This window comes from Psammomys obesus, unplaced genomic scaffold, assembly GCF_907164565.1.
Source record: "Psammomys obesus unplaced genomic scaffold, mPsaObe1.curated_primary_1811, whole genome shotgun sequence".
NCBI lineage: Eukaryota > Metazoa > Chordata > Mammalia > Rodentia > Muridae > Psammomys > Psammomys obesus.
This window is the reverse complement of record NW_026591598.1, coordinates 7699690-7769497: the sequence shown is the minus strand read 5'-3', so window position 1 is coordinate 7769497 and position 69808 is coordinate 7699690. Positions and strand designations below refer to the sequence as shown.

The window sequence follows — 69808 nt, the reverse complement described above, 5'->3', positions numbered from 1 at the left end:
TCTAAGGAAGGATTCTCTGAGATTTGGCTTCACGCTTGAATGAGGCCGAAGACTGAGCCAGGTGGAGAGCTAGAGGAAGGACGTTGCAGGCAGAGGTTAGGGCCAGGCCCTGAGGTGGAAGCAAGTGTGCTAGGCATTACTTGTGATGTCAGCACCATCATTTTCTTGATGACTGGTAATGGCTGTTCTGAGGAGATCAGCAATGTGGCTGGGCGATGGGAATAGAGTCCTGGAAAGAATTCTCGGAGGAGAAAGGAGAGCTAGCCTGGCCAAGACTGGGGCTAGAGTGATTCCGGGGAAGGAAAATGTTTGTTCTGGGGTGGGAGATGAGCAGGCAGGTAAACTCAGGCAGGTCAACTATTGATCACTCTTTGTGGTTGAGGGCTCTCCTCTTGTTCTTTGCATGCCCTGTTCTGTATGTGTCTGCCATGAAGCCCAGTGAGGTGGAAGGCTTTGCTCTCCCTGCTTGCCTCCTGTAGCATGGTTCCTGTAGCATAGTGGGTCTTCCTATAGAGGCAGGAAGGAGCAGGACCCTTTGGTTCCCCCGAAGTAGGGTTGCAAAATAGGGTGAAAGGTCACTGATTAGATCCCCCAGCTTCTGGAGACTCAGGAATGAGGTGTTTGGTCCTCTAGCTTCAGGGGGTGGCCGCTGAAGGACAGAACTGTGGGGTGCAGAGTCTTAGAAAAACTTCAAAGACAGGAGAGATGGGTGTGCTGAAAGTATCTACCACTGTTGATCTCTGCCCGGCAAATGATCTCATTTTATTCTCGTAACAGTTCCGTGAGTTCATTCTTTGGCCCGGATTCTGACAACAGTTAAACACGGAATACGTGTTTAACATATAAGGAAGTGAGTCATAGAAGTCCAGCCACCTGCTTAGGGTCATGCACTGGGAGATGCCAGCTCGAGGCCGTCAGTATGCTTTCAGCCTCTGTTGGTGCTGCCTTTTCCAAGATCCTTGGAGAGGGTGGCTGTGCCGGCCCGTGGCTGATGAAAACGTCCTCTTTCATTGCTTGGTGGATTTAGTCGAGTGGTGGCTGCTGGTACTTGCCACTCAGGCTTACCATGCACCGGGCAAGGACATTACCGCCAGTCTACATTGCTACCCACCCCTTTTAGGTATTTTAAGGGTGGAGGCTGCCCTCTTCTGGTAGGTCACAGTGGGTGACCTTTCTGGACTTAGACCAAAAGCCTGGCATGAGCAGCAGGGCTGGATGTATAGACAAGCAGTCCGGTCAGAGGCCGAGGCTGCACTCTCGTCCTCCCGCTGCTTTCCCAAGAGACTTCTGTCTTTGATCCCGCCTCCTGGCTTCTTTCCGGATTAGTGCATTCCCCAGCCCACTCCCTTGCTCCCCCCTGTGGCTGAACTCAGCAGAGCTGTCTGCTGGACCTGCCTGAGAATTTCTTCTATCAAGGTACCCAGGGATCAGAGAGGACGCAATGACCATTTTATTTTATTTTATTTTTTATTTAGACAGGATTTTATGCAACTGATGCTGGCTGGGAACTCTTGATCCTCTTAATTCAAATTCACTTTTTGAGTGCTGAGATTATAGTGGGACACATACCACCACACCCAGTTTATTTGATTACTTGATCTTCCTTCCTTCCTTCCTTCCTTCCTTCCTTCCTTCCTTCCTTCCTTCCTTCCTTCCTTCCTTCCTTCCTTCCTTCCTTCCTTCCTTCCTTCCTTCCTTTTTCTTCCTTCTCCTCCTCCTCCTCCTCCTCAGTTTTAAATAGAGTCTGACTATATAACCCAGGCTTGCCTCAAACTCGTAGCCGCACTGAGATTAGAAGATGGACACTGCTCCTAGATTTCATTGACCACCTTACTTTAAACGTGATCATATAAGCCCAGAGTAATGGCACATGCTTGTAATTGCAGCACTCAGAAGGCGAAGGCAGGAGGATTGTTGTGACTATGAACTGGACAGAGTTCTTAGTTAACAAGAACCCAGCTCAAAACAAGAAAAAAAAATTGCAAACAGAAACTACCCCATAACTCCTTACTGGATATTCCAGTAACACATTGTTTTGTTCAGTCAAAGAGAACTCGAGGGATGCTGGTTGTATGCCTCCGTAGAGAATGTGCATTCCAGGTTTGGGGGGTGTCTAGCATCTAGAAACACATGAACAGCTGGCTGGAGGCACAGCAGGCATCTTGCGATATGGAGAACACCCATGTTGCTTTAATGCGGCTGGCTTTGGAGAGGTTTCTGCATGAATATGTTTGGGAACTCTGCTTTATCATCTCTTAACAGTATTCAGCCCAGCAAACATTCTTTTAAAAAAAGATCCAAGATTATATAAATTCCCAGTTTAAAAGTCTTCAGAAGTACGCAGAAGAGAGAGAGGAGAGAGAGGGGTCTTTGGGCCCACCTTTACCCTCAGAGAACACTTTTGATGATTTATCCTGTATGTGTTTTTCTTGTTCTTGCCTCTGCGCAGGCCCTAGGTGCTAGCTTCTCTGAGGCCTGCTGCTGGGAATGGCGCAGCCCTCTGGACTCAGTCTTAAGCTCCCTCGCCACTTTAAACACCATCCATTCACTGTTGCCTCCCTCCCTTCCTTAAATGGTTACCTCACACCTGTCCACCCATTTGACGTTCAGTCTGCGTTCAGTCTCACACCCTCACCCCCACATCCACTATGCCATCCTCTCTCCAGAACAGTCTCTGTCCTTTCTAGTGTGGCTTTGTCATTTCTCCCAGGTGATTGTGACAGGCATGGACCAGTCTCCAATGAAGTCTTTCTTCAGGTGGCCAGAATAAGCACTTAGACCTTTCACTTAATAATGCAAAATGACCCAATCCCTCCCTCCTACCTTTCCTCTTTCCTTTCTTCCCTCCTTTCCTTCCTTCCTCCTTTTCACAGAGTCTAATAGTCCAGGCTGGCGTTGAACTTCTAATCCTGTCAAAACCTCCACAGTGCTGGTATTGCAGATGTGCTTGGTCACATCTGGCTGTCACATCTGACCGCCATATCTCTCCTTGGAACTCCTGAAGCTGTTGTTTTCCCCACACAGGGTAACATGTAAACGCACACACTGCTTCCTGGTCCCTAGGAAGGAATGTGCTGCCTCCCCCCACATCCTCAGCCCTCATCATCCCCATGCCACTGAACCCCGCCCAGGCCACTCCAGCTTTCTCAGCCCTGGGTTAGGCCTTAGAACCTCTGTGCTGCGGCTGCTTGGTCTGCTGAACTACCATCCCCGGCCTGTCTGAGCTTCTGCCGGGGCCTCTGGTTGTTCTTCTGACTCATTTGGCTGTCTTTTGCCCTTCATACCCAGGGCTGCTCATTCTGTAGCATTCTGTACCGTTTCATGACAGGATACCTTGAACCCATTGGCCATTCTGCCTTTATTCAACACGCATGCATTTGTCTCTGCCTCTGCCCCAGCAGCCTGAAAGCTCCCTAAAGTCTGAGACCCCATCTACTTTATTCACCACTTATTCTCTTCAACACCTGTCACAGCCTGGCAAATTAATCGGTGCTCAAGAGGTGCCTGTCAGTGTAGGTTGAGCTCTGACAATTAAGCTAAAGGACGTTGAATTAATGACTTAACCCTGAAAACCTCGTTTCTACCTCATAAGGTGATTTATGAAGATTAGATGAGGATGTGTATGACTGGGATGCAGTGGCTGACATAGAGAAAGCCTTCCCTGAGTGATGCTTATTGTTTAAATATTTACAACCACAGTGACTTAACTCCCAGGCCCTCTTTTCACCTTGTGTAGGGAGCGAGGGGACATTTTCATCTTTACCCAGGCTTGGTTCCGTGACAGGTCTGCAGCTGGGGTGTGGGCTGTGGCAGCCACAAGTCCAGCTCTGGAGCTGGATCCCTGTCCCACGCCTCCCACTTCCAGGCTTATTGTTGCCACAGGTAGGTGGAGCTCTCTGAACTCATCGTTCCTCGATGTGAATACTGAAATCTGACAGGAATTAGCCTTACAGGAATTAGTGCATGGAAACAGCTACTGTTGAAAGCTGCTCAGTCAGAATTAGACTCACCGTGGCTGCAAGCAGCTCTCAGTTCTCCTATCTTGTTCCCAAACTGGCTGTCTCCGGACTCCCTTATTCATGGAGAGGCACACTTGACTCTGGATGCTGGCTTTATTTGTTGCAGAGCTTCTTCCTTCCTTCCTTCCTTCCTTCTTCCTTCCTGTCTTTCCCTCCCTCCCTCCTTCCTCCTTCCTCTCTCTCTGAGACAGGGTTTCTCTCTGTAGTTCTGGCTTTCCTGAAACTCGCTCTGTAGACCAGGCTGGATTCAAACTCGTGGAGATCTGCCTGCCTCTGCCTCCCAATAGCCTCTTTTTTTATTTTTTTAAATAACATTTTATTTATTTTGTGTGCACCTGTATGCATGGGTGAGTGCATGTGGGCGCGTGTGCTAAGACATTGCTGGCCTTGCATGGCTTCTCATACCCCCCCCACCCCCCCCCGCACAGCACAGGGGCTGTCAGCACTATGACTCTATAGGAAATGCTTTCTAGCACTTTATGGAAAGCATCTCATTTAGGGCCTTCTTGCAGCAGGTGCTCAGCGCACATGGCTACTTAACACCCCCCACATGACTCTCCATATCACTGACACAGCAAGCACACGAGGAGGAGCTAGGGGTGAGGCCCAATGCTTTGAACCCCCAAACCTGAAGTGGCTAAGGAGAGAGCATTTGGTAGGGCGTTGGCCTGGCATACACAGAAGCCTGGGTTTGATCCTCAGCTTCATGGGACATCCTTGTCCGGCTCCATGGTGGATGGAGGATCTGACTACACAGTTGTCCTCCGACCTCCTCATGTGCACACGGCACCCACACACGCCTGTGCGCACACAATAATAATAAAGTACTTTAAAAAATGAAGTTCAGGCGGGCGTGGTGCTGCTCGGCTAATCCAACACTCAGGGAGGCAGAGGCAGGCAGATCTCAAAGCGAGTCCAGGACAACTGAGGGTACATAAAGAAACCCTCTTTCAACCCCCCCCCCCCAAAAAAAAAAAAAAACAAGGACAAAAAAATCTCTCCTCTCTCCAACCTGAGTGGGTCCTCTTTCTCTTTCCAACTACTCCCTCTTCTGCTGTCAACCTTTTTTTTTTTATTATTATTATTTGAGGACACTTCATGCTATTTTCCAAGCACCTTTCATTAAAGGTGTCAGTTTGTCAGACGCTGGTGGGTCTGCACACTGCCTTGGTGTGTTCTTGTGTGTTTGTGTGTGTTTTTAATGATGCCTTTATTTTTATGCATAAGGATGTTTTGCCTACATGTATGTAGGTGCACCACATGCATGCCTGGTGCCTGCAGAGGATCCTTTGTAACTAGCGTGTAATGGATGGTTGTGAGACCATGTGGGTGCTGGGAACAGAATCAGGTCCTCTGCGGGAGCAACAAGTGTGCTTAACTGCCGAGCCATCTCCTTAGCCCAGGGTGCCTCCCTTTAAAGGATTTTTGGAATAAATAGACTGATTGTGGTAGAATGAGATTTTTTTCTGCTGATAGGAAGTTAGAATAAGTGTGCGAATATGACCTGTCTTTGTTATGAAAAGGGACCTTCCCAGGACTGTACAGGTGTATCACCCCTGTGTCTGAACATGGTGGCCCTGCCGTCAGAGAATGGGTAATGAATGCAAAGTGATTGCTGTCTATCCGCTGTCCTAAAGAGCTGCCCTGGTGGTGGCACACGCCTTTAACCCCAGCACTTGGGAGGCAGAGGTAGGCAGATCTCGGAGTTTGAGGCCAGCCTCGTCTACAGAGTGACCAGGACAGCCAGGGCTACACAGAGAAAGCCTGTCTCAAACAAAACAAAACAACAAAACAAAACAAAAGAACCAAAAACCAACCAACCAACCAACAGAAAGAGAGCTGGCCCATGTATGTTGATGCCTCAGTGACCAGTTATGCGTTTGTCCCTCATCTGGCTCTCCTGGGCTCCACAGGCCAGCAGGCCCTGGGGCCTCCTCATCACAACCTTTGGAACTTCACAGGCAGAAATGGAGTTGGTCCAGCATATTGGCGTCCCTGCCAGTAAGATCATATGTGCCAACCCCTGTAAGCAAATCGCACAGATCAAGTATGCTGCCAAGCATGGGGTGAGCCTGCTGAGCTTCGACAACGAGGTGGAGCTGGCTAAGGTGGTCAAGAGCCATCCCAGTGCCAAGTAAGCCGAGGACCGCTCGTGCAGGGAGTCTGCGCTGTTGGGTGAGGGTGGGGAGCTGGGGAGAGGTCCCCACCCTGGATGCTCCTTGGATTTCACCACACTTCCAGGAGGATGGGGGGTACTCCTGGAGAGGACCCAGATCCAGGGCAGACCTGTTAGAGCCCTAGGTAGAAAAAGCGCAGGGTGTTATGGAGGTCAAGGTCACAGCTTCAAATATGGGATTTGAAGTTGGCCTTGAGGAACGAGTGAAATATGGGGAGGCATAAACAGCCGAGCAAATATGTGGGTGTGGGGAAGCAGCATGGAGCACTGGAGGGATACGGACAAGTGTGGTATTGTTTGAATATACCATGTGCAAGCATGTGGGTGAAGGACAGGATAATATTGGTCATGGGGTGGGGTCATGGAGTGAGGATGGATATTTTGCTCTGGTTGTGACTAGCACCTTGATGGTCTGAGGAAATAGTAGGGTGTCCAGGAGCCATTCTGGTTCACCCGAAGAGCAGCACCCCTCATGTTTGAGGACTCTCTTTAGGAGTTTGTTTGATGCATGGTTGGCTCTTGAGTGGTATGTCAGCAAACTTAGGAAACCTGGCTGGTATGAGGTTAAGCAGAAAGACCTGAGCTGCCCTGGGTTAGGGCTGATGAGGTCTGGACCCGGCAGGTGACTCAGAAATCAATTGGCAACTCAGGGTAACCTAGGAAGGCTGTGGGCGCAGTGGCGTCTCGGCTGTGTGGTTCCCAGCTCACTAGTCCAAAGAGGAGAGGCTGGGGGTGGCGGTTGGGGACTCGCCCAGTAGGGGTGTGCTGCGTTTCTCCGCAGGATGGTTCTATGCATCGCTACCCAGGACTCCCACTCTCTGAGTCACCTGAGCCTCAGGTTCGGGGCATCGCTGAAATCCTGCAGACATCTGCTAGAAAACGCCAAGAAGAGCCACGTGGAGGTGGTGGGTGTGAGGTGTGCACGGGGATCCAGCCACCCTGCCCAGGCCAAACCCCTTACCTTTTTTCCAGGAATTGTTCATGGATATCCTGGGCCTCTCGAAGGGCCTGCAGTTCTGCCACTGGACACTGTCCTCTCTTTAGGATAGGAGGAGGATTTCCCAGCATCCTTCCCCACAGCCCCCCGAAAGCTTATCCCAGGAGCTTCCTCCCATGGATATGGCTTTGTGAGAATTGGGCACGCCTATAAGCCACAGCGTCACCGTGTTCTGGAGACGCGTCTTTCCACGCAGAGATAGGGTATAGCTGTGGTCGCTTCTCTGGTTTTATTTATTCTGTACTTCAGGTTGCACGCTGAGTGTCTTCTCCACACCCTTGTGCAGTAAGGGCTTTCCTCCCCAGCCTGTAGATGGCGAGACTTAAACAGAGCAAGCTGAGTGACTTGCTGTAGCCACATGCTGGCTGACAGGAATATACTGGATACCTTGGCATCTGAGCCCTCATCCCAGAAGGTTCTTCTCCAGAGAAGCATGAAGAGGTGGGGGAAGTGGCCCCCTGTCCACTCCTAGCTTACCATGTGACCCTTTGTAGCCCATTCAGCGTTCCAGGCCTCAGTCATTGTGTCTGTAACATGGGGGTACCTGGACCTTGATTGTAAGCTGAGGCTTTTTTTCCCTTCCCAGTTTTGACATTGGCAGTGGCTGTCCTGACCCTCAGGCCTACGCCCAGTCCATCGCAGATGCCCGGCTTGTCTTTCAAATGGGTGCCGAGCTGGGCCACACGATGAACATTCTGGACCTTGGTGGCGGCTTTCCTGGCTTAGAGGGAGCCAAAGTGAGATTTGAAGAGGTAACTTGTGCCGTCGCTTTGCAGTGGGGGAAGGGTGCAGCGGGCACAGGGAGCCACTGACCAGTCTGTCTGGCCTGAACGTCACACCCTGTGGCTTTAGTGCTTCCCTGGACTCGGTCGCTGTTTACTAACCCTGTGCTGTGGCTCAGCCGGGCTGATAGAGTTTATGTCACTTCCCAAGTCCACAGCAGAGCAGGCTGGAGCCCCCACTCTGCCTGACGCCGGCCCACGCGCTTGAGGCTCAGCCAAGGCATGTTTATATGCCATGAGCTCTTTGATGGTCTGAGTATGTGCCTTACTTATCAGCCAAGGAGCTGATAAGAAACCTGGTGGGAAGGACCGGGAAGGAAAACCAACCTTTGTCCCATCAGGTCACTACCCCCACCCATCCTCCCACCTGTGAGGCAAGTCTCTATGTGTGGAAAGTGACCCCAAGAAGACCTCAGACACCCAAGGAATTAGCCTCGAGATTGAGAATTGCAGCCTTGTACATAGCAGAAGTCTAGTGGACTTCCCAGTGCTCAGACTGGCCGGACTGTGGTGAAAACATTTATTCATGTGGGCAGGACATTCAGAGTCCATTGAGTGCAACAGGTTATAAAAACATACTTGTGGGGCTGGAGAGATGGCTCAGTGGTTAGCAGCACTGGCTGCTCTTCTAGAGGACCTGAGTTCAATTCCCAGCACCCACATGGGGGCTCGTAGCTGTCAGTAACCCCAGTTCCAGGGGATCCGACAACTTGATACAGACAAAACACGGATGCACACAAAATGAATACCTCTTTAAAAAATACCATATATGTACTGGGGTAGTATTACACGCCTGTAATTCAGCACCTGGGAGGTGGATGTAGGAAGATCAGGAGTTCAAGGCCAGCTGCTTGAGGCCTGAGCTCAAATTACCAACCCTTCTCCCATAAAGAGTAAAAACAAAACAAAACAAAATAACAACAACCCCCCCAAACCCACATAACCCAACTATGTTTATAATTAAAAATAGTATTTGCCTAAGGATGAGAGGAGCTGCTAAAAGTTCACAGTGATGGGGCTCACCCACCCTGATGACAGATCTAGCTTGGCATGTTTGCTTTCTTCTGGAACCTAACCTACTATTTAACAAGCTGGCTGGTTATGAAGGAAGGCTCCCTGCCCAGGGAATCTGGGATCTGAGCGCCAAGCATTTCAGGATGGAATACCCCTCTCTCTGTGGGGTTGATTTTCTGGGTGAGTGAGCTATACAACCGATAGGTCATCAGCCCCACCCCCCCAACCCCACCATGCCTTCCAGCTGGGACCTTAGCAACTGCCAAATTCTTCCCCCGAAATCCCATGGTCCCGCTTGCTTGTTCCTCTCTGCCAGATTGCCTCTGTGATCAACTCAGCCTTGGACCTGTACTTCCCTGAGGGCTGTGGTGTGGACATCCTTGCTGAACTGGGGCGCTACTACGTGACTTCTGCCTTCACTGTGGCAGTCAGCATTGCTGCCAAGAAGGAGGTTCTTCTGGACCAGCCCAGCAGGGAGGGTAGGTGCCCGGCGGGCAGCAGAGCTGGCTCTTTCCCTGAAGCTGAGCCGGTGGCGGGCCGACCAGGGGTGGGGTCCTTTGGAGAATGGGTGTTTGCTGTAGGGAAAGCTGTAGTCAGTTCCCCTCACCCCAAAGACTAATCCCTTTATTCTCGGCCTTCTCCTAATGCCGTGACCCTTTAATGTAGCTCCTCGCGTGGTGGTGACCCCAACTATAAAGTTGTTTTTGTTGCTACTTCATAGCTGTAATTTTGCTACTCTTACGAATCATCATGTAAGTATCTGATATTTGCGATGGTCTTAGGTGACCCCTGTGAAAGGGTCATTCGACCCCCAACCACGGCTTAATCCGCTGGTGTATTTGTATTTTATGCAGATGGAGCACAAAGCCAGCCTCAGGGTGGATAGGTATTTGATTGGGCTCATTCTGCAGATGGGAAATGGAGTCAAAGAGAATGGAAGCGAACTGCTTAATAGTTAGCTAGAGGGGAGCTTGCATTTGACCCCACATCAGTCTCCTTAAGAGTTCAGGCTCTTTCGCCTGTTCTTTCTTCATGACAATGTATTTGTTGACACAGAGGACAGAGCATAGGCAGGGAGAGGTCCAGCCACTCAGTTCAGGGTCACAGGGTTGGTATTCAAGTTCCAGAGCTCACTCACGCGCCCTAGCCACCTCGGCAGCGCTCTTCTTTGCTCGTCCAGACAGATGGCGATTCCCGTAGCTCTGTCAGAGCCCCATGAGTGACAGGTGTCCGTGAGTCTGGTTTGGGCTTTGCCCTCTGCTCCAGGACCCCCACGCTGGAGAGCCTCACGGTGGTGTGGTCTTGCTGGGACAGAGCTTGCTGGCTGCGTGGGGGCTGCAGGCAGCGTGTCAGCTTGTGTGCATGCGTGTGCACTCATGCATTCCCCAGGTTTCTTACCTTGACAGGCCTCCCCCTGTCATGCACCTCTGAGCAAGTGGCTTGTCTTGCTGGTGTCCTGAGTTGGGTGAGCTGCTCGCCTGCTTTAATGGGGCCTCCAGGGCCTCTAGATGCAAAAGGGAAATACGGCACCAGGACTCAGTTGCAAGGGGGGGGGGGCCTTCCCAACGCAGAAGTGAATCCATGCCACCAGAAAGATGGCTTTTAGTGGCTGTGGTTGCGGGTTCCATCCCATAACTGAAGAAAGGGCGACCCTTTGCCCCACAGCTCTATCCTTACCGGGTCCACAGTAGTGCTAGCTCCTGACTCCCAGGCCCCTCACATTCTGCTTGTGTGGCCCCTGTTCTCTCCCTCCCTTGCAGAGGAAACCAGTTCAGCTCCTAAGACCACCGTGTACCACCTTGATGAGGGCGTTTATGGGATCTTCAACTCAGTGATGTTTGACAATGCCTGCCCCACCCCCACCCCGCAGAAGGTGAGCCAACCCCCACGAATGTGCTCTCGGACTGTGCCTGTGCTCTTTCTGTTATCTAACTCTTATTTATTTAATTCAGCTTTGTGCTGCCAGGGTTCACACCTGAGGCCTCAGGCATGCGGAGTCCTGACATGACTATCACTGAACCGTGTTCTCAGGAGGGAGTGTAGCTCAGTGGTGGGAACCTGCCTAATGTGCGGGAGACCCTAGGTTCAACACACACTAAAAATGGCTTAAAAACAATAGACAAAAGATCTAGGCATGGTATGTTCTTGGAACCTCAGCCTCAGGATGCCCAGGCAGAAGTATTATGAGTTCAAGGCCAGCCTAAGCTACATAGGGAGAGCCTGTCAATAGTAATAATAATAACAACAATAATAATAGAAAAAAGCAAGGGTGAAGATTATTGCTACATAGTCTTCTGCAGAATGTTATATTTCTTTTTATTCTTTTAGAAAACACAAAGTACTTGTTTTCATAACATTGGGGTTTTGTTGTTGCTTAATCTTCCTTTTCGTTTATATGGGACGGAGCTGTTGCTGTGCCATCGACTCATCTTAAAAAATATTAAAAAAAAATTTTTTTTTTTGAGACAGGGTTTCTCTGTGTTGCCCTGGATGTCCTGGACTTACTTAGTAAACCAGGCTGGCCTCAAACTCATGGTGACCCTCCTGCTTCTGATGTCCACAGTGCTGGGATTACAAGTGTGCACCATAGTGCCCAGCTGGTGTGTGTGTGTGTGTGTGTGTGGCTTCATAGTACTTCAACCAATATAGTCCTAGCTGCCTGACTGCCTGTTTCCAGCACTGAGTGTCTTGGCAGTCATCTGTGATCCCTGCTCTGCACGTTTGCCTGTAATGGGTTTTCACATGACCAGGGGAACAAGAGCAGCAAAGCGCATGGGCGTCCAGCAGCTTTGGTGGGCATGGCTGAGTGGGAAAAGCCTGGCGCCACATCCTCAGCCGTCAGCATCTCCCCAAGGCTCTCCCTACTCCTTATGCCATGGCAGGCAGGGGCGCCCATCTCTGCCTCATTGGGGGCCTACACATTGTGTGTTGGCCTTGTGGGACTTTCCACTCACACCTGCTGGTCTGAGGAAGCTTCCCTGATGCTCAAGAGGAACTCAGTTTTTACGTTTTTGTGCAGCTACTCTTCAGATTTAGGGACCAGGCTGGCCTGGGTCAGCCTAGTAGCTTGCTACTTCCAGTTCCCATTTCCTACTTTAAACAAAACGAAACAAAACATGTTTTATTTATTCTTTGATAGTCTCCTACATGTAAATAACATGCCTTGACCATGTGTACTCCCAATCCCTTCCTCTTAACATGCCCCACATCCCAACACACGCTGCTCCACGTTCACACACACACACACACACACACACACACACACACACACACACACACGCCCTCCTGTTTATAACCCACGGCGTCCAGTGAGGTCTGCCTGCTGGAATGTTGGTTGATCTGGTGCAGGTCACCGCACCTTTAATGAGTCCATGAGCAGAAAAGCCAGTTAGGAGTCTCTGCACCGCTGCTCACTGCAGAGAGGAGCACAGGCAGCATGCTTGGGTACAGACAGCAGCTCTCAACCTGTGGGTTGAGACGCCTTTGGGGGTCAAATGGCCCTTTTCACAGGGGTCACATACCAGATATCCTGCATATCAGATATTTACATTAAGATTCATAACAGTAGCATCATTACAGTTATGAAGTAGCAACAAAATGACTTTCTGGTTGGGGGTCACCACAGCATGAGGAGCTGTATCAAAGGGTCGAAGCATTAGGAAGGTTGAGAACCACTGGTATAGACAAATATTTAGGAGGCAGTTTGGCAGCATGTCCGTTTAGAAAGACAATGGTAATTGGTTTCCCCCTGGAGTCTCTGACCCCTTAAGCCACGAGCCTTTGATCTGGTTTACAGTACCAGGCATGGCATGAGTTCCCTTCTGTGGACCAGGCCTTTTTAAGGTTTTTTGTTTTTGTTTTTGTTTTTGCAGCATGATTTTTCTCTTGTCACTGAGGCTGGCCTCTCATTTGTGGCACCACACTTAGCTTACAAGTGATTTTCACAGCTGCTTGCCCTCCTGCCCTCCTCTCTGTTCCCTTCATCATCTTCTCAGAAAAGTGAGAACAAGGCTGGAATCTTGCCATTCCGTCCGGCCAGGGTTTTTGATCCCAGGATCTTCCTGACTCTATGGTCTGTGTTCTTTCTCTGATGATGCCTCAGTTTACCCCTTCAGGCTACCAACCCTTAACTGAGGCTATCTGCATGGTCAGTGCAGTGCTGACTGGGGCTCACATAGTCTTGGGACAGAGGTTGTGCAGGAGCTAGCTGGAGGATCACCAGAGCTCAGATCATCACCCTTGCAAGACTTGTATGCTCTTTGATCTGTCTGCCTCCAGCTCCCCTCCCCCCTTCTGGGGTCTCACGTGCATCTCAGGCTAAACTTACTCAGATCTGAACTCTTCATTTCCAACCCGTAGGTCCTTCTCTTAGTGGCCACCACAGCATGCTGGGTCCTCCCCTGTCTTCACTTGTGGAATACACCTACAGTTCTTGTGTTTAGATCCCAAATCCATTTTGAGTTCATCTCGTTCTTCCCTACTGTCATCACTGCGCAGGCCACCCACTGTTTGAGCCCCTGAAGTGACCCCTAGTGCCTCTCCGTCCCCTCCTCCTGCCTGCTTACCATTCATTCACCACATTGCAGACAAGATCATTATTTCCCCACCCCCACCCCCAACCCTGAGGTTTTTTTGAGACAAGTTTTCTCTGTGTAGCCTTGGCTGTCCTGGACTCACTTTGTAGACCAGGCTGGCTTGGAACTCACAGAGATCAGCCTGCTTCTGCCTCCCTGAGTGCTGGGATGTGACACAGTGCCCAGCTCCTCTCTACTTTTTAAAAGACAGGCTCTTGCTGGGTTGCCCATGCTGGCCTCCTGCCTTGGCCTCCTGAACAACTGGGACTGCCACAGACTTGTGTCACTGCTGGAATCAAACAGATTCGTTTGATTCCACGTTGGAAACATGTGTAGGCAACTTCAAGTTGAAAGGAAGTTTTCAGAAAGGGGTGGGGGGGAAGAGCCTCTCTGCCATTACGAACTCTGCTCATCGCCCAGGCTCTCTCTTTCTGATACAGTGCATCTGTGCTGAGAGCATCACGTAGGTATCGGTGACAGTTGATAGCACGTGCTTATGGCCATGGGTTCTGTGTTGAGCATTTCTTATGTCAATTACTCTCTTAATTTCAGCAAGAATCCTGTAAGGTACACGTTACTACTGATCTCATTTTTCTAGTGAGAAAAAAATGGCCTTAGAAGGGTGAAGTATCTGTTCAGAGTCTCGGACTTAATAGGGTGGAGTGCGTACTCACTGCAAGCTGTGGGGCACTTGGAGGTGGGGGCGGGGGAGTCATGCTTTATTCATCTCTGATGATTAGCCTCATGCCGGAGGAAAAGCTCCTGTGAAATGACTGTCTTCCTTTGCGATCACTGTATCACCAGCCGCTTGAGCACTGCGGGGCTCTTGTTATTCTTGTCCTCCCTCTCAGAGTGAGCCCTGCATGACTGACTCACTTGACATGGTTAAGATGGAAGCGCTTTTAAGAATGACTTTCTAATGAATTATCCCTAAAATCTTACCAGGTTTAGGGTCATTTTTAGGCCCCCTGCTCACATAGTTCCAGATTACTTTCCTAGTATCTTACATGCAGTTACCACTTGTGCCCTTTCCACAGCAAGCACAGTGTCCTTTTCTTGTTGGCCAATTCATCCGAAATACTTTAATAAACATACTTTACTATTGTTTTCATATAAACACTGTGATTGTATTTATTGTTTTATCTCGTTTGGTGCCAATGCCTTTACAAGGATCTATTTTTATTTTATGCGTATGAGTGTTTTTCTGCACACCAGTTTATGTATCGTATGTATGCAGTGCCACCAGAGGCCAGAAGATGGCACTGCTTTCCCAGGAACTGGAGTTACAGACTTGTGCGCTGCCTTGTGGGTGGCTGGAACCGAACCTGGTTCCTCTGGAAGAGAGGCACATGTTCTCAGCCTCTGAGCCATCTCTTCAGCTCTCTCAGTGGCCTTTTGAAACAAAATGTAACCTTACCATAAGATTCTCATAAAATCCCCTCGTACTCTACTCTAATCCTCTTCCCACCCAATTGTGCTTTCTATTTATGAGGTACCGGCATATGCATTATTTTAAAGTGTTTACATGTAACAGGTGCTTCGAGGTAACAGCTCAGTTGGTAAAGTGCTTGTTATACATGCGTGAGAACCTGAGTTTAGTCCCCAACCCTCGTGCAAAAAAACCAAAACAGGTGTGGTAGTGCATGCTTCTAAGTCCCTTCACTGGGGAGGCAGCGGAAAGTGGAGCCCTGAGGATTACTAGCCGGTAAAACCTGCTCTAATCACCAAGTTCCCAGGTCCCCGTGAGAGACTGTCTCAGTCACTGCTCTGTTCCTATGGAGAGACACAGGACCAAGGCAACTCTTACAAAAGGAAACATTTAATTGAGGGCTTGCCTATGGTCTATGGTCACTATGGCAGGGAGCAGACAGGCATGGACTGGAGTGGAAGGTGAGGGCTTTACATCCTCATCATCCCCAGGAGGGAGGGAGGGAGGGACCAAGGGGGAGAGAGAGACAGACAGGTAGGCAGGAGAGGATGAGGAGAGAGGCTGAGCCTGCCATGGATATTCCCACTCCTAAGGCCACATATCCTAGTCCTTTGCAAACAGTTCTGCTAACTGGGGACCAAGCATTCCAGCATGCGAGCCTATGGGAGACCTTTTCATTCTCATTTAAACCACCACAGAGACTGTGTCTCAGAATCTAAGATAGATGGCTCCTGAGGATGACAGCAGAGGTTGGCCTCCGGCTTCCGTGTGTACACACACGTTCACCTGAACATGCAAGGGTATGCATATAGCTCAAAGCCTTCTTGTCTGGGCTTGGTGGCACACACCTATAGTCCCAGCACACAGAGAGCTGAGGAAGGATTGTGAGTTTGAGTCCAGCCTAGTCTGTATAGTAAGACTGTGTCTTAAAACAACAATCTACCTAACCCAATACCTAATAACAGTATTTAAATAAAACTGCGTGCTCATGGCAACTCAGTAATAGAGCTTAGCATGTCTGAGACATGGGTTCAAGTCCCAGAACTTCTCTCTCTCTTTATACACAGACACACAGACACACACACACACACACACACACACACACACACACACACACACGGCAGCTAATTGCTAAGTGGGGTAAACACTGCCACCTCTGGACCTGAAGGGAAGTGCGTGAGGAAGGAACTTATGAACTGAAGAATGGCTCCTCTCTGCAAAGTGACCTGAAATTTGAACATCAGTGATGTCACAGGAAGGGAGCCCACCTAGGGGCAAAGAAACGTGAAACAGAGACTATGTCAACATGGGAAAACTACACAGGGGAAGGCTTTAAAGCTTTATTTGTCTCTGTTGTCTGTCTGTCTGTATTTTGTATTATTACTATGTGGCACCAGCTGGCCTGGAGGTCACTATGTAGATGAGGCTGGCTTTGAACTTGCAGCTGTCTGTCTTCCTGCCCCTGCCTCCCGAGTGCTGGGAATGCAAGTGGGATCACTGTACCTGCCTGAGGACTGGTATTTGCCTCTGTTAAATGAAGAACTTATTTTAAAAAAAAGATTGCCTGGCAGTTCATGGAAGAGGAGAATCAGACTGAAAAATGAAAGCTGCTCACTGCAGCCGAGGGAATGCAAACGAAACAGAAGTGAGATGTCACCTTTGTCCTGCCGACAGTAGTGTGAAGGGAGGTGAGGATGTGCCATAGCGGTGTCCTAGACACAGCCGCTGGTGTGTGTGTGTCGGAAACACGTTGACATTACCAGATAATGCATGTGTCCTGGCGCCCCGGCACAGGGGTGTTTCGCAGGGCAACTCTTGGCATGTGTGCTTCAGGAGCTATCTTAGAACGTTAGCAGCTGCACAGCGTAAAACACCAGAAGCGTCCTTAATGTTTGCCAGCAGGGTATGGAGAGACTCAGTCTGTGTGTTCCGTATGGGCAGCCCCGTGCAGCGCATTTGTGAACGGTGGCCCCAGGTGTCCATGGGATGGATCCTGGGAGTGAAAATTTCAACAAGAAAGCAAGTCGTGGAGAGCCCATGCTCCACAGTTTCACACCGTCAAAAGCCTGCAGAGTGGAACATATCCTTTGACATTAGGTACATGCATAGAAGCATATTTGTTTGTTTGTTTTCGAGACAGGGTTTCTCTGTAGCCCTGGCTGTCCTGGACTCACTTTGTAGACCAGGCTGGCCTCAAACTCATAGAGATCCACCTGCCTCTGCCTCCTTGAGTGCTGGGATTACAGGTGTGTACCACCATGCCCTGCTTAGAAGCACTTTTTTTTTTTTTTAAACTGCTGAGCACAATGTTGGTCACCCCCAGACAGGAAAGAAACGGGACGTGCTTGCGGTGGACCACACGGGGAGTTTTCAAGAGACTCTTTTTCTTTTGAGTTTGTTTTAGCACCTGTTCTTTGGCAGTGTCACTGCGCAGCCAGGCTGCCAGAGTGTGACGCTCTTGCTGCAGCCCCTGGAGTTCTGAGATCATGATGTGAGCCGCCCACTTGCCTTGACACTGTCTCTCACTAGCTGGCAGGCAAGCACACAGATGTCCTTTTACACACGGTATAAGGGTAGCTTTCTAGGAGTTAACTTCCCACAATGCCATCATTTTATCGATATTATTTGATAAGCTCATAATTATTTTATATGCTTTCTAGTGGTAAGAAAAGTATCTGGGCAATTTCTATGGGTAAGTCATTGAACCTGTTTCAAATTAGGGAGGAATTTTCTTCTGCTTTATTAAACACTTTCTAGCTAGGAGAGGGTACAGCTCATGTATTTTATTTCTCCATTAGGGTCTTATTGCTTTTCTTGATTAAGTATTAGTGTGGCCCAAATAGGTCCAATAATTTTATAACCTAATGCTCCCATTACTTTTGTGAGTGGAAACTTCCTTTGTCTTTGAGCAGAGATGCTGACTTGCTAAGACTTACTGTTTTCTTCTGGTCATCTCCCCAACTCCTTGTGTGTGTGTGTGTGTGTGTGTGTGTGTGAGAGAGAGAGAGAGAGAGAGAGAGAGAGTGTGTGTGCGCGAACAAGAGGATAACTTGTAGGAACCTTACCTTCCCCACCTGGGGCCTGGAGACCGAACACAGGTTGTTAGGCTTAGTAGCACACACTTTTGCTAAAGGCCATCATGGCAGTCTCACTCATGGTTTCTCTAGCTGGGTAGGCAATGCCTCTAATGCAGCGTTTTATTTCTTTATTTTCTATACAAATCCCTCCACTCTAATAGCTGCTGCCAGCAATTTCTCATGATGTATAAAATAGTAACTATGATAGAAGGCCTTAGACTTGCAGTCAGAAAACAGGTTCAAGAGCCAGCTCTGTCACATGGCAGCAGAGAAATCCTAGGCAGGCTATTGAATGGCTCTGAGGCTGCTCTGGTTTCTGTCTTTGGAAAATGAGGAGGTCGACCTTTGACTCCTGAAGTCACTTCTGGTTCTAAGTGAGGCCCATATAGGGTTAGCTCAATAGATTCGACCTGTGGAGGGGCTTTGCTTTGTCTGTAGTTTTAATCAAGCATAGAATCTGCAATAGGTAGCTGCATGCCAGCTTGGCATGTACTGGCCATTGAGTTTGAGTTGTAGACCTGCATTGTGGTTCTTTGACTATAAGATAAATCTGAGCAGCCGAAATTTCTTGTCAGATCTCTGCCTATACTTCCACAAACAGGATTTTGATCACAATTTTTTGTTGAGGGTTGCCCTGGTAACTCATTTTGTTTTCCATTGAAAACATTTTTACATGGTATATGGAGGAATTAGTTACTTTAAGAAGTTACAGAATTGGGTAGGGGCCCCCATCAAGGCCATGTACGCCACCTTTCCCTGTGCCCCCCCCCCCAAGATATGGTCTCTCAAGAACAGCTGGCCGTGAATCCTCCCATCTCTGCCTTCCCAGCACAAGATTACAGATATGTGCTGCCATGCCCGGCTCTGCATATGTAGGTTGAAGATCTGAACCCAGGTCCTCATGTGCCGTATTCCCACCCCTTCCCTAATGTCTTATTTCTATTTTTGAGGCAGTCTTTCTGAAACAAAGTTCAAGGCCCATTTAGGCTACGGAGTGAGTTCAGAGCCAGCTTGGCTAACTGAGGGAGACATACAGAGTGAAGCAAGTTGCGGTTACAGCTCCAGGTAGAGCACGTGTGTAGTGTGTGCCAGGCCCTGGATTCCATGCCTAGTCATACACCAGTGCATGAGGGAATACACGAACGAATAGAATGAGAGACAGAGAGCAATCACAGAGATCTGTTTCCAAATAAAAATAAAACAGAAGGGCTGGTGTGCAGCTCAGCAGCTGAGTTTGTGCCTAGCATGCATGAGGCTGCGCCTTTGACCGAAGGATCACACACAGCTTTAGGGGATGCTAATTTATAATCCAAGTGGTGTCTTTTCTCCTTGTCACGGAGGGAGGCTGTTTTGTGGATGTGCTCACACAGCACCTGTCCCTCAACACTTAGACCATCAACTTAATCTAGAGGCTGGGGTTACAGGAAAGGGATCAGAGTATCCAAGGCTAAACTCTCTTATTACAGAAGCTTATAAATAAGAATATGGAGCTAGGTGGGTGGTGGTGGCACATGCCTTTAATCCCAGCACTCGAGAGCCAGAGGCAGGTGGAGCTCTGTGAGTTCGAGGCCAGCCTGGTCTACAGAGTTCCAAGCATCCAGGGCTATGCAGAGAAACCTTGTCTCAAAAAAAAAAAAAAAAAAAAAAAAAAAAAGAAAGAAAAAGAAAAAGAAAAATCTTGCCTTTGAGCAAATCCTTAGCCTTCAGAGCCTCGGTTTCCTGAAGTGGGAGTCAGTGTGTTTGACTCAGGGACAGCCTGATGGGCTGGGACCTGAGTCAGGGTGAAGCTCAGAAGCTCTCCTGTGGGCTTCCAGCTTCTGTCTCCTGGCCAAACATCCTGGAAGAGGAAGCTTCAGGGCTGGGAGAGAGGCTGGGAATGAGCTGATAGGAGGGCTTACACACAGGAGGATACAGCGAAGCTCTGAAAGAGGCCAGTGCAGCTGGAGGCACAGATCTGGCGGCAGCAGCAGTGGTACTAGTGTGAACTTGAACTCTTGCCCCTGCCAGCTGCTTCTAAATGTCTACGTGCACTGCTCCACTCGCCCTCTCTCAGCCCCACAAAGCGGGCAGTATTAATCCCTGTTTTACCAACAAGCAACCGGAGGCACAGAGAAGTTTATGCTCTTGCCCAAAGTCACCCTGTTTGTGTTGGAACCTGAATTAGAGTGTAAAAGCACACACGCAGAGAGGTCGGGCAGTCCTTAAATACCACCCATGCTGGCTGTGGGAGCGCTGGCAGGTGTTTGAGGGGAGAAGTGCTGAGGGCTGTGGTACGTCCACCGGGGCTGAAGCGTCCCCCCTCTCTCCTACAGAAACCACCCGACGATCAAGCGCTATACAGCAGTAGCCTGTGGGGCCCAGCAGTTGATGGCTCTGACTGTGTGGCTGAGGGCCTGTGGCTGCCGCAACTACACGTAGGGGATTGGCTGGTCTTTGACAACATGGGTGCCTACACCATGGACAGAAAGTCCCTCCTCGGGGGGACCCAGGCCTACAGAATCACTTATGCCATGTCCCGGCTAGCCTGGTAAGGGGGTCCTGCTGTCAAGTGGGGTGAGGGAGCCAAGTTGGGCAGAGCAGTAGGGAGACAAAGCTCAGAAGCTAAGGAGCTCCTGGCCGCCTGGGTACAGCCTGTGCTGGGCACCTGCCTATGGGCACAGGCGAGACTGAGTCCCGGAGGGGGTCACACGGTCCTACGGCTGGTGTAGTGCTGGACACCTCCAACCCTGCCAGAGGCCCAAGCCTGCTCCCTGAGGAGGTGAGAGGCAGAAGGCAAGTGACGGAAAGGAATGGGATGTATTCCTCAATGGAGGTTGCTTGTGACTGTATGGGGAAGCAGGGCCAGTCCTGAGGAGGCCTTGGAGATAGAGTGAAGAATGGAGGGTGCAAGCACAGGTTTGAAGCGTGGTCTTTTCTGGTCTGGTCGGCATTTTCTAAAGACTGTTCTCGCTGTAGGTGCAGGAAGAGAATGTGAGCAGATGCGGGTGGCACTGAGAGCGAGGTGGCAGCTCTGTGACCTAGAGAGATCTGCTGGCCAGTGAGCTCTGTCTTCCTATGTAGGAATGGGGAGTAATGTCAATCTTGCCTGCGTCCTACGAGGCGAGAGGCGTGTGAGGTTGAGATTGCCAACGCCCGAGGAACCCTCATGCCAGACCTTGTGTTGGGCATGTCACGTTCTTTCCTTTTCACCCCACAAATCTCTGTGAGGGTCAGCGTCATTTCCAGGGAGGCCACACAGCTGGTATCAGGCTATCATAGTGCTTGGAGGGCAGAGAAGCTGGGAGGGGCAGGTTTCTCAGAACCAAGTGAGGCCTGTATCCTGAGAGCCCCCAGGAGAGGGGATGACAAGGCACCAGAAAAGATACATCTCATTCATCCATTTGACATGCTTGTTGTTTCTACCCTGTATAGGGCATAGGTCAGGCCCATGTCATCATTTTTGCCATAGAAGTGTATTTTGACCAAGCTAAAAATCCTAGAACAACGTGCAGGCTTCATTGTGAGTCATCAGCAGCTACAGGTGGATGAGGCTTCGGACAGTCACCACCACCAACTGCCACAGGGAAGAGGGCGTGTCAGAAAGTCTCCCAGGTCAAAAATGCCTCTAACAGGTTTTGCTTTGAGGCTTACTCTATGCCAGGCCCTGAGGGCACAGGAGTGTGTAATGTTGTCGGGAGTCAAGGGGCAGATCTGTACCTGAAGACCCTGGCAGAGTGGGAAGGACCCTGGGGAGGGTGGGCTGTGAATACTCTCCAGGGTGTTACTGGAAATTTCTCAGGACTCAGCTAGGCCTTGGAAGTCCAGGTGCCCAAGGAAGCCAAGAGAGTGGCTGAAAAGTGAGGAGGCCTGAGAGGGCCCTGTTCTGTCACAGAATTGCCAATAGCTGTCCGTCTTCAAGTAGTGGCATATAGGGAAGACTGAGTGAAAACACTGGAAGCCTAACTGTTCTTGAAGGCAGCCGGGAGCCATTGAAAGGTTTTAGGAAACTGGGTCAACCTATGTTAACAGACAAGGAGATGAAGGCGCAGGGCCTCTCCCCCTGTCCCCCGCCTCTGCTTTGCTGTCTGTGAAGTGCCCAGGAGGGAGGTCTTGGTTCCTGTGGGGGGCTGGAATGTTCTGAACTTGTGGAAAATGAGTGGGAGGAACTGGATAGAAGAGGGAGGGTGGAGCCCAGAGGCACTTGTGCTGCCTCCCCACCGAGTGTCCTCCCTGGCCGCCTTGAGGTCCAGCCACGTCCCCTGTCCTGCGGAGGGTGAAGGGCTGCCAGGGATGCAGACATTGAGCCCCTGCTATCGAGGAGAGGTCTGTGGTTGCACTGGTGGTGCACAGGAGCTAATCTCGTGGACTCTGAGCATGGCAGGAAGGTGCTGGAAGTGCAGGAGGAGAATCTGCCTTCTGCGCTGTGTCTGTCTGTAGGGGCAGCAGGTCAGGGGAGATTCGGGATCCCAGCAAGAAACAGAGGTGAATGGGTGGGCTGCTTTAGGAGCCGGGCACGGTGGGGCAAGGCTCCTGGCTGTGGCCAGAGCAGCTGATCAGGTGTGAGACTGCTCATCCACAGGAGAGAGAGGGTTAAGACCTGGTTTGTGGCCCTGAGGTGGGGCAGGCAATGGGCTAGTTTTCAAGCCTTAAACGTGGGGTGTGATGTGAGCCGGGCTCGGTCCTAGTCTCCCCACCTGCCAGGAAGGAGTCTTGAGTGGGTGCTGCTTTCTGAGTCTGTTTCTTCTGGGAAAAGAGAGGTGGTTTGGTTTTCCTACAGTGCTTTGGTGAGAATGAACCTAGGGGTCGGGGGTGGGGGGGGGGCAAGTACAGGGCACAATGCCTGATGCACAGAAAATCTCAGTAAATGTGAGCACCTTTTGTTTATTAGGTGGTGGGGACCACAGGGGAGAAAGGGTGAGGACAAGGAGCACAGGCCTCCCTTGTCCTTGCTCTTGTCTGGGCTTAGGATTCAGGTGAGAGTCCCGTGTGTATTCAGGACGATAGGAGCAGGGGCCACAGGAAGCTCCAGGCCCCTGTTGCCCTGGCAGCTGCCATCAGCACTTGTCTCTTGCGCTCAGGGAAGCGCTTCGAGGGCAGCTGCTGCCTGCGGAAGAGGACCGGGATGCCGAGGACACGTGCAAACCCCTGTCCTGCGGCTGGGAGATCACAGACACCTTGTGTTTGGGCCCTGTCTTCACCCCAGCAAGCATCATGTGAGCGGGCCTGGATTCCCAGAGAATCCCAGCGGGACCGAGGAGATCCCTCGGGAGAGGTGGGCAAGGCGGCAAGCTGGTACCCGCTGGCCAGGACTCTGGTGCTCGCTCTGCCTCCCCCATGCTCCACCTGTAGTGTTTCTGCCCTGTAAATAGGACCAGTCTTACACTCGCTGTAGTTCAAGTATGCAACATAAATCCTGTCCCTTCCAGCTGTGTCTGCCTCTGCAGTGTGAGGGGCCTGGCCATCCAGGTGTGGGGGGTGTGCTTGGGGTCAATCTTACTCTCCTCCCCACCTTTGTAAATATGAAGCAAATAAATGTAATATATGTTTTTTAAGTATGTCAGTGGAATCATTCACAAAGCAGCCTGGGCAGGCAAGGCTGAGAGAGAGAGAGACTGTCCCACCCAACATGTAGAAACCAGTCCCTCACCTCAGCCTCAACTCTGCTCCTGAGCCCCAGCGTTGCTCACGGTCACCCACTTCTTTGACTCATCATCTTCCTCACAGGCCTGCATGCCTGGTGTCATGAGACGGGGCCAGTTGAGGTGGGAGTCAAGACCGTGATGATTCCTAAACTCATGACTTGGCTGTGTCCCCTGTGTGACCCACCGTGAAGGCTAAGGCCTGGCAGAACAAAGGAATTGTGGGAGGTTGTTTTATTGTTCTAGGGCTTGACCCCAGGGGCCTTGTGCATTCCAGGCCAGTGCTCTGCCACTGAGCTACAGTTCCGGCCCCATTGCCCTGCCGCTAGGGTGCTTTGAGTGGACTGTGCCCTCACATACAGCTTGTGCAGGCTGGCAATACAGTAAGAGTTAGCCACGTTTGGCTCACTGAGGCAGCATCTGTCAGAACAAGGCTGGCACAGAGCATTTCCATGGCCAGTACTTTGGGTCCCAGTGTCTCCTCAGACTGGCAGTTCTTACTAGGACACAGGCTCCTTCATACTGCCACTGTCTTAAGTTATGCTCCTGGGGTGTGTGCTGAGCAAAGTTGTTCAAATTTGGACTTCCCCAGCCCCTGTAGGCCCCCTGGAGACTTTTCTTCCTGAGTTGAGGGAAACTAAGTGCCATAAGATTACCTTTACTTACTGAAAAATTATTTATTGTATGCGTACAGGCACATATGTGCCGCGGTGTGTGTGTGTGTGTGTGTGTGTGTGTGTGTGTGTGTGTGTGCATAGGTTAAAGGAAAACTTCTGAGAGTTGTTTTCTTCCATTGGATGGGTTCTGAGGATTGAACTCAGGCTGTCACCTTGGCAGAGAGCTTCCTTATCTGCTAAGCCATCTCACTGGCCCAAGTTTATCCTTTAAAATGTAACAATTAACACTCCTCAGTGTATTCCTAGGATTGAGCCTCACCCTCCACTTCCCCTCTCCCAACCCCTGGCACTATTTATCTATTTTGTGCCTTGCCCATCCGGGACCTCTCAGTGTGACAATGTTCACCTTTATGAGTGTTTCTTGGGATGAGGCTGGCCACTTGGCTTCAGAGTTTGTTGGTCTGGGGATTGTACATGGCTTTTCGGTCATCTAATGAGTTGGTGTGCCACATGTTTAACCATAACCAAGGGTGTCTTCCTTTTCAAGACTGGGCTTAGTCTCCGTATGCTGACAAGAAACAGGTTGAAAGCTCAGGACATCAACTCAGAAAAATGGCAAGGAGCGATTTCCCTTGTTTCTCTGCCAGCCACCCAGAGCCATGCTTTTTACAGGGACTCCCACATGAGTCCCTTTGGTCTTGGCGGTCTGCGAGGCCATTTCTGAGATGGCCATGTCAGCTGTGGATTGGGACCCATTTGTGCTTCATTTTTGAGGGGAGCTGGGTGGTGGGGGCACACACAGGTTATTTTCTAAAGGCTGGTCTCTCTTTCCCACCCCACACTCTACCTCTCACCCAGAAGCCAGACCCTGTTGCTCTTTTGGCCTTGTTTCTCACTATGACACTGAAAGCTCTACCCTGCTACCTCTGATTCTTACACACCCTCTCCCTCCCTGGTCCCAGCCATGCCAGCCTCCTCTATTGCTAACGCTCTGCAGGCCAGTCGGTATCGACTGATCTCTCTCCCTAGAAGGAGCTGCAGCTCATTCACTTCATTCAGGTTCTTTTTGAGACAGGGTTTCTTTGTGTAACCCTGGATGTCCTGGACTCACTTTGTAGACCATGCTGGCCTCGAACTCACAGCGATACGCCTGCCTCTGCCTCCCTGAGTGCCGAGATCACAGGTGTGTGCCACTGTGCATTCATTCAGGTTTCTATAACTCCAGTTTTCTTTGGGATCGGCCTTCCCAGCTTGTCCTTCTGCTTGACTGGTTTTCCTTTACTTCGGAGTAGCTATCACTAGTCAGTACACCTGGCAGCCTGCTTGTCTGCGTGTCCTTTCTTAGCTGTCTAGAATGTGAGCTCCCTGACAGCAGGAACTTCTTTGTTCACTGTGTTCTCATCACCCAGATCTGAGCAAGTGCTCAAAAGTATATGGCAAGTGAACAGGCGGCTCCTTGCCTGTCTTGAACCTATTAATTTGATTGTAAACCACTGACCACTAAATATCGTTCTCTCAGAGGCTTATTCAGAGTAAGCAAGTGGCTAACAAGTCCAGGGCCCAATGCCTAGTATTTACATTGAAGGTGATTTCTTCAGCATTCATCCAACACTTAATGTATCCGTTGTTATAAATATTGATTAAAAAGGTCCGGTACAAAAGAGATTTATTGTGGGAAAGGGAAAGGAGAGAGAGGGAGGGAGGGAAGGGCACTCATTACACAGAGAAAGAGATAGACAAGCGGAGAAAAACTGAGGAGTAAGAGGGAGCATGGGATGGCAGGTGGGTCCTTTTTATCAGGCACACATCAGGCCTGGCAGTGGCAGGTGAGAATGTCCAAGGCTTCTAGGCAACCATGAAGCAGGCTATCGGAACTGCATCTGTGGCCTGTGGGAGGGACTGGCACAGAGGTAAGAACCCATGTGACCTTTAGTAGTGCACAGTGCAACAGGAAACGGCTTGTTCCGAGAGCCTCTCCCCTACCCAAATCCCAGGAAATCCACCTGGCCAAGCTGGCTTGCTTCCTGCAGTAAAGAGACCACGGGGGAGGCAACAGCATACAGGGATTCTCACCCCTTTGCTGCGTTCTAACCGTCCCCCCCACCCCACCCCACCCCACCCCGTCCTGGATACCGTGTAAAATCACCAGGTGATCAGAGAATTTCTCGTTCCAGTGATTTCCCAATTCTTGAAAATCCCTCCGTTGATTCCCACTGAGATGAAAGTAAGAGAGCCAGCTCTCCAGCCTCCTCTCAGGCTCCAGTTCACATGTCAGTTCCTTAGTGTCTTTAACCTTAAAGGTGGAGGTTACTTTTGAAGCCTAAGGAGAAGACGTTTGATCTCGGCTCCCAGGTAGATTGTGCAGTCACCACTGGGATGAGCTGGGAGCCCTACAAATAAACTTAGGGTTGCACCTAGGCAGAACGGAACTCAGAAACACTTAAGAGAACGCTAGCTTCCACGCGAGACATGTGGGCATATAGAAAAGCCTTAGTACGGCTTCCTAGGCGGCCTTAGGGATAGGACTGCCAGGTAAGATACAGAACAGCTAAATTTGAATGCAGATAAATAATTGTGTTTGTGCGTGCGTATCCGTGCAACATCTGGGGTTATTTCTAGGCAAAGACAATTACTTCTTTATCTGCAATTCAAGTTTAAACAGGGCATCCCGCGTTTAATTAGCTAACTCGGGCAACCCTTACCCTACCTAGCAAACCACTCCTAAGACTCTGGACCTCCTCAGGCCGAGCACCGCCCGCTTCTAGGGGTTCTCCTTCCGCTCGGAGGATCTGCGAGATGAAGTCCCTTTCTCTAGGACACTGATTTCTTTTTTCATCTAAAAATAGAAATGAGAGTGTAAGCGCTGGAAAGCACACTTAAGGACCACCTCGCGGAATCAAAAGTGCGAGGGAGTCCGACCTCGGGGAACTTCTCAACACTGCTCCCAAGCCCCGCAGAGTTCCGTTTTCTTGACGTCACTTCCGTACCCAAGAAGCTCCTCGGCTTCGAGCCGTGTGCTCTTGCGCCCTCTTTCTTCCGGGAGGAGGAATCGACGTTCCCGTTTCGGCAAAACTACAGAATCCATAGGTGGAAAGCAAGAGGCGAGGGTCCGCCCCCCAACTTCCAGTAGTGGAAACGCGACCCTTCGCCGTGGGCGGGGCTCCCACCGGAAACCTGTCAGCCCGGGACCGGAGTGGCGTGGAGTGGGGTTGACCTGGTGTCTGCCCTCTCAGAGATAGCTGGGGCCCATGCCCTGCAGTAAGGGGCTCTCTGGTCAGCTGCCATTCTTACTAAGTAGGTAGGAACCTTCCAGAGTCGAGAACCGCAGAGCAGTGCGGCTGTCTCTGCTGAGTTCGTGCAGAAAGCTGGAGTGTTTCCAGGCCATGATACTGGGCATTTAAAAATAAGAATGCCTCCTGTCAGGCCTGCCTTGCGCTGCCCTCGCCCTTAATTCGTATTATTTTATTTTACCCACACCAGCCTGCGGAATGAATTTTACGACAAAGGTTCTCGCCCTCACTGCCTGTGTTGTAATCTTAGTTCTAACATTTCTCAGCAGTGTCTCACGGCTTAAATTACTCTGCCACGATTTCTGTGTCCGTAAAATGGGATTATAGTATCTGCTTTATGTGTTGTTAAATTAACATTTAAAACGTGCAGAACAGTCCCTAGTACATAGTAACCATCGGTGACTACCTAAATTGTTTACATTTACAAATGAAACAGACGCTTACCTATGAAGTAACTTGTCTAAGAATGGACAGAAACTAGAGGAACAGGTTGGAAAGCGTCTTTGCTTAACCCTAGAGGGTTCTTAATCACTGTACTCACCCACCCTGTTTCTTCCTGCGTGTGTAGGCAGCAGTGAGGAGCATAATTGCCTTTATTAGTAGCATGCGTATTGACTCGGTAGCACCCTATCGCAGATGACTGCTCTCCAGACATTTTAACGACACCAGTGCAATTGGTGAGAGTCCTGTCTGAACCGGGGCCAGGTTTCTGTAAGAAGTGGGAAAGGGTGGCTCCAGAGTGAAACTCTGGCAAATCCCAGGGATGAAATGGGCTTCTGGACGTATTAGATTTGCCGTCTCATGACATACTCAAGTGGAGAGAGTTGTAATTTGGTGCGCTGAGGGTTGTTTTAGAGAAAAGCAAGATCTCCAAAGGATGTCTAAGTAGAGATAAATATAGCTGCCTGCCCAGCCCAGAGCAGACTTGCTAAGAAGCAGTGGCATTTCATGGGAATGGCATGGGACAGGAATAGTGCCATGATAATTCAAAGTCCTTGGGAGATCAAGCGCGGAACGGAGGGTGAGGATGGGCTGGAGGTTGGGGGCCTGTTATGAAAGAGCGTGTTCTGGGTGTACAAGTGAGTCATCAGAGTTTCTGAAGAGGGGAGAGAAGATGTCATCTTTACACGTTAGATGCTGAGCTAGGAGGCCTGAAAAGAAGGTGTCAGGCAGTCTCTAAGACTGTCATCAACGATCCTGCATCTGTGTACCCACATCCTGGTTCAGTTTTCCCTCCTGGAGTAGGGGCGGAGCTTAAGGATCCCATTAAGATTATAGAACAGACCGTGTTAGAAGTGATGACATCAAGGCAGAGTTTGTCTTGGGTGCCTGCTCTTGTTCAGGGGTGCCTGCTTGGGGAAGGCAGCAGCTGTGTTATGAACTGTGCTGTGGGTGGGTCTGTATGTATAGGAGCCGATGACTCGGATCAATGTCCAGATCTGAAACCTTCTCACAGTCATATGAGTGAACATGGAGTGGACTGGCCCCCAGGCTGGGCTTGGGGTCATGGCAGCATAGACTAACAGCTGACTGTGGCCATGTTGCAGGCCCAGAGTCAACGGCACCTGGATAAGCCACATGTAGGCTCCAGACTCAAAGAAACTGGGGTTTTAAGTTTTGCCTAGTTTCAAGGTAAAAATTTCACATGATAGAGTCTTCTGCTGAGATTAGATACAGAGAGAATGCAGGAAGGTTGGGACCAGAGCAGAGGTGATGAAAATTGAATTAGGCAATGGCTGTGGGGGACATGACTGTGGGTACATTTGGAAAAAGAATGGAAGACATTTGTCAACGAAATTAGATGGGGACAAAGGAGCAGACAGGAGAGAATAGCAGCTGTGTTTAGGAGCATGAGGGATGGTGTCTGAAGCGTTCCCAGCACATGGATCACAGGAGATGAGATATAAAAGGGGCTCCCTGAGATCTCCTGTAACAGGAAGAGAAATTGACAGTGAAATCTCAGGGATCTGCAGAGAGAAAACAGCCACTGTGGGCAAGAGAAGAGAGGATGAAGAAAAATAGAACACACAGTAAGTGCTGGAGGGAATTCTCTTTCCCTGGGGAGACTGGCTTCCCCAAGTGTGTGGTGTCTTCCTCCCACGTCACCAGATCATGTATTCAGCATGTGTTCATCAAGTGTCTTCTGTAACAGGCACTGTTTCGTGTACTGGGAACAGGAAACTGGACACAAAAATCCTCATCATTGCATTTACCGCTTGGTCTCAGGCAGAAACAACAAGACCTTTTTAGTTTGTGGGCGCCACTCCAATGCTCTGCAACAGTTTTAATCTTTGAGGGTTTTGGTATGCTGTCATCCCCATTTCTAGACCCCTTTCAAGGATCTTGCCTTCTCTCCATCTCTGCCACTCACTACAGTGGCCTCGTGCCGGGCCATGAATCTAATTCTTCACGAATCTAATCCTTCAAGCAACATTTGCTATATTTCCAGTTATCCTCTCCCTCCTGTTCTGACTTCATCAACACCGGGCACAGCAAACCAATTCTACATTTTGTGTTAACTCTCCAATGTTAATATTCTTTCTTCCGGTTTTATGAGTCAAGTAGGCTAAGCAAGCGGTGCTGCAGTAACAAACAGTCCCCACATTTCAGTAGTCTAGACTGTAAGCTATTAAAAGGGTATTTATTTCTTCTTTCTACTACTTAGACAGTATGGCCTTCTGAGGGCTCCACTGATAGCCCTTTAGACACCTGGGTTATGGAAGAAGCCATGTGAGGGTTGTGATCATGATGAGGTCTGCTGCCCCAGCCTCTTAGTCCTTCTTGACTTCATCTCCCTACCGTTAAGTCAGAGACAGCATCACCACATTTGGTGTTCTTCAGCTGCCCTGTGATGACAAACTGCAGTAGCTACAGCACGAGTTCAAGGCCAGCCTGGACAATTTAGTCTCAAGTGAAAAAGGCTGAGGCTATAGCTCAGTGATACAGTGCTCGCCTAGCATGTCAAAGCTCAAGGTTGTATCCCTAGTACTGGTGTGTGTGTGTGTGTTCATTCTTCATTAAAAATACAAAAGTTAAGGCCAACAAAATGGATCAGCAGACCAGCTTGCTGCACAAGCCTGATGACCTGAGCTCAACCTACCAAATCCACGGAAAGGTTTTTGAGAGAGAACTGTTAGGATCCAGGCTGATCCAAGGCTTTCCTGAGGCAGGGAGAAAGAATGTAGAGCCTTGTCTAAAGCCAGGAGTATGCTTGGCAGAGCCAGCAAGATCCTGGGGTCAGAGCCTGAGGGGAGGTTTTTCCTGAGCTCTGATGGAGAAGAAACAGCTCCCTGTCTAAAGCCTGAGATATGCTTGGCAAGGCTGGTAATGGCCTGGGACCAGGGCCGTGGGAGAGCAGTGACTGTATCCTGAGAACTCAATCATCCCATCCTAAGCAACAGTTATCAGTCCCAAGGCAGCGGTGTGTGTGCCCCTGTGACACACTTGAGATGTCCTATGTTCTCTGGGTGCATATTACTTGATTAGCTTCCTGCTGACTCTGTCCCACCCCCTATCCCCCACCCCTGAAAATTGTAGATAAGATGCCATACTGCTTGATAAACTTCCTTGGCATAGACATAGCTTGTGTAAGACCTCCTGACCCCAACTTCCCTATCTTCCTTGTTTTCTGACCCCCCCTGGTCCTTCCTCTCTGGGACCTGTTACTGAAGAACAGGTTACTGGTGCAGGTTGGAGAACCAACTTGTTCTCCATATGTGTACCATGGAATGTGGACACACACACACACACACACACACACACACACACACACACGAGGCTACAGCGAAGCAGCATATGGGTCACAGTCATTGGGGCCATGGTAACAAGGGTGACTGACTGATCTCCTCTTGGTCTAAGGGGCTGTTGAGGAATGTCCAGCAGAACCCGGGTAGGGCAGGAGAATCTAAGAGGCATATGCCCTAGCTGTGATCAAGGCTTAGGGCACAGCATCACTTGTTGCCTTGAGAAAGCACCTAGGCGTCACAGGTGTGCAGACATGGCAGGCTTTTATGATGTATATTTCATGATGTAACTAAATAAGAGAGAAATGCACCCCCTCCCCCCCTCCCCCCGTTAACGTAGCCCTCTTATCTTTTTTTCTTTTTTCCAGTCAGGCTATTCCTATGTATTCCAGGCTGGCTTTGAACTCACCATCCTCCTCTCTCCTCCTCCCAAGTGCTGGGACCATCTGTACGAATTGCCATGGCCATCATGGTCCTAGAATGGCTTAGCTGGGTCGTTCATGGGGATGGTGGGCTGGGATAGGTGAGCCGGGCCCATCGCCGTCGGCATGTCTTCCACAAGATGCAGCTGACGACCAGCAGTGTGGACAAGGAGTTCAGTGCTGGGACGATGACCACCGCAGCCTGCAGGCTGCCCTTGTCTGGATAAAGGGTGTGACATCAGGTGAATTGCTCTCCCAAAGCAGGCTGTGTCTCTGACCTCTGCAGCCAGGCCCACGTGACATTAGGCTCCCATTCGTGGAGGAGGGATGGTCCAGGGCAACAGAGGCGAAGATTGTGGGACCTTGTGCTGTGCTTCAGGCCCAGGACAAACAGCTCCAGGCTCTCCCAGCGTTCCTCAGTCCCTGTCTGCTGCAGTGCATGGCTGGCAAACCCCACCCTCTACCCTGAACTTCCCAGGGCAGGGCTTCCCCTCCTCACCATGTAATCTGGACATTTTGGTGCTCTTATTCCTCTCTGTCTGTCTGTCTGTCTCTCTGTTGGTGTGCCCCCTTGGCCCCTCTCTCTCCTTCCCTCCCTCTCTTTCATATGAATATCTTTCATAACAGATCTGTCATATGTACGGCATATTTAAAAATACACCCCAACACCTTGGGTGAGTGTTTGGCATCTAGCAGGTGCCTGGCAGAGTTTGTAGACTGAAACGGGCACACGGCAGCCACACCCCGTGCTTTCCATGCCTTGTCTTTCTTTACCCAGAAAGCTACCTCCGGTAGCACTAGCCACCAGCTGGGGAAGCTGTGGGACAGAAGAGGGACCTCGGCCTAGATCAGCAAGCTTCCGTGCCTTCATGCTATCTGCGTGCTTTCTCCCAAGCATGTTCTCAACACTGCCCATGAATGAGCCAGGCACATGGCCCAGGTCAGTCAGACTTCCCTGGCTCCCAAGAGTCACTCAGAACACTCTGCCGTCAACAGGCGTTATTATGCAGGTACATGACAACCCAACAAGAGCAAACATTAAAAAATTATGAAAAAATTCTGACGCATGGCATATGCATGCCATGGTGTGCGTGTGTGTGAGTGTGAGTGTGTGTGTGTGTGTGTGAGTGTGTGTGAGTGTGAGGTGTGAGTGTGTGTGTGTGTGTGAGTGTGTGTGAGTGTGTGTGAGTGTGTGTGTGTGTGAGTGTGTGTGAGTGTGAGGGTGTGAGTGTGTGTGAGTGTGAGGGTGTGAGTGTGTGTGTGAGTGTGTGTGTGTGTGTGAGTGTGTGTGAGTGTGTGTGAGTGTGTGTGTGAGTGTGTGTGTGAGTGTGTGTGCATGTCAGAGGATAACATCTAGGAGCTTGCTCCCCCACCTCTGGGTCCCTGGGATTGAACTCTGGCCATCGTACTTGTCAGAAAATGCCTTTACCTGCTGAGATCTCTCTTGGGCCCGAAGGGTAGATGGGAAAACTGGGGCTGGTGAGGTGAAGCATCTTACTCAAGGTCACCCAGCTGGCAAGTGGCAAGGTCAGGTTCAAACACAGCCTGGCTCTACCTTTTCCAATTCTGCTCTGCCTTGGATTACTCCATAGAACAGCCAGAGGAAGTCCTCGAGAAGGGAACTAACAGAGAGCCACAAAAGCTTCTCTAGTGGAAGGAAAGGAGGTCAAGCAGGTCTGGGGCTCGAAAGACAGGGCTAGGACTTGTGGACACAGTATATACTTAGTAACTTTTATCTATCTATCTATCTATCTATCTATCTATCTATCTATCTATCTATCCATCTTTTCATTTTTTAAAGTTGTTTTTTGATACAGCGTTTTTCTGTAGCTCTAGCTGTCCTGGAACTCACTCTGTAGACCAGGCTGACATCAACTTGGGAGAGATCCACCTGCTTCTGCCTCCCAGGTGCTGGGATTAAAAGTGTGCACCACCACCTCCAGACCTAACTTTTATTCAGTAATGGGACTCAACTGTGAGCCCCCTGTCATCACAGATGCTTACCCAAGGATACTGGGGTGTGGGAGACTGAGATCACAAGTATCTTGTGGGCTCTGTGGGGCCTGGGACATGTAGGCGTGCTTCAGGCTCCCAAGTGTTGCTGCCTTCTCTCAGGCCTCCCTGCCTCTAGCTTTGCTGCACCCTGAACTGTATACACACCCTCTCTCTGTTTAAAGCCCTGCCATGGCTCCCTGTTGCTCCCAGGATGGCTCACGGCATGGCACAATCTGTCCCTGCTCTCTTCTCCAGCTCCTTTGCTCTCTGTACTGAGTAGGTTTGTTGTCGACTGGATATAACCTAGGGTCACCAGGGAGGCGAGAGCCTTGATGAAGAATTGCTGGGATGAGATTGGCCTCTGGTTTTGTTTGTGAGAGATTATCTTGATTGATAATTGATCTGGAGGGCCTTGCCCACTGTGAGTGATGTCATGCCTGGCCGACCTGGGCTGTTTAATAACCTAGCTAAGCCTGAGCCAGACACTGAGGGAGTGTGCAGCCTTCCTCCATAGTTTCTGCTTCAGTTCCTGCCCTGACTTCCCTCAATGATGGCGTGTGACCTGGAAGTGTAAGCCAAATAGACCCTTTTCCCGAAGTTGTTTTTTGTCATTGTTTTATCATAGCAGTAGAAAATCCTTAGCATAATCCTTAGCTTAAGACCCCAATTCCAACTTCCTGTCTCTGAAGAGGCTGTTGTCTTCCGGATACACTGTGTAGCTCCTCCTCAGCCTCCAGGCCTTGGCTTCCAGGAGGCACCTCTTGTCTGAGTTGACCCCGCCTCTCCCAGCCCTCAGTATACACTGGGCGGTGAGGGGTCTGGTCACTATGCGCGCTGACAGAACCCAGGACCCTGTCTGAGGTTGCACATCTCAGTGATGGCACATGGTAGGCGTGAGGTAGGAACCTGTGGCGTGAGTGACTGAAAGAGGGGGAGACCACTGTAGGCTGTCACAGGAGGGGAGGAAGAAAGCAGCTTCCTGGCCCAGCCCTTGCCCGTCCCACAGGCAATCTGGGGACTTGGCCAAAGTCAACACTTCTCTGAAGTGATTTGGGGCTAAACAAACAGCCTTTCTTAGCTGACACCTCACCCAGCTTCCACCCCTGCTGGCCATCTGACTCTGGTCCAAGGCTGCTTCCAGTATCCCATTATCCCTTTTTGAACACTTAGTTCTGAGCAAGAGGTGACTGTGGGCTGTGGGGCACATAGCCTGGATTCTCCCAGCTCTGCCGAGGCCTTGCTGCGTGCTCTGGAGGAGGTCCTCTCGCCTCTCTGGCCTCAGTTCCATCATCTCTATCCAGTCAAGGATTCTCTCCACATGCTTCCCCAAGCAGACAGTGAACAGAGGCTGCTCAGGGCCATGTGTTTGGGACTGCCCTATCTTAGAATCAGGGCTCTTCTGTGGAGCTGCAAAATCTGAACTCAGTGTTTTCTTCTGTAACAAGGGATAAAAATGGCACCTCCTGTTTTAGGCTTATTGTGTGAGTTGAATGAGGTAACAGCTAATAATTACCGTGTTAAAAATGTCTCAAGGCCTGGTGCGTGACTGGATTAAACCAATCAGAAGATGTTCTGGGACTTTGAGAAGAAAGGAAACATGGATTTGAATTGGGCCTTACATTCTAGAGTGGGGGATGTACCTTAGGAACCACTTGGCCCATGGGTCCCCTTATGTAACTGTGAGGAGACTGGGATCCCCAGAGCAGGGAAGAGCTGCTGGCCCCAAGTCACACTTAGTTCAACACTGTTTGCATCATCACCTCCTCTGTCCCATACCTGGGAATCACTTGTCCTTTCCGGGAGAGAGAGCTGGCCAAGGTACCAAAGCAAGTGACATTTCTCCCTACCTAACTTGAGTCCAGAGACTGGCTTATGTCAAAGCCAACACTCTCGCCGTGCTGGGCCTTGGGTTGACAGCAAAGCTAGAGGACCCCAGGGGCGAGGGAGTGGCAGGGGAAAGGGATGGCATCTACTTACTGCACAGGTACCCAGCAGTGGAGAAATTGCAGGAGGACCCTATGCCCATCGGGGGAAGCTGGCACGTCAGCTCAGGAGGGCTGGATGAAGCAGGTAGTCAGGATCTTTGAGGGCATTTCATTCCTGAGAGGGGAGTGGACAGGAAGTGTTACATACTGGACCAACAAGCTTTAGCTTCCAGCTTCAGAGGACTCCCTGTTCAGAATAGGATGGGACAAGTAGATTCAGTCCAACACCATATTAAAGGGATGCTGTAGGAGGCCATTTAATAGGATGAGTGTACACCCACAATCTTTTATTAAGTGGGGGGAAAGCCAGCCTGTGGACCAGGAAGTTGATCATGTTTTGATTGATTTTGTGTGTGTGTGTGTGAGTGTCTGTGTAGGTCAGAGGACAACCTGTGAGAACCGGGTCTTTCCTCCTAACACATGGCTTCAGTGATCAAATGCAGGCCATCAGCATTGACAGGAAGTGCCCTTGGCCTTTGATCTCTCTCACTGGCTCCTTGCCCCTTAATCAACGTCTCACCGATGGTTTAAGCTGGCTAGACAATGAACTCCAGGGACCCACATGTCTCCGGCTTCCCAGCTCTGCAGTTACAGATGGCACCACTCCACCAGGGCTCTACACGGACACTGAGGACTAGAACTCGGGTCCTCACAGACCACTCTTTTACATGAGCCATCTTCCCAGAACCCTGACTTCTGTAAAGCATAATCACTTGGGAAACGGACCGCATGGGCAAAATGCTCTATCGAGTGTTTGAGCAGTGACTAATGCTTTGGACTAATGCTTTGCTTTGGACACCTTGACTGTATTTTCCATGATGCATATAAGAAAAAACAACAACAACAACAACAACAACAAAACATCTACTTGGGAAAGAAGTGGGCAAACCTCTTGGACCACTGCTCCATTAGAAGGAAACTACTGCAGAATATACAGAAAAAGGGGCAGTGTAAAAAGAACGATCATGCCTTTGTAGAAGAAACGGCATTTTTGTTAACCTAAGTGCAAAAATGCCTGGTAGAACACGCATGGGCTGTTAGCAGCTGATGCTCTCTAAAGGCAGGATGAAGGAAATTCTGTTCTTCTCTTTGTCTGATTTTCTTATTCTTTATTTTTTATTTTATTATTTGTTTGTTTATTTATTTATTTATTTATTTATTTATTTTGCCCGTATGTGTGTCTGTGTGAGGGGAGGGTGTCAGATCCCCTGGAACTGGAGTCACAGACAGTTGTGAGCTGCCATGTGGGTGCTGAGATTTAAACTCTAGAAGAGGCGCCAGTGCTCTTAACCACCGAGCCATCACTCTCGCTCCTGATTTTTAAAAAATGAATGTAAGTTATTTTATAATTTGTTTCAAATGCAGAAAAACCACTTAACTGAGTCTCTCTTACCAATTCTCCCTGGTTGTCCTCGAGCACAGTCTGGGGTGATCAGTGAGGGGCCTCCTGGCAACCCAATCTCCACATAAACCTCTCCAGACTGGCGTTACATTTCTGGCCCTAAGATCTCTCCCAGCTTGGAGGCTTGGTGGTTACATGACCCCAGCTTCTGCCACGTCAGCCAGCACCTGTTTTCTGGGGCCCTCTCTTGCCTGCCGCTGGCAGAAGTGAAAGATTGCTTTCCATCTTAGGACCAGCAGCAGTGGGAGACCAGGAGGGTTTCAGGTCCAGAGCAATGGACGCTGCTGGCCTTGGATGATCCAGGCACAACCAGGTTTCAAGGGAAGGAGAGAGGAGACTGGGTGTTCTAGGAATGGGAAGAGTATTTGCCCAAGCAGAGGTGTGAAGGATGAGAGCACACTGGTCCATTGTGTTCGGAACCTTAGTGGCCTACGTGGCGTAACTGCTACTCTGTGTACACTATCTTCCACATCTGGAGGAGGCCCCTGGGAACCGCTGGGCTGGGATGCGTAATCATCATCTCGCACTGGGATGCTGGGTAGGAGGAGTAAGGGCTGAGGGTCGGTCTGCTCTGGCTGACAAGAGCCCTGGTGTTTCTAGCCTGTCTGTGACAGCAGAGCGGGGTCATCTTTATCCCACATTTGCCACAGCACCTGAAATCCCATCATCAGCTGCCAGTCCTCCAGGAGACATCTCTATTATAAATAAGAGTGGGTTGGAGACGGATACCTCTCAACTGTCCTGAGAGAATGCCTATTCACGCTGTCTCCACCCAGTGGACTTCCTAATTCTGTTGCTCCCATGTCCTTCTTCATCTTTGGGGTGCTGCAGTCACAGATGGGCAGTCCTCCACTCTGGACCTCTCCCCACGAGGCCCCTCTTTCCTAAGCACCCCTTCCTGGCTTCATCCCTGCCCCTACCATGTTGCGCTCACCCCTGCAGTCCCTCTGATTGTCTGGGCCAGAGCCTTCTTAGCTGGCTTTTCTCCCTCCCCTGTGAGCCTCCTGGAAATTAGGACACAGGGACTCTAGTCTTAGCTTTGGCCCACGCTGAGAACCTTGAGCTATAAACTCACCCTCTCTGGGCTTCAGGTGGGGTTGGGGACGACTCAGGCTCCTTCAGGATTCAGACTCGGTCACACTGAGGCCCGTTGTTTAGGAAGAACTGCACCTGGAACCTGGTCTTTTGTGCCTTTAACTTCAGACCCCACAACAGGCTTGCTGTGACATGAGGGTAGGACTCTCCCCAGACATCTGGCCCAACCTGTCAATGCTTTCCTCATTTCACCTCATTCTTAGGGCAAGGGGGGAACACCTTACAGTAATAAGAAAAATTAAAACTGTCAAACACTTGAAAACAGGCGACCCCCATGTCCGTGTTGTAGGTACACATGTGTAATGTGTGTCTTGCCTAAGTGCACAGGGTGGGGCATCAGATGCCAAGGCTGGGCGCGTTCCCCTATTGCTTCCCATCTTAGTTTTGAGATAGGGTCTGCCTGTCTTCACCCTCTCCCCCTGGTGCTGGGCCTACAGCTGTGTGCCAATGCACCCAGCTTTTGGGAGCGTTCTAAGGATCAGGATTCATGTTCTCATGCTTGAACAACAAGCCCTCTGCCCACTGAGCTCTCTCCCCAACTACTGCAAGACTTCTATATTCAAGACAGATTTGTTGTTGTGTAAAGACAGAAGAGAAAAATGGGGAAAATGAGCACATTTCAAAAGAAAGACATTGGTCTTTCTCCTGGTATTTCTGTGCACCTCATTTCTGTTCTGCTCTCCATGGTCTCTGTCCTCTTTCACGTGGTCCAGAATTCCATTCAGCACCTTGGCCAGCAACCCCCCCCCCCCCTTGCCTTCACCCAGCTTTTCCCCCACCTCCCACCCCCGCCCTCAGCATTTAAGCCTGTGACTCAGGCCTTTGCAACTGACCTCCTGGTGTGACAGTCCTGGTCCTAGCTGAGCTGGTGGTGAGCGTGGGAGTGGTGAACAGAATGGACAGCCAGGCAGGAGGGGAGGACTCTGTCCAAGTGTGAGCAGTCAGCCTCTAGGGGTGGCCTCCCTGGCAGAAGGGAAGGCCTGTCCCCAGAGCCTCGGAGGTGAGCTGTGTACTGCCAGGAGACTTTATCTTTGTTGTTTTCTGTCTCTGGCAACCACCCAGGAGAGAGGGACAAAGAGATAGTAGCCTCATTTATGGAGGACCGAGTGGCCCAGGCTGCGGGTTTCAACACTCCACTCACCCTCGTAGTCAAGTAGATCTCTCAGCTCTCCCTGGTAGACATGGGGAAACTGAGGCCAGTGAGGCTGAGGATGCATGGTGGGCTTCATGAGCCCATAGGTCCCTCTTTGAAGCCCAGGGACCTAGTTCTGGTGGCTGCCCCCTAGCCGAGCAGTCCACAGAACTGAGAATGTCCCTCCAGAGAGGTCCAGGAGAGTGTGGCCTCGCTGCTGATGGGCCTGCTTCCAGCTCTGCCAAGGAATAGCTGTGGATCCCCCGGGCAGCGTTGCTTCGTGGTTCTAACACTGAGACAATGACGCTCTCCCCATGGGCTCCTCTCCGTGGTTAGATAAAGTGTTAAGTGTGCTAGCACTTTCTTACAGACTGCATATGGGGGCTCAGACGGGGCTTGAGACAATCGATCGTTCCCTGCCAGCTGCCCCTCCTGACCGTGTCATCAGCTCGACCATCCCAACCTCACCCCCATCTCCTCCCACTCCCTCAGCTCTCACTCTGTAGACCAGACTTCCGACTCCAATGCCGGATCTTTCTGTCTCTAGCCCCTTCCGTCTCTTTGTCCACGTCCCACTGCCTCGGGACTCAAACTATGGAGGGCCTGGTGTGTGTTCTTCTCTTTCATCCCACCTCTAAGTTATAAAGACCCACCCAGTGTCTGACAGGGTCTGGTCTGACACCCCTCACTCTGCAGGCGAGGAGAGGAAGAAATAGCACTTTAAGGTAGATGTGAATCAATGAAAAGCCAGAAGTAGACCCCGAGGTTCCTGCTCTTGCACGGCAGAGCTGCGGAGGGCCAGGCAGCCATCCTGTCAGCTGTGGCCCACCCTGCTAGACTTTGGCCAGGCTGCTTCTCCGTCAGTTGGAGGCAGGATGGACTTCCTTCTCTAAAGCAGCATAAGGATTTCCCCGTTTACCCTGCTCCAGGAGGAAGATGGGCTTCCCCAAGGAGCACAGTTTAGAAAATCTATGCAGTTCTTGGCACAGACCACAGGAGACAGCTGGAGGTGAGTCAGGGTAACTACATTTTTTTTTTTTTTTTTTTAGCTTCCCAATAAACCATGTGAAGTCCATGCTATTATCCCCATTCTCTGAAGGGAGCAACTGAGGCCCCGAGAGGTTAAGCTGTTTTTCCTAAAGTGAAGCCTGATAGAGCCCAGGCCTATATTATAGTTTAAGAGTAGACTCTTGCTGCTGTCCTGTAAGCTACCCTTGTCTACTTTCAAGGCTACCCCTGTAGGCTGAAACAAGGTCCTCACTGCCTGAGGAGTGTCCTGGCAGGGCTGTGGCATGGTTTCTGGCCTGGAACTCAGTTCTTACTGTCCAGCGAAGGCTGTGGGCTTCCCAGTTGTCACATCCCGTCTCACTGCACCCCTGATATGTATCCAGCAGGACTGTCTTGAGGACTGGCCTGGCCATGCTAATGAATGTCCCCTCCCTAGGGTGAAGCGGGCCGCCTGTGTACGTCAGAAGGAAGGGAACGGACACCTGTGCCCTGTAACTTTGATTTAATACAAATTGATCATAATGCACAAAAAAGGACGATGCATTAAATAAAAACACTGTCAGGAGTGGCCTGGAGTCTGGGAGTTGGGGGTTGCGCAGGGCGCGGGATTCCTCTTGCTCAGGGAGGCCTCATTGCATGGCAGTTGTGAGCGGGAGGCCCTCAAGCCATCCATTCTGGCTCCTTGGAGATGGGCGATGTCACTGAATCTCAAGCACACACTCGAGGCCCCAGGACTACAAAGGAAGGCCAAGGCTGGGGAGCCATTTTGATTGTACTGCCTACTGCTACCTACTCCTTAGGTTGTAGCCACTGGGCTGGGACAGGCCGGGACAGAGCCACGGAGCAGGACATTTTTAGCAATTCTGTTTCAAAGCCAAGGCCTCGAGATGGATTCATGGATTCTCCTGAGTTCTTCACAGTTGGATTCGCGGCAGGGAAATTGTGTATGGGTCTGTTCCACCTCCATGTTAACTTTCTGCGTGGTTGAGGCTGGAAGAGAAAAACTACATTTCCCAGACTTCTTTGCAGTCAAAGTCTGGGTTCTGACTCAAGTTTCCACAAAAGGAATCCCTCCGAAAGCTGTAGAACTGGGACCTGAGTTGAGAGAGAGGTGGGTGGGACAGGCTTGGACAGCCACTTGCTGGCATGGAGGGTGGCAGCAGCAGCTTGTGGGGCAGGGGCAGCTTTCCTAGTCAGAAGACCACGATCATTGCAGCTGCTGGGAGTTCCTGGAAATTCAGCAAAGGCCCTCCTCTTCCGGCCCTTTCAGCGATCTTGCAAGCCACCAGGGAGCTGACTGCAAATTCTTGTCTGATGAAGCTGACTAAAGTGACTTTTGTTTGTGAAGCAGGATCCTAAGGGAGCCAGCCAGGTGCCAAGTCCAAGGTGGTACCCACCAACAGCCCTCCTGGGGTTCAGGTCCTGATGAGAAGAACTGCTACCAGCACCCCCTCTGCTCATGTAGCAGGTCACAGAGGCCTGGCTGATGAGGGCTGGCTGGACCTCTGTCCCCAGGGCTGTTGGGGACTTGGAGCATCCATTGGTGCTTTGTCCTGACAGTGTTCTGTATTGGTTTCTGGGGTCCTTATACCTCATCCTGCCCCAGAATCCACAGGCTGGAAGGCATGGTGTGTACTATACCCTGTAGGCTGCCTATCACAGGCCATGGCATCATTTCCGACTTGCAGATTAATGAGAGAGGGGGGAACCCACAGCTCTCGGCTTGGTGCAGGGGTGGCAGGAGAGGGCAACCCTCAGGCAACCTAGAACCAGCTTCCGCCTAGGTCCCCTGTGGACCTGGCTCAAGAGTAAAATGGCCCATTGCTCTCTTGGCCTGCGTGAGCCAAGTATTAGGCCAGGAGCATAAGAGGATTCTGTATATCTTTTGGGCTGCTAGCTGCTGACCCCATCTGATCTGTCGTGAGGCTAGGTTAGCCGGGCAGGAGGAGGGAGATGGAGGGCGATTCCCTGTCCCTGGGGTGACAGGGGTGAGAGGTTGGGCAAGGGCTGCCCTGGGGAGAAGCCATGTCACATCCCGTCATGACCAGAGCTACAGGACATTAACCACGGAGCACAATCTCCAGCTCACAGGCAGGGGAGGCCAGGACATCAACAACAGGCCCGAGGTCTCAGGGTGGCCGCGGCGGGCTGGAAGTGTCCAGGCCCCCGCATCTGCTGGGCGAGGCTCTTGCTGGTGGTTGCAGCCCCAGGAGGCTTCGGTCTCCCTCTGCCGGGACTAGATGCGGACAGTGTTGATCCGCAGCGGCTGGACGTTTTTGCCGTTGGCGTGGCTCTGCCCGGGGCTGAAGTAGGAGCAGAGCTTGCCAGGGAACTTCTCCCGGAAGGTGTAAAGCCAGGACATGTCGTCGGCATTGTAGAAGATGAGGAGGCCCTGGTCGTAGTCCAGGAAGACACCCACCTTGTCAAGCTTGTCTCGGACATTGAGCCTCGTCCAGGGCTCCGTGCAGGCGCTGTACTGGTTGCCGTCATGCATCACGATGCAGTAGAAGCCGCGGCTCGGCTGGATCTGGATGCTGCCCTTGCGGCTGGCAGCCTCATGCGCCAGCCCGATCACCCACTGGGTCTTCTCCGCCACCACCACCTCCCAGTAGTGGACGCCGCTACTGAAGGCTTCGGAGCCCAGCACCGACACCTCCACGTCAAAGCGCTTCGGTGAGTCCTGCAGCGGCTGCGGATGCAGGTTCCCGTAGGCCACGATGGTGCAGTCATCGGACAGGATCAGGCGCTGGTGGGCGGTGCCTGGGTCCAGGGTCAGGGCAGCTGGCACTAGCGGGAGAGGGAGGGGATGGAGAGATCAGTGGAGAGAGGGCTGTAGACCCACTATCCAATACTTCCCTGAGGAGAGGGGTCCTGGTTGGTCTCCTGGAGGCCACTGACCTACTGTGTGACTCTGAATATAAACCTGTCCTCTTGCTTGTTTCTTCCTCCTCTGGAAAATGGAACAGCCCTCTCGACAGCTGGCTGCAGGGGAGCTAGCTGCCAGCTGCATGGTCACAGCTCAAAGCACCAGAGGAGGCCCAGAGTTAAGGGAGGTTTAGAGGCAGGAGGGAACATGAAGATTAGCCAGATGATACTGCCCCCTAGAGGGCACTTGGGAATGCGTGCCGCTTGCCTCTTGAGACCGGTGGGATGGAGGGCTACTAAGCGAGGGGGTCCTGCAGGCCTGCCTCCGGAGGGACTGCTCACCTCACCACTGAATTTCAGACGTCCTGTCAGACATCCAAGGGTTTGAGAAATCTTTTTATGCTGATCCGAAAGTACTATGTATAGACATGAGACATTGTGTTTTTGGAGAATACATCTCTAAGGATGACGCCACTGACACGGACAATCTCCTGAATGGTGTTTCAACGACAATATGGGTGCCTGGTGGCTTTGTTGTATTTTCCAGTGTAATCCTGCATGAGCTTCTACATACTGGCCTTCAAAATATTTAATTATGGGCTGAGGATGTAGTTCAGTCAGCAAAGTCTTTGCCTGGCATGCACAAAGCCACAGGTTTGATTCCCGGCACCTCATAAAACTGGGCATGGCGGTATATGCCTGTAATCGCAGCGCTCTGGAGGCAGAGGCGGGAGGACCAGGAAGTCAAGGTCATCTTTAAGTCCACAGTGGCCAGGCTGCATAAGGGGCTGTCTCCAAAGAAGTCTAACTGAAAACAACCTCTCATTACTGCACAAGCACACATATTAAAGAGGTTGTATGTAGGATCTGAGATTTTAAAAGTTATCTGTTATTTTCTTTTTTTAAATAGACAACGTGTCCCAAAAGGTTGGAACTCTCTAATCCTTCCAGCTCTCCCATTTGACAGACAGGGAAATCAAGACCCTCAGGAGCCCTGAATAATCTTAGGTCAAAAGATGCTGGTGGAGCTGGGATTATTCAAGGCCACCTGGCACCTGGCCACAGCCCCCCTCTTCATTCAGGCCGGCTGCCTTAGCTCATTCTGTGCCCCACCCCCAACTATGTCCTCTCTGCTATGGAGATCACCCCAGAGGCTCTTTCAAAGACCTGTTCTCTGGTCATCTTCATGCAGGAGAACTCGGCTGGTTCCTCCCTTAGCCTCCGGAACCCCTACGTTCTATCTCTGCTGCTCTTCTACACAGGCATGGCCTTGAGCGTTTGGTGCCCAGCACGGAGCCTGGCATGGACAGGCTTCTGGGCACACAAATGCACTTGCCACTCCTGACAGTGCTGGGCGGGTGGTGAAGGCTGGGTCACCTGGGTCTGGGCTGGCCATACCGGCTCAGCAGGTCTGATCTGAGAATCTCCTGAACTCTTGTCAAGACCTCTGTTTATTCCTTCTGCTTATTCCAATAATCCCTCAAGGACCAGAGGGAGCCTGGGATTGGCACTTCTCTGCTAGATGAGTATTTCCAGGCCAGAACAAGACAGAAGGGAGAAAGAAATGGGAGGAAGTGATGGAACCCTGCTACAGTTCCTTGGGTCCAAGGACTCTCCCCAGCTCCCCAGCTCTTTCCTTATCAGCTGGAGCCAGGGTGTGCTGTCTCTAGACTGGAGCCCCCGCAGCTTCCTATCCAGCGCCCCTGTGGGCTGCACATACACAGAGAAATAAGACTCTCCAATGCTTGTGGCTGTCCCAGCCGGTCTCGGCACCATGCTTCCCTAACAGGATGTCTGCTGACCTGCACGGAGCTCTTTCCACAAGCTGGGTCACGGGTAATTCCCTTCTGCCTTTCATACTTGTCCCTTGGCCTCAGGGTGCAGAGAGCTGTGTGGGAATCAGGAGCCCTGGGTACAGAGAGGCCATGGAACAATCCTTTGTCCAGGGCCATGAAAGGGGGAGGCTAAGGGACCCACACATGAACTTTTGCCTGCATCCTGTCAGTCACTGGGCAGTTGGTTAGAACAAGAAAGACCCTGCCCCGTGCAGGGTGGAGAATTCCTGCAGGGAGAGGAAAGGCTGGAAGGGCGAGTGTGAGTGTGTGTGCAAGAACCTAATTAGATACAGATGTTGCTTTGCTTACACTGCAGGCAGTGGGATACATTGGGGGGGGGGGGAGTGTGTGTGCGGGCAGCTAGGGTCCCAGGGAAAACGGCAGCAACTGGGAAAGCCAGGCTCCCATTTCCCAGGTGCCTAGGATGTCGTAAGGAGACCAGCAACAGGGAGACCCCAAGAGTCAAGGAAGGGTCCGTGGGAACACTGGGAAGCAGCATGAAAATTCAGCCTGTCCCTTAACGTCTGTGCCAGTCACTGTGGGCCACTGCCAGAGCTACTGCTGAGCGAGTAGGGCTCCTGATGGCTCTGAGTCCAGCATGACCTGTGGGCAGAGGAAAGCCTGACCCCGAATCCTCCCAGTAGAGGAAGGCAGGGGCATCCGTCTCCAAGGGTGGGGCCAGCTCCTCAGGGGCAGGGCTCTGGTGGGGCCTGGCATTTCCCCTGGGCAAGAGGCATGGCTTGACCCTGAGTGTCTTTGGCACTCTAGAGGACGTGAAGCTACGACAAGGTCTCCCATCAGAGGGTCCCATCCCCAGGCCTCAGGTCTCCCAGGGCTCTCCCTGAGCTTGGCAGGAGCAGTGACTGTCAGTCCAGAGGGGGCGGTCAGGGGTCCTGTGGTGCACACTGGTGTGGCAACTCCCCTCCCCCTCCAAAAAGCCTGTACCCTCAGGGGAGTGGCGAGACCCAGTGAAACCGAAGCCTTTCTCCAGGCTCCCTGCCTTACAGGTCATGCTTCACTCCTAGCCGTGACACCCTGACACTCCTGATTTATAAACAAAAGGCTGGGCCTGAGGCCTGTCTCCTCTCCAGGTGTGTTCTGAATCTCTGAAACCTCTCCAAGGACCCTGGGTCAAAAGCCACTCAGGAAGGGTCACAGACTTCCAGGCTCCATGAGAATGTTTCCTGTTCCTCCTCAACCACCAACCAGGCAGCACAGAAAGGCCGCCCAGGTGCCCAGCCCACTGCTTGGCAGCGGCAGCCTGTGTCTCTTTGTTCTCCAGTATAGTAGGGGTCTGACAGGATAGGAAATATGTCTGTTCTCCTCCCCACCCCAAGCCAGGCCTTAGAAAAAGAAATCTAAGTCCTCAGGCCTCCGAACTCCGCAGGCCCTCAGTACTCTAGACTTTCCTTCATAATCCCTGCACAGAATACACATGGCTCCAGAGGGCACCACGCTGGTCCCAGGATCACAGTGATTGTAGCTAGTTTTTTCTTTTTTCAGAAAACTGAAAGGAGGAGACTGAAGCTCTCTGAGGTAAGCTTACAGCTTGCTCAGATTCTACTCCGGATGAAAAGTGAGTTGGAACACTCAGGATGAAAAGTGAGTTGGAATACAAGTGAGCTGGGTCTTTTCATATGGTCTTTTCACATATCCTTCCATCATATGGCCCAGGAAGTCTGAGCGGCATGGGGAAAGTGTCTGAGTGTCTGATGATACATACTAACAAACAGTGAACGGTGTGAGGATGCCTCCACAAAGAAATCTTTCCACAGCCAGGCCGGATGACACAGGCTGTAATCCCAGCACTCTGGGAGGCAGAGGCAGGCGGATCTCTGTGAGTTTGAGGCCAGCCTGGTCTGCAAAGCGAGTTCAGGACAGCTAGGGCTACACAGAGAAACCCTGCCTTGAAAAGCAAAGCAAAACAAAACAAAACAAAAACAAAAAAAGTAAAAAATAAAAATAAATAAAAAGAAAGAAACCACTTTATTCTCTTATCTACCCTGGGCAACAACCGGGACCATCCCTAAGGCGTAGGTGAGAAAACGGAGGCTCAGCTGAGGGGGTGCTTTGCCTGGGGTCACATGGTGGGGGGGAGAACATTCTGCGACTCAAAACGATTAGATATAAGATCGAGTAGCGGTGGGAGAGAGGCCAGACAAGGCAGGGGAGGCCGGGGAGTGGGAGGAGTGTCTGGTGTCCTTGGGACAATGGGCTGCCTGGCTCCCTGAGTGTTTGCACCTGGGAGTGGGCGGTTAGGCTGGGTTGGCAGAAGGGATGGTGGGTGAAGGGCTGGGGGGGGGGTCTGGGCAAGGGGCCTGGAGGTGGTGAAGCGTGGAAGCTCCAGAGCAGGGGAGTGACAGGTGTTAGATGGGGTTCTCAGGTGACCCGATGGGAAGCTTGGGCTGTAAGGGAGGGGCAGGCAGGAAGCTACCGGAAGCCACAGCTAGGTCCCTGGGGGAGGAAGGAAAAGCAGGCCTCCCATCTGGACATAAAAGATTCTGGTGCTCACTGAGGAGTCAGAGTGACTTCATAGATCCCACAGACAAAGAAGGGGCCCAGCCAACAGGTCACTATTGTCTGAAGTCCCAGGGGCCTTTGCTCAGGGCTGAGTGCTCAGGTCACACACCTGTCCCCTCAGTCCTTTTGTGGGCAGGGTTCTCAGGGCCTGTGGTCTTAACGGAGACTGGCTTGCTTCCAAAAGAAATCTGACCATGGCTGGAGACACTTTTGGTGGCGGTACCGGAGGGGAGGAGACAGCGGCATCTCTAGAGGACACTGCCAGCCTCCTTCTGTGTGTAGGAAAGGCCCTCCAGCAAGACCTTGTGGGTCAGCGGGTCCACAGACTGAGACACACTGCTTAGGGCAATCATTTGCTCACTTGTGACAGAGGCAAGAACGAACCACCATGCCTGTTATGCAGAGGAGGAAGGGGCGTACACAAGGGCCTGCAGCCTGTCATCCGATCCTTATTGAGTACCTACTGTATCGCTTGGCACTATTCTAGCGGTAGACCTGGGTCTAACATCTGTTCCTTCATTTCTTTATCAACAAACATTGACAGCTGGCTGCTGAGGATAAAGTAAACCCAGCCTCTGGCCCCTCGGAGCTCAGAGCCCAGAGAGAGTGAAGCACACAGGCTCTGGTCAGGCACTGTGACCAGAAAAGCCCGAGGTTACCTAAGGAAAGCCAGGAAGGCATCGCAGCGGAGGTGTTTACAAGCTTACAAAGGAGAGTGAGTTTTGGCTGTCAGATACTGAGGATGGTGCCAAGGTCTCCAGACAAGTGGAACAGCATGTGGAAATGTGCAGAGGACAGGGAATTTGGCTCTCTCACAGCCTGACGATGGCTCAGGACACCCAAGTGAGATGTCTTAGAGGGTCTGACTGACAACTCGAGGTGCCTGGGACAGCGATGGTGCAGACAGCAGCTGGGGCAGGAAGCTTCTGACTATCCACTGGAGGGGTATCGCTGGATCCCACGGGAGGAGAGGAAAAAATCCTGGGGTTCTTGTCTCTTTTCAGGTCCACTGGTCCACATATTCATGGACAGTGTGAAAGTCCTTCAGAGGCTGGGTGGGGGGGACGCCCCAGGAAGGCGGTTGAGTGTTAAAAAAAAAAAGTTCCCTTCCCCCACCCATTGTTAGGTACTGATCGAGGGGCCTCCTCCAGGACTGCAGGGATGACATGTCAGATGAGGCATGTCGCCTTATGGGACCCCAGCCCTGTGATCCAGCACCCACACACTGCATGGTTGCTCTAAGCCCTCTCCATCCCTGCGGGGGGCTCAAACAAGGACATCCCGGGGTGCCCCACGCTCCCTTTGGAGCCTCTGCTCACCCTCCTCCTCACTCCTCCCCCAGCCCCTGGCCACGCTCCGTGCTTCCATGATGTGTGCAAGCCTCACGGTCTGGTCATTTACTTGTTTCTCTTGACTCTGGAAACCGAGAGTGGAATGAAATAATAAATCCACCCAGGTGGACGCACTCCGACTCCTGGATCGGGACAGGGACCATGTGTCTCTCCACTTGGGGGTCAGGCACAGTGAAGGAGCTGAGGGCTTTCTGGAGAGCCAGTGAGCTCAGCATAGGCTCTGGGCACAGCAGACGGCCCACCCAATTGATCTAGCTCGGAGCCTCTAGTTCAACGTGGGCAACGTGTGGACGGCTGTGGTAGGTGCCTTGGGAGCTGAGCGGGCCACGTGGAGACATCGTTTAAAGAGCCGAAAGGAACGTCTGCGGGCGCTAGCTCAGCCCCTGCTCTGCCACCTGTCCCATGCGGCCCAGGTGGCCAGCCCATGCTCCACTCCCCCTCCGAGAGGACAGGCAAGAGCCTCACCTGGGTGGATGTCCTGGAAAAGCGACTTCCAGATGGTGTACTGCAGGGGCCCCGTGTACTTGGAGGTCGGGAAGTCTTCGTACGTCAGGTTGGTCTCATGGATCTTCCCCTTGAGCCTGGAAGGACAGCAAGGAGAGAAAGCTTCACGGGGTCCGAGACCCCACCTCCAGGGCGTGGTCATGAGTGACCAGTCTGTGGGACCGAGAGGCAAGCGCCTGCTTCTGCCTCTTCTGACCTCTCTGTCACCTTTGGTTTTGCTTGCTCCTCTGTTAAATGGGTACTGTGCGGTCGTTTCTCAGGCTCCTGGCCAAAGTCAGATGCAAAGGAGTACTGTGCTAGACCCTGCCTTTCTAGGACTGCTTGGAATAATGGACAGAAAATGCTTCGCTCGGTGGCTGGCTCGAGGCCAGCGTCAGACACGTGACGTTAGTGGGGAGTGTTGCTCTCCAGCAAGCCAACACGAAGTGACGCCATGAAGGGGAGCTTTGAGAAGCCTGGGCTTGAATCCTGGTTTCACCTCCAGCCCAAGTAGCTTTGACCAATTGATCTGACTTCTCTGAGCCTCAGATTCTATGCGTGGGAAATGCGGATGACAATATTGTAACTCCCTGCAGGCGGCTCAGAAGGTTACAGTTATAGTGCCTACGCAGAATGATACATAGTATCCATATTATTGTGAATAAGGGGCTGAGGGGATAGCGCAGTTCCTAAGGTGTCTTCCTTGCAAGCATGAGGTCCTACATCCAACCCCCATATCTCACATTAAAACAAAAACAGGTGCAGTGGTGCACACTAGCAAGCCCAGTGCTGGGGACGTAGAGACAGGAGGATTCCCCTGAGGCCGGCTGGCCAGCCAGTCACGGCCTGCCTGGAGAGTTCCAGGTCAGTGAGAGACCTCATCTCACTGACGAGACACACCACGGGTTAAGAGTGCTCACGGCTCTTCCGGGGGCCCTGAGTTTGTTTCCCAGCACCCACGCCCAGTGGCTCACAGCTGCCTGTAACTCCAGCTCCAGGGGATCCGATGCCTGCCTTCGTCAGCTCTCCATAGGCACACATCCATTTATGGTACACACACACACACACACACACACACACACACACACACACACACACACACACACACACACACATCAAATAGAAGTCTTAAAAAATCCAAGGTGGGCTGGAGAGGTGGCTTGGAGGTTAAGAGCACTGCCTGCTCTTCCAGATGGTCCTGAGTTCAATTCCCAGCAACCACACGGTGGCTCACAACCATCTATAATGAGATCTGGTGCCCTCTTCTGGTGTGCAGGTGTACATGCAGGCAGAACACTGTTCATATAATAAAATAAATAAATCTTAAAAAAAAAAATCCAAGATGCCTGAACAGTGGTGGCACACGCCTTTAATCCCAGCACTTGGGAGGCAGAGGCAGAGAAGCAAAGAGGCAGAGGGACAGAGGGACAGAGAGGCAGAGGCAGGCAGATTTCTGAGTCTGAGGATAGCCTGAACTACAGGGTGAGTTCTAGGATGGCCAGGGTTACACAGAGAAACCCTGTCTCGAATTATCCCTCACAAATTCAGGTGGACAACACCTGAAGAATGACAGTTGAAGTTGTCCTCTGGGTTTCACACACGTGGACATGCATAAAAAATACAAGTGACACCTAACACAAAAGTATGTTAAGTGGCTGTAAACATCATCAAACATTGCTTATGCTGTTAGAATATAGATAGAATATATACACATAATATTGTTCTGGGATAGGATTTCACTCTGCAGCCCGGTGCGGCCTGCAACTCACTATGTAGCCCAGGCTGGCCTCAAACTTGTGACAAACCTCCCAGCTTAACATTGCCAGTGTTGTGATTACAGGTTTCCGTCATCACGCTCAGCTCAAACAATATATTATACAAATATGGAAGGCCTCTAGCTCGGGATCTACCTTTCCCCCAGATTCCTATAAACGATGCTGCACACGGGACTGGATGAATTACCTGCTGACCACCCCATCTGCCTGAACCCAGACGGGCCAGGAGGAGGCACCCGGGGCAGGGCTGCAGGCAGGGGGCACCTACCTCTCCGACAGGGAGGCCACCCCAGCAAGGAAGGTGTGCCGGTCGGTCTCGGCCAGGCGCTCCTGCAGGATCTGGGCCCCCTCCTGCACCTTGCGCAGCTGTTGGCTATAGCGCTGGACCTTCTGCTCAATGTCGGTCAGCGTGCGGGCGGTGTCAGCCTCCAGCTCCTCCAGCATGGCCTTCTGTCTTTCACGCAGCAGCCGGTGCAGCCGCTCAAAGGCCTCCCCGATGGTGGTCCGAAGGCTCTTGGTGGACGACTGTGGGGGGGGGGGGGGACAACCGTCAGGGGTTACTGGAAAGTGTAGGCGGGACGTAGTGTGAATCTTACTGTGTCCAGTTGCCAGCGAGGGGGGCGGCGCTTTGACCCAAAGGTGAGGGGAGGGGAGCTTGCTCGGCAGGGTATTGGCACACGGATTAAAAAAAAAAAAAAGACAATGAGCTGGGACCTGCACAGGACAGAAGGACTCATAGTTCCACGGGGGGGAGGGGTCCAGCAGGAGGCCAATGAAGAGGTCCAGCGGAGCCAATGAGTCCTCGAAGGGCACGAGTGGACGGTACAGGCCAGATTGCTGCCAGGAAGGGAGCAGGGATGGGCAGATCTAGGGCGTGGATGCCTACGTGTCTAATCTGGGATTCAGTGGTCTGTCTTTTAGGCAGCTCATCTATGTCGGCTTTAAAGGACTGATGACACAGGAAGTCATGGAGGATACAGGCCCTCCTCATCGGGCACAGGACGGGCAGGTCTTGGTGGTTACTTTGCCCATCCCGCTCCTTGGAAGACCTTCACTGTAGGAAGGAGGTGGCCGCTGTCAGAGGGAGGTCTGTGCATGCATGGAGATGCTCTCTTCCCTGAGGCCCCAGAGAAGGCAGAGCACCAACTGCGACTCTAGCTGTGGTGGCCTCAACTACCTGAGCTCTGTGTATCCCAGTTTCTCTCTCTGGGAGCGGGGTTACAAAAGCCACCAGGCAGGACAGCGGTGGAGACCCCAGGGGGGGAGGCGAAGCTGATGTGCGTGCGGCAAAGGGATGGTCTCTAACAGGCGCACCCACGGAGTTCACGTGGGGGGTTGGCTTCTGAGGGGGCTCTGAGGATGTAGGGGGGAGTGTTGGTTGGGCATGGGAGGGGAGGCTAGAGGGGGCGGCTTGAGGAACACTGAGGGTCAGGCCACGCAGGAGGTGGCGGCATGTGGGTCCTGCCTCTGCAAGTTCACTTTGTGGGCCTCTGGCTGGCAGTTCGTAGAGTCAGAGACCCCACTGTGTTCAGTGCCCGGGGCTCTGTGGGAGGCACCACAAAGCCTCAATTAGGGCCTGTTCTCTCCTGTGGTGGCTGCTGGCCGGCAGGAAGAACGGTTGGCAGTGGGCCAGCCTCCCTGCGCATGCCCACCCAACACGCCAGGAAGACAAAGAAGGAGTGGTGGAGAGGCTGGGTAGTGGGGGGGGGGGCTGACAGAGGCCTCCTGGAGCCCCTCACCCAGGGAGGGCGAGGCTGCTGCTGCTGCTGGGAGGAGGGGGTGCATTTTTCCTGAAGACTCCTCTAGGGCAGTCTTCCAGGGCTCCCAGGGCCCAGGATCACCCTCTCCGGTTGCCGCTAACCTGCTCTGCAGCGCTGCTCTCAGCGGTTGCTGATAGAGTCCGGTTTGTCTCTGGTTCTGTGTCTGTGCCTCCCCAAGACCTGGTGTGTGTGTGTGTGTGTGTGGGTCCTCCCGGAGTTTCCAGGCGTTAGGTAGGCCAGGGTTCTTATCTGCTGAGTCCCCCGAAATTCGTCCCTCTACCTAGCACACGGGCCCTCCCTAGGGAGGAAGGGCACGTTCCCTGTCCCTGTCTGCATCCCCAGGCCTGGTCCAGGAGAGGCTTGAGTGATGAAGGGGATGAGGAGGAAGGGACTGGCTTAAGATTGCATCACAAAGCTGGGGGCACACTCCGTTTCCTTTCCAGGCTAGGAGCCCAGCGTTCCCAGGACAGGAGAGGATGGGTAGACAAAGGGCACATCAGAGTGACGGCCCAGGAGGTCTGAACACGACTCCGTTGGGTCATCCCAAACTCTTCACAATGTCACACATCTTGCCGCTAAAATAAGCTCCAGTGGGGCCTCAGGCCTTCAGTTCCTGTTGGCTGAAATTTCCTCAGTGATAAAATTGGGATTACACTTTCCTACTCCCAAAGGTGTCTTATTATCGCTATCTTTTTTTTTTTTTTTCCTCAACTTGCTTGACAACGTCTTGCTATGGGTCAGACACTGCTAGGTTTGGGGAGTTCCGCTCCCATGACGCCTCTCACCAGGGGGACCTGGGGATTGAACTTAGGTTGTCGGGCTTGGTGGCAAGCACCTCTACCTGCTGAACCATCTCCCTGACCCTCCTCCATTGACTCCTAAGGCAGAGCCCTGTTGCCCTGCCTTTCGTTTCAGTTCCTTGGTGGGGAAGGCAGCCCAGCTTGCCACACTCCCAGACACACACTGGGGCTGGAGCAGCTACGGCCCTTTTCAAACACCCTGCCAAGAACATGTCATCCCAGAGCCTACCAAGGAAAACACGGTTGGAGGAGGGGGAGCAGCCAGGCCCCCAGGAGAGGCCACTGCGGGGCAGGCAGGCAGGCAGGCGGGCGCAGCAGTGAAGCCAGTCAGGCACCAGGTGAAATATGGCCTCAAAACTTCCATCAGCATTTCTTACATAAATACACCCGTCCAGACAGGAAGCCAGGCTGGGGAAAGTGACGGGGAGGCAGCAGCATGCAGATGGACAGGAAAGGCCAGCAGGGGGTCAGTGGAGGAGAAGGAATGTGGGGAGAGAAGAGGAGTGAACAGGAGACTGTAGGGAAGGAAGGAAGAACAGACCCTCGGTTGCCCGCCCTTCCGGAGAGGTTCGCATCTGTTTCTCCTCACGGGAGCAGAGTGGAGTCACCGGACAGAGAGCCTAAAGCTGTGAGAAGCACTGAGGTCATAACCCCGTGGCTGTTTCCCATCTGTCGCCCACCCAGGGGTCCTGCTCAGGGGCTCTCTGGAATGTCCTGAAGGAATGTATGTCGTGACCCTCCCGAGTTGGAGCAGCGGGTTGGTAGCCACACTGGGTCAACAGATGTAGGTAACCAATGGCTTCCCCAGGCCGGGCGACCCCAAGCCTCTGCTCCAGCGGAGGCTTTCATCTCGTAGAGCAGGGTCAGCCCGAAGTCATTTCTCAGAGTCTCTCTGTGTGTGAAACTCTCTCCCTTCAGCCCCAAAGTTCTGGATTGAACTGGTCAGAGTCACCGCTGTTCAGATAGGAGGTCGGGAAGGTGGTTTGCCCAGTGTCACAGGGTCAGTGTTAGGGCTGGACCTGAGCACTCCTCTCAGGTTAGGGATAAAAGGCTGGGTGTCCCATCACTGTAGCCAGAGACCACAGAAGAGAATTTCATCCTACTTTTTAGAGTGAGAGTCAGGTACCCACACCTCTTTGAGATAAGGTCTTGCCATGTAGCCCAGGCTGGCCCGAGACTCAACATTTTCCTGTTGTAGCCTCCTTAGTGCTGGATTACAGGTGTGTCTCACAGCACCTGGCTTTATAGTCCTTATCGCTGTGCTTGAGAGCAAGAGGGGAGTCATAGCTTGGAGGAGCCACGCCACAACTGGCTGCTGGGCGGTGAGGGAAAGGGAAGAAAAAGGGAGAGACGGGAGAGAAGAACAAAGAGACCGAGTAGATCTTTTCAGCCCTTTGGGTAAGCCAGAAGTCTTCAGAAGCTCCCTGGTGGAAGTTCAGGAGAGACGGCCTCACTCTTCACCTCGCTGTGAGGGGGTGTGTGTCCCATTCACTTCCTCAGAAGCACTGCTCCTGCCACCATGCTTATGCCCATGGAAGCCGGGTTTTCTCGGCGGGCAGGCCGGAGATCCACCCCATCGCTGCTCCCCTGGTCCCCACACGGGTCTCACCTTGGTCTCTGCCAGCTGTCTCTTGAGCAGCTGTAGTGCCTCTGTGTGCTCGCGTTCGCTGTCCTGGAGGGCCTGAAGCTGCTCCTTGAGTTCTCTCTGAAACACACACAGGGCCTGCATGGGGGAGCAGGCCACACCCAGCCAGGGCAGTCTTCGATGACAGAGGGCCAGCTCTCTTGGCAGCTGGGGCCTCTCCTGCCTTTGACCCCCCCCCAACTCCAACCAACGCCCACCTCCCATCACAGTTCTGTATCCTGTTGACTTTGTTTCCTAATCCCGGAGGAAACACTCAGTCACTGAGCTAGATCCTAGACCTCTTCTTGTTTTGAAAGAGGGTCTCATTCTGTAGACTAAGCCGGCCCAGAACTCATGATGTAGCCCAGGTTGGCCTCAAGCTTGCAGCAACCCTTCTTCCTTAGCTTCTCAAGCAGCTAGGTGACAGTCGTGAGCTACCAGGCCTCACTCTCTGGTGCCAAGCAATCTCCTCACACTCTCCCTCACCCTGCCCCTCAGCCACTGCCTGGGGACTGTGTGGGGCTCTTCCGGGAACCCCGGTTGCAGCAGCACAGAGCGCAGCTGCAGGCTCCCTGCCTAGTCTCTGCTCTCCTGGCTGGGCCCTGCCCTCAGCCTTCCGCTGGCACTGAGTCGCTAAAGCCTTTCTGGAGCACCGGCGCTACCCTCATTTTCAAATGGAAAAAGGTTACAAAGAGGTCAAGAACCTGGCCTTAAAACATACAGCCAGCCTGTACTGGTTAGGGCCAGCTCAGTGAGCTGGAGCCTGCAAGCTTAGGGCCAGGTGTCATGTTTTCTACAATGATGACGTCTAAGGTGATCCACGGCAACCAATACAGGCAGACAAGATGTCACCTCGAGAAACGAAGACAGGGCTAGGGGCTGGGAGACGGCTTCGTCACTAAAGTGCTTGCCGTGCTTGTGCGAGGCCCTGAGTTCAGCCTCCAACACTGATGTACAAAGCTAGCCATGGCAGCACATGCCTGTAACCCCGGCATGGGCATGTGACAAAAGGATCCCTGGGGCTCAGGGGCCAGCCAGCCTAACCTAGTTGGCAAGTCCTAGGTCCCAATGAGACACCTTGTTTAAAAAAAAAAAAAAAAAAAAAAAAAAAAGGTTGGGGTCTGAAGAGATGGCTCAGCTGTGAAGAGCACTTTCGGCTCTTAGAGGATCCAGGTTCAGTTCAAGTACACACACACACACACACACACGCACGCACGCACACACACAGAGAGAGAGAGAGAGAGAGAGAGAGAAGCACCCGTCCATATACCCATCCCCTGACCAAAACCAGACTCAGTATCGCGATTTTGTTTTCCTGTCTGGAGTTTTATTTGGCTTAGCCAGAGCCTTGTGATGGCCTTGCTTAAAATATTGATAGTTTGTTCATTGTAGATTTTCTGGCATTGATTTTGATTGAAAAAAAAATTGTACTGGGTGTTATTCATGTTGACCACTGAGGTGTCTGGTATCTGCTTCAATCCTGCAGTTCCCTCCCCTGCCCGCCTCCCCGTCTCCACCATTCTCCCTTCTCACTCTCACCCAGCCAAGATGGCTCTCCTCCTTCACCCAGAGCTGCCTCAAAACTTGGTAATGGTGGTGCAGAGATGCAAGCCCCCCTCCGCCCCCGCCATGCACGCTAGGCAAGCATACCACAACCAAGCCACGTTCCCATCCCCCCAGGCTTGGGACTTCACCCTGACTGTTTGCCCAGGCTTAGTATCTATCATTCACTTATCAACTGGAGTCTTGTCTGACCACCCCACAGACGCAGGCCTCTCCCTTACACAGCCTTGGGAGGTCTTCGCTGTCCCTTTCCTTGCCAGAAGGGACCACACTTGTCAGTGGCTTGTGTGTGTGTTGCTTGCCTCACTCGCTGGGATGGGACTTTTAACTGTGTTTGCTGTTACATCTTCCTGTATCCTCAGTACCCAGAGTTTTGCTAGGACATGGCGGGGCCTGTTTATTTGTCAAATAAATGAAGGAGGGTGGAGGCCGGTGGTCCCAAACAGAGTCCAGCTGCCTGCACTTCCTGAGCCTCCAGCCTCTGTAGCATAGGCAAGTGTCCCACTGTCTGTCCCTCCTCTTTCCCCATATTAGCCCTTGGGCTCTTCATGGTAGGTCCTTAATGCTCTACCTCCCTCTATGGTCTGCACCCAGTGGCTAAATGGTACTAGATGAGTTTCCAAGAAAGGGGTTGTGTGAGTAAATTTCCATGAAAACAGGCCCTGAGCAAGTCCTGGGGACGCCAGTCAGCTTAGGGCAAATGGTGCCACACAGGCTGATGTACTGGTTCAAAATGTATATATAAAATGAGACAATGTTTCTCTGTGTGGTTCTGGCTGTCCTGGAACTCGCTCTGTAGACTAGGCTGTCCTCAAACTCACAGAGATCTGCCTGCCTCTGCCTCCCGAGTGCTAGGATTGAAGGTGTGTGTCACCACCGCCTGGCTGGTTTCTATTTTTACTTCCCTCTTACTTATCCATATTGTCAGAGCAGGGAGGATCTTTAGGAGACAACTGGTCCAACTCATTCTGCAGCCTAAGCACTGACACAAGGAAATGGCCGTGATAACACAATAAGGGAGGGACGGAGAACATGAAATTATCTGCCTACTATCCCTCATTCATTTATCAAGTGTTTACTGAGCATCTATGATGAAACAGGCACCACTGAGGCCATGAAGATGCAACAGAGAACAAGACAGATGCAGTTTCTGTCCACAGGGATCTTCCAGTCCAGTGGAAAAGACTGATAATAAACAGGAAAAACAAGCAGAGAGTGAGGGAATGACCAACATGGTCCATGCTCTAGGAAAGATGAGTGATGGGCAGGCACCTTTAGAAGTCTACTCAGAGGAAGGCACACGAGCATGAGGCCAGCCATGAAAACAGGCGTAACCAACAATAAAATGTGGGTGGCCTGTCTCACTAGAGTAGAGAGCTTCAACAGACACAATGCTGGAACTCTGGCAGCCGCCTTGGTATTAGGCAACTGTAAAGACAAAAGTCACAAGCTGGGAGCAGAAGAGCTTAAGGAAGTGATATTGGTCTCTGAGGACTGTGAGAGTGGACAAAACATCACCTGACCTGCTCCCTGGGTGGGGAGGAGGGAGGAAGGCAGAAAGGAAGGAAGAAGGAAAAGATGGAAGAAAGGAAGAAAATGAGGAAGGAATGAACAAAGAAAAGAAGGAAGGAAGGAAGGAAGAAAAGGAAGGAAGGAAGAGAAGAAGGAGGGAAAGGGAGGCCCTGATACTGTTAGCTAATTCCCAGTGCATCAATGTTTTCCTCAGAGCAGATTTCAAGCCACTAATGTGAGGTCCTCAGACGAGCAGCAAAAGAGACATGAAATCCAGGAGCTAGCTCAGTGTCTCCAGCATACCAGAAGCTAGAGTCCTTTCTGGTGGACTTGCTTTCTTTGCATGAGAGATCCGCCTCCACTGAATTTCCGCTCCTCAGCTTGCACTGCTAGCACCCGAGAGTCATTCCTACGGCTCCCAGGCCTCCGAGTCCTGGATAGTCAGGCCCACCTCATCCCAGTGTAGAATGTGGCTCCCTTGGCCCCCTGACAGCCTGCGGTCTAATCCAGCTTGGGAATTCATCTGGTCAAGAGGCAGGTGTTTAGAGAGAGATGGCTACTGTGACATTCTCCCCCATGGTTGTCCTCAGTGGGTCCTATAAGGCCCTGGAAACCCCATTTCTCACATTGTTTGGAACATCCTGAGAATGAGGACAAACTTCTCACTGATCTCGGACCCAGGGTCTGAGTACAACTTGTTTGTCCTTCCTCCTATATTCACCCAGGGACAGAGGAAACTCATCACCTCTCTACACATACACACCAAGGCATCCTAGGACACCTATCACACCATCAGGGCTGGAGGGAGAGGTGAGGGACAGGGTGAAGTGTGGAGAGAGGCCTGGACAAACTCACACACTATGGCAAAGTCATGCTCCCAAGCTCCTTGCCAGAGGCTGTAGTCTTTGTTCTTATTTGCAGCAGGAGGTCAGGGAGTGCATGTTAGCACTGCTTCCAAAAAGACCAGACCTTGCTTCCAACATCCCCACATGGTTGTTTCCTCAAAGCCATAACCCTCTCTTCAGATACGGATGTAGGAAGTTGAGACTCCATCTTGAGATGTGCAGGAGTTTCTCCACCAACCAGAAAAAATGGAAACATCTTCCTAAGAGAGGGGAGGGTGTTGGGGACATCAGACCTGCCCTTCTTCACTGAGGACTGGTAGCTCTGTCTGGTGAAGGGTACCCACTGGGTAATTCATCTCTGAACCTGACCAGCCAGCTCTCAGGCTGTGGAGTCTTGTCCTGGGTCCACGTCCACAGCTCCTGGTTTGGCCTTCATCACTTCTCTTTTAAACACCAGCCTCAGGACCAGGCCATCTGTGCCCAAAGTGTCCCACAGCACCTTCAGTGGACATAAAAAGGTCCCCCCCAACCCCATCCCCCAGGATTTCTTCAGAGTCTGGAGTTAAGAGCACAAGGCCTTGGGAGCAGCATTCGAGGCCCTCTACACCAGCTCCGCCGTCTCTACTCGCCTCCGTCTACACCTGCACAGCTGAGCACCAGGGCTATCAGCCCCATGTGGCTATTTACATTGCAATGGGTGAAAATGAAATGAAGTGGAAAATCCAATTTCTTGGCCTTCACTGGTCTCATCTCACCTCAAGGGCTCAATAGCCCACTTAGGGCCGGCAGCTATAGCGTCAGGCAACACAGATGCAGAATTCTCCAGTGTTCCAGAAAGTCCTATTGGACAGCATTAAGCACTGTACAGTGTTTGCCTCCTGGCCCTTGATCAATGTGGCCTCTGTTCAGGATGGCCATGTGACTCGGAGGTCACCTGTCCTGAGAGCCCAGCTCCCCAACTCTCTGTGTAGGGCCCATCCTGTGCCACTGTGGCAAATGCACCCCCCCCCCCCTTTGAGACAGGGTCAGTCTCCCTTACTAGGTCTTGGGTTCTTGAGGGAAGGGACCATGTCCTAGAGCTGTTCTCAATCTCAGTACCTAGGACAGGGCCAGGCATGCCTGGCTTCTGAGTTTTGCAAGGTGAACCTTCCCAGAGACCAGGACCCTGAAACGGTCTGAGCTCCCCATGCTAGGATGGGAGGAGCTGGCTATGGCAGCGACAGGAGATAGAAAGCCGCCTAGGAGGACCCAGGCAGGCAGCTCTGGGCCTGATATGCAGCCCTGCAAACAGCTAGTCCAGGAGGCCCACGGGGGGCAGAGGCAGGCTGAGCTGTGTGTGTCACTCCCCACTTCACCATCTTCTCTAGCCCAGGATCAGATTTGGGTGAGAAAGGTTCAGTTACCTGCTAGCTGTGTGTCCCTGTGATGTTGTCTAAGTCTCTGAGCCCCGAGACCCTCATCTGCAAAATGGGGGTAAATCATAGGTCTTAGAGTGAGGACAGTAAAATGAGGCAATAGTAAGATGTATTCAGACCCCCAGGACACACACACTGGCATTTACAGGGTAGCCGGGAGGCTGTGACTGTCTCCCACCTGAGGCTCCTGTCACTGCTTCATGTCCTTGTCCCATGCTGTGTCCAGGCGGCCCCTCCCTGCTTCCTGAGATGGCAAAAGCAGGAAGGAGTGGGAGGGACCATCTGCTCCAACCCCTGCCATCGCCAGGACGGGAAACAAAGCTAAGGCAAGGGACTGACTGGCCTGTGGCCACACAGCCTGCCAGGGGAGAGCAAGCCAGAAAACAAACTCCTGGTTGAGAGGCTAGTTAACAAACAGGAAACTGTCAATGGACTCCTAAGTGACAGAACAGCCACAGGGGAAGGGTGAGGCGAACACGGCTGTCCCGAGAGGTCGTAACGCTATTCAGAGACAGAGACAAGGTCCCCGGTGACTCCCAAAACATGTTCAAGAACCCCCTGAGCTCTCTGCTCCCTTCACTCAACAGCAGCCCATCCTGAGCAAGCCCTGGACCACTGGGCCATCCTAATCATAGAGACATAGACCCTACACTTTGAATAGTCTGCAGCTAGTCGGAGAGGCAAAACCTCAACTAGGGGTCTGGGGGAGCTGGATTCACATGAGGGTCTGCCCGGGATCCAGTGTCTCTGCCACTGGTCATGTCGGTGGCACCTTCCCTCATCTTGGGTTTCCAACTTGTAAAGTGCTGCTGTAACAGCCTCGGCCCCAGAGAGATGCTGGTGCCACCAAACAGCTCGGTTCCTGCCACGCCGCGCCATGTGAGCTCAGCCTAAGGTGCTGTTGTTACGGTTGTGAAGTCCTGTCCTCCAGGCATCCCATGTCCACCGTCGCCTCGAAACCAGAGACGCTGTGACTATCTGCTCAAAGACTAGGAGGTCAGCATTCCCTCGAAGAGGCCGGGGAGGGGTCGGCAGACTCTCATCCAAGATCCCAGCCTCCCAACACCTCCTGCTTCTCCTGCTGGATTAGCCCCGCCCCGGCCTTTGAGAGCGTGTAGGAGGTTAACTGAAGGGGGAGAGCTGCAAAGCCGTTTACGTGATCTGTCACCTTTTCCGTGATGTGGCTCCGAGAGCCACCCATGCCTCTAAGCAAGCTCTCACCATTCTCCTGTAAGGAACCCTAATAAACTCATTGGTTCATCCGGCTGGACCGGGGTGCAGTCATTTCTCTGGTTTGCCATTGCCCTCTCCGACGTGAACAGAAACAGAACCGCCAGGAAAAGTCATGCAATGGTCACCCCAACAATGAGAGAATCGGGACCTTGGAACACAGAGAATACTTCTGACTTAACTTCTGACGGAAGGGCACAGAAGGCAGGTGACAGGGCTCCTCTGGCCATTCCAAGTGGTAAGGACTGGTCAGGCAGGGTACACCTGATGTGTGCAGGAAGTGGCCAGAAGTCAGGCAGGTGACACGGGTGGGGAGAGTCACAAACTGGAAAGGCTGGCCAGGGCTAGCTGGGCTGGAGTAGAGGCCTCGGACATCAGCTGGGGAGAGTTGGATTCGTCAGGGCCCATTAGAGCTGGGTCATGGTGGGAAAGGGAATGGAGAGATGCCTTCCAGGACCAAATACACAGCTGTACAGTTCTATCAGCTGCCAGCGCCTGTGTGGGGAATCTCCCTCTATTTGGAACAATCAGGACAGAGGCAGTGATTATGGGGAGCATAGAGCCAGGGCTCAAAGGCCAGCCCAGACTCTCCACTATGAGGTTGCCCCTCTTTCTGACCCTGAGGGAAGATTTCTGGCCTCAAGGACCCTTCTAATCTCCACAGAGGCAACGTAGCCTTTGAGTCAGAATTCTGAGTTAGAATCCTGGTACCGCTTGCCTCTTTTCCTACCCAGAATGGACTTGCTTCCTTCTTCCTTCCTCCCAGGCACTCCCCTGGGTGCTCCTGCTCCTCCTGGAACACGTGAGTTCTTTCTTTGGCACCACGGGTTTTGAGGCCCAGCCCTCACAGTCCCTGACCTAGGGCCTCCCACAGACGGCCACACACACACTGCCTCAGGCCACACCAGTTCGCTCACAGCCGTCCCTGGTTCCCCAGCATCTTCTGGGTCAACTTCTCACTCCTGAAGCCTGCCCATCCGTGTACCACATCCATACACAGGGCCCATCCTAGGCAAGTTAGGCCGCTTTCCAGCCTCTACACCCTTCTTCAACAACTGTCCGTCTGTGTGTGCTCACACATCTGTGCCTCCGGCCATATTCATGACCCACATTCAAGTTCCAATTGACTTACTGGTTGTGCCACCTAAGCACGGATTTTGTGTCTCAGTTTCCCCATTTGTAAAATGGGCCAATGGTTGTTGCATATTAAAAGAGAGAGTAAAGGAGAGAGTGAGTCCTGTCCCTCCACAGCGTGCACCCAGCCTGGTGTTCCTTTGCTCTCTGCAGGCCCTCTCTGTTCCGGCCTAGATTACTTCAGTAAATTGGGTAGACCTTGGAGACAGCTATGTATCCATGAGGGGCCCTGGCTCTCAGAACCATGGTAGGGGCAGAGCTGGATAGCTTTGTCCTGCATTCAACACAGGACCAACCCTCAGTAGCCAGGCAGCAATGAGGCCGGGACAAAACATTAAAAGTCATTCTTGAATCCAAGTGTGATCCCACCTCCAAATCCTCCGCGGCCACCCTGTGCCCAGCAGAGTTCAAGGTGGGGTGGTCTTCCAGGCTGTGACTGTGGGCCGACTGGGTACAGAGCTCAGGCAAACATGTTTTCCTACATAACATGGGGAGAGTGGTCCGGAGGGTGTCTGAACCTCGTACTTTCGGTTGCTCCCAGAGGCAACGCTGATGAAGAGGCTGCGGCCTCCCGCTCTTCCCCCTGCTCGTAGGGAGCACTCAGGCAAGTTCCCAGGCTCCCAGCATTAGGGAATGTCTGCAGAATGCTGTTCCTTGACCCTCGCAGGGTGTAGGGACAGGAAGGGCTGTCTCAAGGGACTGTGTCCATCACACAGCACCAGGTAAGTCACCCTGCTTTTCGGAGGCGGCCTTTTGTCACCGCCAGCCTCGTCATCAGACGATTTTGTTGCAGAAAATGGCCATGTTAGGGCCCCCAGCTTCAACCCTCAGCTCTGCCCCTTGACCTATGCTCTGTGCTGCTGGCTGCCCAGGCACCTTTAAGGTGCCAGCCTCCCACTCATGCAGGTTGCTAGGTGCACAAAACTCCCACCCTTTCCTAGAAAATTCGACTGCAGAGGGCCATTTCCTCAGGACAGAAACACTCATCTGTCTCCCCGACCAGGGCCCCCTTGGGATAGGCAGTGGCTTTTTCTCTTTACACGGAAGGTGAACAGCCTTGCTCTGGCTGGCTCTCAGATCGGGAAGAAGGGACAGAAAAGTCCATGCCTTCCACCTCGCAGAGAAAGTCAGAGCAAAGATCTGAGTCCCGTCCCTCCCCCCAGCCCCACTCCTCCCTCCTGGGGCTGACTCCATGGCTCTCATCACTGTGCCCAGCTTGTCAGGCTCCCATCCAAGGCCCAGCCCTGATGCCTTTGTTGGCATGAAGCACGCCTTAGGAAAAGCTCCAGTGATCACATGAGGCCTGGAAAGGGAGGCTCAGATGAATCGGATCCTGTCTCTGGGGGTCAGGAACTTGAGATGGCTAGAGAGCCGGATGCCCTGCTTGATCAGGGTGACATCCCAGCCAGCTGCCCTTGCGGTGTCAGCTGGCACCAGCAGACTGTGTTCCTAGTCTGGTCTGGTGCTAAGTGCTCTTAGTAAAAACAGATGGGGTGGGAAGAGGACAATTCTGGATGGCAAGTGGGGAGGCCAGGGAGTGGCCCTCAGAGGCACCAGAGAGGCTGCATGCGGCCCAAGTTGGACTGGTCCCAAGTCCTGACCACCATCACTTTTAGCTTTGCCAGCCTGACTCCTCCGTTTATAAAAGGAACAAATCACAACAGTCCACACAGCAGGTGCTCTGAGATTAGGTGAGGTATTACAAGGACAGCTGTGGGCAGCCCTTGGCTCAGGAACCCCAAACTCTTCGGAGATGGGCTCCTCCCTCCCCTTTGCTCTGTGATCCAGGTGCTCAGCAGTAGTTGGGGGAGGGGCATACACTTGCCCATGTGTGTGGGAACATGCACATACCCGGCACGGAACATCCACATGACTATACAGTAATTCTAGTCATGCTTACCCACAGGTAGGATGAGGGGCATTTGGCCTTTTCTATCATATTGTCCCACTTTCTATGTAAGTATCATCACTAGAATAAACACAGATGTCTAAAAGTTATGCTTGCCGACTGTGCCAGCCACAGTTGTAGGCTCTTTGGATCCGGAACCATTAACCCTTACGACGCCCTTCCTGGGAATGTAACTGGGGACACGTGGAGACTCAGACAACGTGACCTGACTGGACCCACGCAGCACACCAGGATGTGCAGTCCCTGACCTCCAGCATGTAGGGCACAGAGCAGTCCTGCACAGAAGGCCAGGGGCCAGAGGCTCAGAGGTAACACGTCACTTTCCTAAGGATACACAGCCAGCATATGGAGGGCCAGGGTGGAGAGAGACAAAGCTACTAATCTTTGCACTCTGTAATCTCCAAGATTTAGAATAAAGGTAAAGGCTGCAGGCCAAATTCTTGGGTCGAGGGGGGCGGTCCCTGGAGACCCCAGCTGTGCGTGAGCCTGGCCTCATAGGCAAGTCTCGTCTCCACCCCCTCCCAGCTCTCCATCTGTCAAGTGATCTCTGCACCAGATGATCTCCAGGGCTCGCCCAGCTCTGCCCATCATCTCCTGGGATAGGGGCCCCAGCACAGGCTCCAGCAGCCTCCAGCTGCTGGGGGAGGCAGATCTTGAGGGTGGAGTTGCCCCATCCCCTGTGCTAGCGATAGCTAATGAGCTTGCTCTCCCAGGAGGCAGAAGAGACAGATGGGTGGAGCGTGGCCTGAACCCCACCTCTCAGCATGGTCTCCCCAAGGGGAGGCAAGGCTCACCGCCACCACCTGTGGTAAATCCAAGGGGGACATTGAGGCAAGTCTCTTTCTCAGGTGAGAGGGGTGGGCTGGAAGTTTGGCCAGCAGGGGTACAGGAGTTTTCAAGGGATCTCAGGACGAGGAAGGAATGGGAATATGGGCTGATGATGCTCCTACCCCGGCCTCAGACACGTTCTTTCCAGGTCAGCCTCATCAAGGTCCAGACCGGAAGGCAGGTATTTAATTCCTGGTTAAGTATCTTGAGGGATGGAGAACTCATTACTCCCAAGTTAGTGACTCTCTCTTTCTTTTCTTTTCTTTTCCTTTTTTTGTTTTTTTGAGACAGGGTTTCTCTGGGTAGCCTTGGCTGTCCTGGACTCACTTTGTAGACCAGGCTGGCCTCAGACTCACAGAGACCTGCCTGCCTCTGCCTCCCGAGTGCTGGGATTAAACGCATGCGCCACCACTGCCCAGCTCTTTTTCTTTTCTTCTTTCTTTCTTAAGTAAAAAACACTTTCCACTTTTTGAATCCTCTAGTTTCATCCAGCTTAGACCAAGCTTGGCCATTCATTCATTCATTCGACTTTTACTGATAATCGGTCATGGGGGCTAAGCCTGTGTCAGGTTTGGGGACAGTAAACATGCCAAGGAAAAACCTGTTGCTACCTTGAGGAACTGTCTACTACTGGTATCCCAAAGCCAGGGAAAAGAATTGCTGGGTCGAAATAGGTGAGCCCCGCCTGAGAAAAGGATTCAAACAGGCTTGAGAATGACTTTGTTAAAAAGACTTAAGTGGGTGTCTTTCCTTCAAGATTTCTCCAAGCCTTTAGTGGGCAGATGTGTAACTGAAAATTCTCGAAGGGGGAAGATATGGAAGATACGCTATATTCTCCAAATGAAGCTGATCTTGGCATGCTTCCTTTTAAAGGCCCACACCTAGGGCTGGAGAGACTCAGGAGGCTCAGGAGCCAAGAGCCCTTGCTTTTGCAGAGGACCTGGGTTTGGTTCCCAGCACCTCCGTGATGACTTATAATCATGACTTATAATCATGACGGAGCTTGAGGAAGACTTTTGCAGGGCAGATGTTTAAGTGGAGCCTTGGGAGTTTTAGAGACACTGACAACAGTCTGGCCTTCTTGTCAGTGACAATGGGAAGGTTTAAGGGAGACTAGCTCCAGCTGAAGGCTGTGTTCAATTGAGAACTCAAAGATGACAAGTCAGGAGGCGTCAAGAGGCGTCAAGACTCCCGTCTTCAACTTCTCCAATGGCCTTTGAGTCCAGTTCAACAAATCTTGACTGTCCAGTTCCTGGTTCCATTCTCAATTGGCCCCTACTCTGGTTTAAATCCAAAACAGTTCTTGCCACATCTGAACTTGATCCCAACCTTTGACCCTCACACACCTTGACCTAACTCTTTGCGCGTCTCAAAGCTTAACCCTCGCTTGCATGGTACAGCCGAGGCCGGGTCCTCATTCTAGATCTCTATGAACACCTGGAGCAGCAAGCGCTACCCACGATGCTCCCAAACCTACTAGAATCCTGCGGCTGTACTGAGAGCAGCTGCTCACTCCCCACCCAATTCCAGGGATAGCTGTGACGGCGGCCGTGCCCTCGCCGACCTCCGCCTCCGCCTCAGTCAGCATCTGGTCCAGCCTACCCCGACCCGACAGTCTCCCACCACAGAGCGGTCTCAAGCTCATTCGATACAGATGCCCGAGAGCCACGCCCCCACCACGCCCCTCGCGGCAGCCACGCCCCCTCGGTACTGCGCCGGCTTGGGGCCCTCGCCCCCAGCGGAGCCCTGACCCCACCTACGCCCACCTCTGCCAGCGACCTACCTGCAACTCCTCGAAGGCGTCGTCGATGCCGGTGACCTGGTGCTGCTCGTGCAGCGCGGGCTCGTCACAGAAGAAGCAGAGCAGCGCGCGGTCCGTGAGGCAGAAGAGCTTGACCTTGTCGTGCGCCTGGCAGGGTCGCGCGGCTCGGCGCGCGTTGAGGATGGCGTCCAGCGGGAAGGCGCTGTAGCGCTCCACGATGTTGGCCAGCTTGAGGCTGGGCGCGAGCGCGGGCTCGGCGAACGTGCGCCGGCACTCTGGGCAGTCGCGGGCGCCCTGCGCCTCCTGCCGTACCCAGTGCTCGGTGATGCAGCGGCGGCAGAAGAAGTGCTCGCAGCCCAGGCTCACAGGGTCCTGGTAGATGCTCAGGCAGATGGAGCACAGCAGCTCGTCCTTGAGGCTGCACGCCATGGCGCCGGGGGCGGTACGGAGCGGAGCCCGGGAGGCCGGAGGCCGGCGCGGCGCGATCGGGGGCGTCACCCGGGGGCCAGGCCCACGGGGGCACGGGCGACAGGCGCTGGCGAGCGCGGGGGGAGCTGTCTGCGACGCCGGGGGCCCGAGGGCTCGGTGCCGAGTGGGGGCCACCCGGGATGCGAGCCCCGGAGCTCGGTTTCCAGGTATTGGATGGCCACCAGCGATGGGCGATGGAGGAGAGAGGCCGAGCGCGTCCCAGGGAAGGGGCTCCAGGCGAGGAGGGTCTACAGGACCAGACAGTCCCAAGGGATAAATGCTGCGAGGAGGAGATCCCGAGGGGGGCCGGGCGCCACAGTGGGGCTGGAATTCCGGGACCCGGACAGCTTTGGGACCGGGGCGAGCTGGGGATGGGGAATTCTGCGGGACAGAGCAGCCAGACCGAGCCGCACCGCGGCTTTGCCCGGCAGAGCAGAGGAGGGGTGCCGGCCCGCTCAGCTGCCCGACCCTGGCCGCAGATCCCGGCCCCGCGCGGCCCCTTACCCGCACCAGCTCAGCGGCCACCGCTTCGGTCCAGCGCAGCCTCTCAACCCGGAACCAGCCGAGCCGAACTGCCCGGCGCCCCGGCTCCCTCTCCGCCCCCGCGGGCGGGACCCAAACCGCTCCGCCCCCGCGGCGGGCGGGGGGAGGGGAGGGGCCTCCAGGCTCCAGACCCCGCCTCGCCTCCACTGTGCTCCTGACCCCCCCCGGGGACGTGAAAACCAGCTGTTTCTTCCGAGTCTGCACAGCTGTCAGGTTTGCTTAGGGTCCTGGCGGCAGGGGCCGAGGGGACAGCTAATGCAGGAAACGTGAGAGGACAGCGCCTAAGTAAGGACCATCTCTGGATGATCAATTTGAAGATTTGAGGGAAATAATCCTGGGTGTTAAGACAAGACGAAGCTGTGGAGACTGTACAGAATAGCATAACGTTTGCATAGACTGTAGTGATAAAATTGGAGGCTTGCTTTGTTGGCTTAGGCTAAATTCAAAGACCCCACACTCTTAAACCCTCAGGTCCCATTTCCTCTTCGCTTTCTGAGGAGCGCTCTTAGTAGAAGATTGTGGAGAAAACCTTGGCTAATGTCTGGCCTCAAGGGTTCTTGCCATTCATCAAATGGTTCTGCATTGCTCTCTCTCTCTCTCTCTCTCTCTCTCTCTTGCTCTCTCTCTCTGTGTGTGTGGGGGGGGAGAAGGGGGCGGAGAGGGAGAGGGAGTAGGGGAGAGACAGAGCAGAGGCTTGAAAGGGAAGCAAGCACACAGAGGATGTGGAAGCTCTTCCATACTGTTGGAGGTGGAATGAGGAAGAGGTTTGGGGAAGGTGAAAGGCACGGGTGGTCTTAGAAGACTCTCTTGACGGTGGTGAGCGTTCAAGGGGGAGAGTGACCCTTCTTGGTTTGGGTTTCTTGGAGTGCTGGATGCTCATTGCATCATCAGTACAGTGATGGATAGGGACCCTTTCCGTGCTTGCAGTGCTGGGCACAAGTAAAGAAGCACAGGCAAGCAACGGCGGCAAAGCCGAGGCGTGTAGGAGGAAGGAAAGGCTGGGGCCCAGGGAGATGGTTGCTGTCCAAGTGCCTGCAAGAGGCCAGTTTGGACCCTGACAGTGGGTCAGGAATGGGGCTATCAGATGAGAGATGCAGCCTCTGTGAAGGTTTGTGGCAGATAAAACGGGGTGATGGAGAGGAAGTGTTGGGAGCATGTTGCATGAGTTTTCCTGTGCAGGCATGAACAAAGGTTTATTCATCCCAGACAG

The 69808-nt window shown here is 52.3% G+C and overlaps 2 protein-coding genes across 5 annotated transcripts in view; one reads left to right on the top strand and one right to left on the bottom strand.

Moving 5' to 3' along the window:
* The window catches only part of Azin2 (antizyme inhibitor 2), a 27594-nt gene extending 3998 nt beyond the window's left edge, over window positions 1-23596 (top strand). For 3 of the 4 annotated variants that reach the window (XM_055610806.1, XM_055610805.1, XM_055610803.1), the window contains exons 4-10: window positions 5981-6153; window positions 6977-7111; window positions 7779-7944; window positions 9305-9467; window positions 10749-10861; window positions 20381-20595; window positions 23126-23341. In XM_055610806.1, coding sequence (XP_055466781.1) covers window positions 5987-6153; window positions 6977-7111; window positions 7779-7944; window positions 9305-9467; window positions 10749-10861; window positions 20381-20595; window positions 23126-23264 — 1098 coding nt within the window. In that variant the 5' untranslated portion in view covers window positions 5981-5986 and the 3' untranslated portion in view covers window positions 23265-23341. Of the gene's footprint in view, window positions 1-5980; window positions 6154-6976; window positions 7112-7778; window positions 7945-9304; window positions 9468-10748; window positions 10862-20380; window positions 20596-23125 lie in introns of all 4 variants that reach the window. The other variant, XM_055610804.1, reaches the window with a different exon arrangement.
* Window positions 23597-40786: 17190 nt separating this feature from the next.
* Window positions 40787-68626, bottom strand: Trim62 (tripartite motif containing 62). Its single transcript, XM_055610807.1, has 5 exons — window positions 67609-68626; window positions 55375-55470; window positions 51474-51730; window positions 49413-49528; window positions 40787-43162 (listed from the first exon to the last, which is right to left on the bottom strand). Exons 1-5 carry the CDS (start codon window positions 68014-68016, stop codon window positions 42612-42614), a joined length of 1428 nt encoding a protein of 475 aa, XP_055466782.1. The 5' UTR covers window positions 68017-68626; the 3' UTR covers window positions 40787-42611.
* Window positions 68627-69808: the final 1182 nt, after the last annotated feature.

Coding starts and splice junctions, on each gene's coding strand:
- Trim62 (XM_055610807.1), bottom strand. CDS start 68,016: ATGGCGTGCAGCCTCAAGGACGAGCTGCTGTGCTCCATCTGCCTGAGC. Junction 55,471..67,608: donor ACGCCTTCGAGGAGTTGCAG/GTAGGTCGCTGG, acceptor TGTGTGTTTCAG/AGAGAACTCAAGGAGCAGCT. Junction 51,731..55,374: donor GACAGCTGGCAGAGACCAAG/GTGAGACCCGTG, acceptor CCCCCCCCACAG/TCGTCCACCAAGAGCCTTCG.